Source organism: Bemisia tabaci, chromosome 9 (assembly GCF_918797505.1).
Source record: "Bemisia tabaci chromosome 9, PGI_BMITA_v3".
NCBI classification, from domain to species: Eukaryota; Metazoa; Arthropoda; class Insecta; order Hemiptera; family Aleyrodidae; genus Bemisia; species Bemisia tabaci.
The window spans coordinates 42214698-42286786 of record NC_092801.1 but is presented as its reverse complement, the minus strand read 5'-3'; the positions used below and the strand labels follow the sequence as shown (position 1 = coordinate 42286786).

General features: G+C 39.1%; 3 protein-coding genes across 3 annotated transcripts; all 3 read left to right on the top strand.

Moving 5' to 3' along the window:
* The first annotated feature begins 220 nt into the window (after positions 1-220).
* LOC109040393 (uncharacterized) lies at positions 221-11445 on the top strand. The gene is made up of 5 exons (XM_019056324.2): positions 221-397; positions 2709-2790; positions 6994-7091; positions 7997-8174; positions 9253-11445. The coding sequence occupies exons 1-5, from the start codon at positions 281-283 to the stop codon at positions 9366-9368; spliced, it is 591 nt and encodes a 196-aa protein (XP_018911869.2). The 5' UTR covers positions 221-280; the 3' UTR covers positions 9369-11445.
* A 13711-nt stretch (positions 11446-25156) lies between these two features.
* Positions 25157-50354, top strand: LOC109040390 (procathepsin L-like). The gene is made up of 7 exons (XM_072304315.1): positions 25157-25277; positions 28066-28286; positions 32252-32348; positions 38888-39177; positions 43026-43119; positions 44862-44908; positions 49911-50354. Exons 1-7 carry the CDS (start codon positions 25172-25174, stop codon positions 49974-49976), a joined length of 921 nt encoding a protein of 306 aa, XP_072160416.1. The 5' UTR covers positions 25157-25171; the 3' UTR covers positions 49977-50354.
* Positions 50355-55166: 4812 nt separating this feature from the next.
* On the top strand, positions 55167-69969 carry LOC109040404 (uncharacterized). Its single transcript, XM_072304237.1, has 6 exons — positions 55167-55276; positions 64651-64768; positions 65924-66005; positions 66865-66959; positions 67764-67953; positions 69630-69969. Exons 2-6 carry the CDS (start codon positions 64679-64681, stop codon positions 69734-69736), a joined length of 564 nt encoding a protein of 187 aa, XP_072160338.1. The 5' UTR covers positions 55167-55276; positions 64651-64678; the 3' UTR covers positions 69737-69969.
* The last annotated feature ends 2120 nt before the right edge of the window (positions 69970-72089 follow it).

Genomic DNA, 72089 nt, shown 5'->3' with positions numbered 1-72089 from the left:
TTGCAATCAGACCCACCCCAGGAGTAATGCAACATTGTCATTGAGACAGAAATAAATGTTAAGCGAAAGTAAAATTGTGACAATGACCAGAAAAATAAGAAAGACCTGACCCGAGAACAGTTCAGTAAATTTCAGGAGCAGCGCTTCTCTTATCTTGGAACCGATGCAATTTTTTACCGCAGTTCTATTACATAATATTACCGTGACTGCTTACAGCTATTTTTCTGCGAAACTTTCGAGCAACCTAATTCGGGACCTGCAATTGCGTCTGACGGGAATCATGGTTCAGGACCCGCGGTCCTTTTTTGGGTCCAACTCCTGTTTCCCGCAGCTCAGATTCTGTTGCTGCGGCTGCTCGCTAAGAACAGGCGTCCTCATTATAGGATGGTACACTGTGGTGAGTTTTCTCAGAATAAAATGTTGGGTTGAAAAATAGAAGCATTTGCCCATACCTAATGCATGACAAATTGTAACCTTTAACTGACCACTAGAAAAGGTACGAATTTAAGCAATCTGATACATGTTCCTTAAGGTGATTCGATGGACGCCATATTTTGTGTCAGAACGGCATGCGATAAATCGCATTAATTGGTTCCATTTTTTTAGCTACTCGTCATTTTTCTCCAATTTTGAGATCGCAATTCTGTTGTCAGGAGACTAAAGCACTCACTTACCAATTTTAACAAAGAAATTCCACGTAATAAAGGCGTGGTTTTTTTAGAGAGAAAACATCGCATTCGAGTGCAGTTTCGATATCAGTATCGAATGCGATATTTTCTCTCTAAAAAAACTACGCCTTTATTACGTTGAATTTGTTTGTCAAATTTGGAATATGAATCCTTCAGACTCATGACAACAGAATTGCGATCTCAAAATTGGAGAAAAATGACGAGTAGTTGAAAAAATGGAACCAATTGATGCGATATATCGCATGCCGTTCTGACACAAAATATGGCGTCCATCGAATCACCTTAACCAGAATTTTACGTAAAACACGATTCTTACAACGAAAATTACTGAAACCAATTCCTAACAAAGATGTTAACGTTTTTATTACACAATGATTACGAGGAATTTGAACTGCCCGCTCACAAGAAACTCAAAGCTCTACGTGAGTCAAATCGCGCACCACAACGGTTTCAGGAAGCTTCTCAATCGAGCAATGTTCATTTCCCACCATTGGTTGTTCAAACTATCAGCAATTTGCTATAGCTGAGCCAAAGCGTCAAAATTGAGGTTGCCAGATTTTTATATCACAAAGACTGTCATGATAACGTTTAGCGCGCAATGTGAATCAAGTAGAGCAGTGAGTTTTCATGAGCGGATGGTTTGAGTTCACGCTTCAAGAATTATTAAATATCTCCCTAAGGAGTTTAGTTCTGTATTTTGTGTTGCGCAATTCGTATTCTGCATGAAATTTTGGTTAAGAAACATGTATCAGAATGCTGAAATTCGTACTTTGTCTAGTGGTCCATTTGTATTTAATGGGGGATAATTTGACAACGCTCGATTGTTCATACGTCGTTTTCCTTTCACTCTTCAGTAGATATATCTGAGCAGAGGATAACGATATCGGAGAAAATGCTTTGATGCAATTGGACTGCATTTTGCAATTTGGAACTTTAAATTCTGGCCCGGTTTAAAAACAACGTATGTGCCATTAGTTTCCCTATGCACATAAGTGTTTTTTTCAGATGAGCCAGAACTTTTAGCTCCAAATTGCAAAATGCGGTCCAAATATTCGTGTGCTATGGACCTCCGTGTTGCATTTTAAACATTAAAGGCGCTCTGGTCTTTCTATCGCATGAAACAGTGTTTGTCGCGACACAATGTAACACTTGGTGTCACACATCCTGATGTATGAAAGTGGTGAGAAAATAGCCTTTCCTGTCCTATTGTCTTGGTTTTTATCAGAGAATTTCATTTTGCCACATATTTGTAACGGCGTGCCACATGCTGCTGCGTGCACTGTTTCATAGGCTGTAGAGACTGGAGCGCCTTCCATTTTTGCATATGCAACACACGTGTCCCTAGAGTACGAATAGTTGTATTCAAACTTTATTATGAACATCATTGAATGTGTTGCTTATGTTGACGGAGATATTAGCGTTAGAGGCCCCTCCTAGTCTTATTGTATCTGAGTATCGTTTGAATAACTAAATTAAAAAATCTTTCCATCAGGAATTGCTAAAATTGTGAAGTTCTTTGGTTAAAACACACCCTTCATCGAACATTTTTACTATCTCGCACAATTTCATCAGTTGCTCAATCAACAACAAATAACATTAACTGGTGAAATTGTCGCCCAGAAAACAAAAAAAGATCGATCATAAAGTTGCTTTTTTACGCAAAAATCCTTAAAGTATTAGAATTTATAATGGATGGTAAAAGATGCAAACTTTGCGATACTCTTTTGCCAAAATGAGGTGTGAGCTCAAGCCAAAACTTTCACTGGAGAATTTCCTCAGCATAAGCTTTCGTTCGAGACATGTTCAATCCTAACATTTTCAAGAAGGGGCACATGAAAGTCCTTCTTTACTTTGACAGGCTCTTTACTTCTTATCTATTTGATGGAAAGAAGTTACGAAAATAGATCCCCCAAAGCGTGGGTCAGTGTTTCACAGAAGGCTAATCACACCCTCAGGATGATAATCACCGTTTTTAAATATTTCTTTACATTGATCATTTTTTTTAAACATTTACAATAGGTAATAGGTGTGTTTTCGATGATGGGATCCTTGCCGGTTGTAAGAGGCCTTAATGACAGATTTCTCACAACTGAGAGCCCAGGTCAGTCTATCCCTATAGATTTATTTTTTTTCGGTCAAGAATGAAATATTGCTTTTAAATCAGCACAATCTGGGAGATTACTAATTGGACCGCGTTTAGAAAAAAGGAACCAAGCCACATCGGCTGTTGCCTTAACTGGGCAATTTATTTTTTTTACGAGAGAACGTTTATGCGGATTCTTTTGAAAATTACAAAGAATTTGATTCGCACTATGCAGAAAATCACTGAACTTCGCACAAAAATCCGCACAACCGTCTCCATGTAAAAAATTAAATTACTCATTTAAATTAGGCAATATCTGATGTGGCTTGATTCCTTTCTGTTTAATGCAGTCCAATTGTGAGACTTATTGACCATTTATCATCATAAAATGTACCTGCTACAATACGCTTTTCGCAGTATCTAGTAAAAACCTTCAATGATACTTGGACGTATTTATGCTAAATGGACGTATTAATGCTAAAAGGAACTATGTGCATAGGGATTGCGTGTGACATACATGTAGTTCCTTTCAGTATAAATACGTCCAAATGGAACTATGCGGAAGTGGAAAGATGGGGTGTGCTCGTTAGTGCTTGGGTCATGGCCCAAGCACCCTCATTCTTGCGTCAAGCGTCCCATTCATCTATCTATCTATACTATAAGCTCCAAGACCTCCTAATTTTGCGAAACTGGTGACGCTTAGTTCCAGCGTTCTACCAAGCCGATTTTTATGATTTTTGCGGCTATCGACGGGCAATTTTCTCTAGATAAGCCAACTCTTTTCAGATTTTCAAAATATGGCCCAGGTTTTTTTATATTAAGTGGTAAAGTTGCGAATTCTCCCATTTAAACAATGTAAATTTATATATTTTGTCATAGTTCGTTTGAGCGTTCTATCGGGCCGATTTCCAAGTTTTTTGCGGTAATCGACGGGTCATTGGCCCTAGATGAGCCCGCTCTATTCAGATTTTGGAAATAGGAACCAGGTTTTTTTACAATCACGTTATAAAAGAGAGTGAATTTTCAGAATGCTCCGAGACTGCTACCGCTATGCGCAGGAGGATGCGCAGTGGTCGAGGAGGTTGCGCAGTAGCTGTGTAGCCTGCGCATCAGCTCTGCACTTATCTACACAAGATTCGCTCGCCCTACCTCAAGACGAGCGGTGGCCGAGTCGTCAAAGACGTCGGGAGCATCCACACAGTTCAAGGTGTGGGTTCGATCTCCGTCTACCAATACCCTTAAATATTACCTGCTTATCAATGATAGTTATTTTACTGCAATATTTCATCAATCAGTCATTCCAAATCGCGCCCTTTAGACTTCAAAAAAAAATGTTTGTTTCTTTATTCATCAAAACCAAAAATTATTTCATTCTAAAAGTAAAGTATACCTCATATCGTAATATTTTAGGGGAAAAATAAATAAAACTAACACCGATAGGAGGGTAAAAAAAGGGCCGCGAAGCGGCCCAATGATGGCGCGGAGCGCCTTTAGGGGGTTGGGCCGCGTAGCGGCCAGGGGGTGCACCCCCTAGTTCTTATATAAGAATGAATGGGAAATATAAAGCGCTAGTAACGTCATGTCAGTGGCAACGACGAGAGAAACGACGATCAACGACACGGTCTTTAACTTATGAGCCCTTTGCGCAAGGCTCTTGTCACAAGCCCACGGCTCATGAGTTAGCGCTCAGTTCCTTTTCATTTAATCAAATCCCGATTTTCCATTTTCTCAAAAGGAACTATATCCACTTTTACATTGTTTCTTATCCAACTTCCACGAGCACACCCCATCTTTCCACTTCCACATAGTTCCTTTCAGCATAAATACGTCCACTTATCGGAGGCGTTACTTATTTGTTCAGAAACAGCTAGGGAAGGAAACGCTTATAATTTGATTTTTCTCTCAAAAACAACAATATGAAACAATCTGAAGAAGGCGCGTCTAAAAAACGATGTGACCATACAAAATGACTCAAAATCATTCAAACTTCTAATTATTTGGGCATTCGAAACAACTGTATTTCTCACGAGTGCGTGCATTTACTAATGACAAATGGACGATTGGTGTTTTCTGCGGATGCAGGGCCGGATTAAGGGGGTGGCGGGTGGCCACATGGGCCGCGGCTCATGGCGGCAAATTTAGGGGACGGTAAATTTTGCAATTTTTTTAAGTGCAGGCACAAAAAAATCGGATTCAGAAAAAAATTACAAACAAGGAAAGGTGACAAAATCTCTCATTTTCTGAGAGTTCATTAATTTCTAATTTCGTCGTATTTCGGTGATACAAAAGACTGCGCACCTTTAACTAGTTGAGTTAAGAGAGAAACCAAACACGTAATTTGGCCTGGAGCGGCGCGGCGCAGAGAGAAATAATGACGAGGACTTGAGATGAAAAGGAGAAACCCTCGACGCGGCGGTCGGCATGTAACACATATTAGCGCCTACGAGACTGCATGAATACTTCACGCATTGCGTCAAACACAGTACGGTCAACAGCGGTCGGCGCGGCGTGAAACGCACAGTGCCTACAAGACTACATGAATACTTCACGCATTGCGCCAAACACAGTGTGGTCAGCGCGGCACGGCGGCGGAAGTTAAAATGATTAAACCACATTTATGTTCGTTCTTTCTTAATTTTTTAGTTCATTCTTTACAAATGAAAGGCCTTGTCCCCACCGAGACAGGTTCACGGAACTGAACTTTCGCGCAAAGTTCCCTGAACTTTCGCTAGTAGTGTTGACAGGGCATACGCAAAAAATGTGTCCAACATGAGTGAACGCGTCTTATGCACCCTTCTCCCTCCGGCACGTTCACTTGATGGTTTTCATTGATGTTTCAAAATGAATGAGAAGAGGGCGGCAAAATGAAGGCGGCCCATGGGCGGCAAGTAGGTAAATCCGGCCATGTGCGGAAGTACTCGCCGATTGAAGGTGAGAAAATCGATCATTGATGCCTGGCCTCTCCGATTGGTCCAGGTAATTTTCTGTTGCACGGGGTCATTGAAACACTTGAAATTTATCCTCATTCCGTTGATGAAGCAAAACCTGATACGTTTCTCGCCAATATCATTCAAGGTAGGCCCATTCAGTCATTGAATCTGTGTTTCGACCCTCTTACCATGATATTAAAGAACTTTTCGTCGATGAGGAACAATAATAATGATAAAATAAGTCGTAGTTTTCAGTCGAAGGGTTGTACAGGATGATCCAGGGTTAAAAGGCTAGTCTGCAGAAACGTGTTCCATGGGTCAAAATAGAACTTTTTTGTTGTTTAACTTTTTCCCCCAAAATGTGCCCCCAGTCGGAGCTACGGCCCCCCAAAATTACGGTAGGTAAACCGTTTTTTCTGAATTTTGGCAACGGCTGTGAACCTAATGTCTACGGAAAGTTTTACTGTCAAGTAATTTTATGCCCTGAATTCATAGATGATCTAGAAAAATCGAAATCACAATTTAAAGGAGGGATTTGGGGGTGTATCGGCTCCTGCAGTCTGGCCGTTTAACCCTAGAGCACCCCGTATGACGGTTTTTTTTGTGTGTCTCCTCCCGATACATACAATTTCAGCCTCGTCCAAATTTCTAAAATTCAATCGACTAAATTTGTATATGTCGCAGGCAGTGAGACAAATCAGGCATCTTACTAAATACCTAGCTAGACAGCCAAATTTTGACAATTAATGAAATATTGTAAATTTATGGCGAAGAGTTTACGAGTTTTCAATAATTCAGTAATAATATTTCATCAAATCCACGAACTCTTCTTCTTTCTTCCCAATTGCATGTTTTTTTACATATTTAAATTTAAAATTTTAAAAATTCTGTACATTATGATATGCTAAAATTTCAAGACAAATGTTTGATTACGAGCATAAAATTGTTTGAAATATCATTGTATGTTGCTCATTCTTACAGAGAATTCTTTCTTGCAGGAATAATCGATTTTTTGTCTAAAAGTAGGTGAAAAAAATTTTTTTTTTTTGTTTAAGAATAAAACGAATCAAGATTTTGTAGTGAGAATGTCAATTTTGTAGTCCGCGCCATCATATCAACTAAGTCTGAGGGTAAAATATAATTTGTTAAAAGATCTACGGTACAATTAACACAAAAACTGTGTTAGAAAGGTCAAATTTTCAACTCTAGCAGACAGAAAGGCATCATAAGTTTTTCCGCTTGAAACGATTGAAGCTAGGAAATTGATTTCGTTGAGTTTGCGTGTTTTCAGAGCGAAAGCTGGCGATATTCGTATGGGCAATGGACTTCATCATCGATGGAATTCTGCTCCGAGTTGCGGCCGCAATCCTACTGTTTGGAGTGTATAGTGTAAGTTTGAATCGAATAGGCATTTTATGCGATTCTATCCGGCAGATGTTACTCATTTAAACTTTTTTCGGTTTCAAAACTGACATTTAGATTAAAATGTCAGTGCCATAGTTAAAAATGTACTCAATTCCATCTCTGTCACTTCGAGTTGCGTCGTTGGCCAAATTGATTCCGATGAAAATCCGAATGCTCTGAATTCCATGTCTAATAACGAGTCTGTTGCACGAAAGAGACACAGTAGAGTTCGATTTTTTAGAGGTAAAATGGAACGAATGGGCTTTTCAAAAAAGTCTGAAATCCACCCTTTAGTGGTATCTGAGTAGTTTGGAAAACAGCTTTTCAATTGGACTGCATTTTGCAATTTGGAACTATATGAATTCTAGCTCTGTTGGAAAAACACTTATGTGCATAGGAAAACTTACGTGCACATACGTTGTTTTTAAACCAGGCCAAAATTCATAGTTCCCAATTCCAAAATTTAGTCCAATTGTCCCGCGCTTGAGGACTGTTCTGCCGTGCTAAGGAAGAACGCCGTATGAACATTCGAGAGTTGCCAAATTTCCTTCGATAAAATGTTCATTTTTGAGGAAAGTTATGAATAATTTTCCTTTACATTTTCAGAATCCTTAGGTAAGATTGTGAAATAAATTATCTGAAAACTTGAGAGGAAAATATTTGTAAGTTAACCAGGAAATTCGCGTTTTATGAAATAGAATTTGGCAACACCTGAAGGTAAATACGGCGTTTTTCCCTAGCGTGGCAGAGTTTCCCTTGCTGTCATACTAATAAAAACGCCGTATGAGCATTCACATGTTGCCAAATTGCCTCTCATTTGGTTATGGAGATAAAGGAACATTGAGCGTTGACCTCTAAACTGTCTGTTTTTATCCAACGGTTTGTTGCAGAGTAAACCGAGGTGTGTGCTCCTGTACCTTATTGTGGCCGTTGTCAGCGCCGCAAAGCTAGGAATTGAAATTCCACTGGTTGCCCTCACGAACATTGGCAAAGTGAAGGTTCAATTTTCGTTTCTTGACGTGTTCGTGCCGTTGCTTCAACATCCAATCGCATTATTCTTCACTTTCAGTAAGTGACCGGTTGCGCTTTTTATAAGTTGCCAAAATGCTTTTAAGTTCTTAAGGAATCATATGACACGTCCGTAGAAACATAAACGCAAAAAAGGAATCGAAAACGATAAACGCTAAATTTTGCCGAATCCTTCTTTTATAATGATGTAAAAAATGTAAGTAAGTAAGTAAGTAAGATATTTTATTCAAAAATTAAAACATAAAATAAAGACGACATTAATCTGCCCGGCAATTTGGAATGTCCAATTAATCTGCCGGATAAGACATAAAATTAAACTCAACTGATAATAGTAGAAAAACGAGAGAGAGAGAAAAGAAAAGAAAAGAGTGAAAAGAATAAATAAATAAATAACATAAATACATCGGCATGGATTAAAACTAGAATAAGACCTAAACAATGAAACTGGGAAAAGACACAAAAATCAAAAACACTAATCTGGTAAAAAATAAAAGAAAGAGGGGGTTGGGAGGGAAATGAAAAAAATGAAAATTTGAAATACATGAATATGAATATCTTGAGTACAATTAGTAATAAATTTGACACAAAATACACGATGAAATAAAATGACAAAGGAAATGGGAAAAACACAAGCACATTATAGAAAACTATTAATTAAACCTAGAAAAAGACACAATTATAAAGTAAAACATTGATTACATACCAAATTTGAGAGAGATCAAAAAAAAAAAAAAAAAAAAAAAAAAATGAAATACCTACATCAATTTAAATATTTTGAATACAATTTGAACATATGAATACATTTGAAAATTTTGCATTTTTACAATTTTCACCTTTTAAAATGCAATGTATGCTATCAGTAGGTATACAGATTTTTTTTCCATTTATCGTATATTTTTGTTGAAGTTCACCAATGTGCAGCAATAACAGGGAATCTCCTAAAATTATGAAATGACGTTTTTAGGGAAAAATCTCCAGTAAGAGTTCCTTCACACATTTTAACATGTTTTACAAAGTATTTCCTCTTTCAATTTTTGCAGGTTTTATAGCTGAATTTTTTGTGTCCACCAGTAAATCTCACTACTGTAAGGAACACTAATCCATATTTGTGTTTCAGTGTTGACTCTTTATTTTATCATGGTGACCAACAGTTACTACACAGAAATGGAGTCTGCCCCTCCAAGAAATAAATGTGGAACAGGAGAAACAGAAGACAGGACGCGTAACGCTTGAAAAAAGATTCTTCAAATCACGAAGAATTCGATCACTCCATCCGTTCATCTAAATGGATTGCTCAGACCCCTCATCCCTCTGACGTAATTGTGATTATGATTTAAGGAGAAGCTTTTTCTGCGATCGACAGTTTTGAATCATTGTGAAATTTGATCCTTGTTTTTGCATTCAATAGTTACACTCTGTGGGGAACTGAAGGGTGCTCATTGTGCTACATAAGTTTCTTTCTACTCGTTAGTTGCTAAATGGACGTATTTCTGTCAAACGGAACTAAGCGCCATGGAAAAGCATTGCGAGTATAGGACGGAATAGGCTTGACGAGGTCACTACCGCCCCTAGTAATACTCGCAATGTTTTACCATGGCGCTTAGTTCCTTTGAGGATTTTATAAAATCCTCAAAAGGAACTCGATTTAGCGCTTGGTTCCAATTTACAGAAATACGTCCAAATGCAATTAAGTTGTTGGTTAAACGCAATCAATTCGTCCGCTGTAGAGAAATGTTCCTTAATTCGTCTAAATTTAGATATCAATGTCCAAAATGCGAGACCCGTATCTCCATTCTGCCGTGCTAAGGAAAAACGCCGTATGAACATTCAATAGTTGCCAAATTTCCTCCAATAAAACATTAATTGTTGAGGATAGTTATGAGTACTTCACTCGGAAATTTTCAGATATTTAAGATCAGATTGCTGACAAAATTATCCTAAAAAATCGGAGAAAAACATTGATGAGTTTCCCGGAAAATTCCGGTTTTATTAGAGGACATTTGGCGGTTCAAACGGCGTTTTTTCTTATAGCATGGCAGCATTGAGGTGTTTTGAAATTTCCACTCTTGTTGTATATTTATAAAGAGGAGCAAGCCATTAATATAGCTTGAAATTATATAGAGTATTCCGATAATAGAGAAAAAAATCAAGGAAGTTTTCGAGTAACACCATCGACCAGTTTTCCAAAGGAAAAGTAAAGTATGACAGGAAGTCTGCTACATCGCAAACGGAGATATGTGGTTTCGCCTTTGGCCATTGATATGTCCCTACTACTAAGTTTAATTCAATTTGAGGTGTAGCGTGCGCGTGGAATTTTGAAAAATCCACAGAAATTAATTATGCATAATTTGGTTTGGAAAAATCAACACCAACAATAAAACACACATACCCGTAATGAACGTGAGTATGACGGCAGTTTGTCTTTTCAATTGGAGGGAGCAACTAGTGCCAAAACAAGAAAAACAAAAAAAACTGACGAACCTATTCGCTTTCTTCTCATTAAAAATTTATTAGTCTACATTTCTATTTCTGATGAGCATGTTTAGTGACTCATATTATTAGTTTGGGGGAGAATTTTTTACTAGGGGTCAGGAAACGTCTGCTCGTGCTGTTATAATTTCTGGGGTTAAAAATAGTTTTCGTACATACTGTAAAAAAGTCCAGCATTATGATTAAAAAGAACGCGGTATTCATCACACATCTCGTAAGTATTTGGATGTATGAACCTTCGTATACGTTTTGTTTTATTCACTGCAAAAAACGGTTATCATTGGTCTAAATTGAAGTTGTATAATTAGTCTATAATGCACGGAAGTTTTGGTTTAAAAAATGGTCTCTACCAGGTATTTTTATGTTGCGATGAATTGCGTACACGAACTCAATCCTCAAATTCTGGGTTAGCCATCATAAGAAATCAATAATATATGGACTGCATTTTGCAATTTGGAACTATAAATTCTGGTTCATCTGAAAAAACACTTATGTGCACAGGGAAACTAATGGCATATACGTTGTCTTTAAACCGGGCTAGAATTTATAGTTCCAAATTGCAAAATGCAGTCCATTTATGCGAAGCCAACCCCTGAGAGTTTCGGAAATTATCATTTTCAAGTAGGCAGAATCCATTACAATGTAAAATCTATTTTAAAGTTTATCAGATGTTCTATAAAACTGGATAAAAATTAGACACGAATATTTCCGGGAATGAGCGTTCCAACGATGAAAGAATTACCATGTCCAGGGAAATGCAAATAAAAACGGAGAGATTTTTCGTTTGTAAATTCAATTTGTAAAAAAAGAAATATAATAAATCGAGAAGAAAAACTTAAATCCTAAGTCTATCTCTTATGCATTATTTGTGATTGCCACTACTATTTTTATAATAATAAATTACTAACTTACTTATGTATATGAAACTTTTTCGATTGATGGTTTGTAAATGATGAATACGACATTTACTCCGAAGGATGTTGTCTGTATATACTGTGTAAGGTCCTAGAGCTAACATTTAGACTACGAAAATCTTGTCAGAGAGAAAGAATTTTAGGTAACATACGCATGGGACTTGGTTCAGATTCCCTTTTACCTAACTAAAAAAATATACAATAAAAGTGAAGGTTATTTGCGAATATATAAGAAATTCGTGAAGAAGAGGAGACGTGCTAAGTCACTTGCGTCGAGAGTCGGTAGAGTTCCGAAAGCGCGAATGTCCAAAATGCGAATGAAGATTTGCGCTTTTTGTAAAAATCGGTGATAGTTTATGCTTCGGAATAGTAGTCAGCGCTGGATTAAGTTATAAAGGGCAGGAGAAATAAGCAGTGCACCCGCAGATTGTATCGCATGCGACGGACATTGAACAAAGTCCATTACAACGCTTGGATACAACTATTCGAGCTCCACGGACGTCCAAATTGCATATGCACGGAGTTGAAGGCGTTCTGACTTTCCAGGCACCCGCGGCTTAGCCCGCTTGTAGTCGGCGGGACAGCTTCTGGAATGGAGATGTTGGATGTGTGAGGTATTTGTGATTTAACTGTTGATTCTCATGTAAAAGTTCGCGAGAAACACGATGGTGCCACTGGTTTTCTCTGAAATCAACTCCCAAGCTCAAAAAAAGCTCTCAAAGAGAGGCCAAAATGGAGGGGATATCCCACGCTATCCTAAGAGTCCACCTCTACATCAAGACAAACTCTCCATGCAAAGATAGGGGGCAAATACATTGGCAGGGCTGCCACTTTATTTGGGGACTCTAAAACCTAAAACACGGCATCACTGCTAATGTATTTGCTCCCTATCTTTGCATGGAGAGTTTGTCTTGATGTAGAGGTAGACTCTCAGGATAGCGATGGACATCCCCTCCATTTCGGCCTCAACACGAGAGCTTTTTTTCAGCTTGGGAGTTGATTTCAGATAAAACCAGTGGCACCATCGTGTTTCTCGCGAACTTTTACATTAAAGTCATATAAATATCATAAAATATATATCATAAATTGTCAAATCGCTAATGCAACATCTCCATACTTCGTTTATGCTAGGGAGGCATCTCTTACGCACGAATAATGGGTCACAATACTATGAACGAATTTTGACTTGCGACTACATTTTTCTGAAGATGAATCACGCATAGAACACGACGTGCACATTGAAAACGTAACTCAATGACCGAGAAATACGCAGTTTAAATCGCTCAACTCATCCGCAAAAAAACGCCATGGTTTCGCGCCGAACCGAATGATGTCATCAGGCACTAATCAGATGCGAGCTCGGGTTTCTACGACTTCAGCCCGTATCAGACGGTCAAAGTAGAGGCTTCAAAGAGGTTCATCGATGCCTTTCCTGGCCCTCTCATTGGCCAGCGGTTCAAGTCGGGGAAATCGATGAGTCTCTTTGAATCCTCTACTTTGATCGTCTGATACGGGCTTTCCGCCGCAAATGTCTATCTTCTCCTCGTATGTGAGAACAATACTAAGGTCGAAATTATATCTTTAGAATTAAAGAATCGAATCTCATTTATATGATCTGTAGTAAACAAACAACTATTCCACATTAAATTACGTTTTATTTTAACGAACATCAGTGCGAAAAATGAGAGAAGATTGCAATTTGACTACCGCAGTGCATCACCACCGTTAGTTTCCCGCCATTCGGGTGCGTTTGAAATGTCTTGCAGTTTTTGGATTTTTCAAAAGCGGTTTTCTTTGCAATTGCGGCTCCATTAAAATGCGGAAAAATCACCAAATTACCTACTCACCTAGTGCGTTCAGAATATTGAATATGATAAACGGTGTTTAGTGACCCATTGAACGCATGTGTAGGATGTGAGAATTTTTGTGCTTCAGTTTTGATTCCGCGATAAGGCGAGCATGATTTGTAGAGAACTACTTGTGCCTCAGAGATATCGTCATGATATAAACGAAGAATTGAAGGCACTCTGTTAAATTGGACCCCCGTAGCATAGCTCGTCCCAGCTCTGCGGGTGAAGCGGCAGGTGCGTGGAAAGTCAAAACGCCTTCAACTCCGTGCGTATGCAACACGGACATCCGTGGAGTTAAAATAGTTGCATCCAAGCGTTATAATGTTAGTTCAATGTTCGACGTATGCGATACTAACTTCGGGCGCTTCATTTGTTTCTCTTGTTGTTCTTGTTCACCGCCGATTGTGCCGATGAAGTAAATACCTATGATTTTTACCGCGACTTTGTCATTTTTCCGCAAACTGCTACGATTGTTTAAATCTAATACAACAATGCAGGCACTCAAAAATGCAACATTTTTGAGGTACCCGAGCAAGATATCGACGGTGAAAGTCGGCAATCACATAACTCGTTTGCGGTGTCTGAAAATCTCCGCCTCTACGTCATTTTTTTTAAAGGAGAGCAAATTGACATTATTTCTTGAAGTTTTTGCAGAATTTTCTTCGCATTGAGAAGAAAAATCATGACAGTTTTAAAGAATTGCCGTTGAGTAGTTTTCCATTTAAAAAATAAAGTATGACAGGAAGTCTGCGACGTCGCAAACCGAGTTATGTGATTGCCGACTTTCACCGTCGATATGTAGAGTTTCCTTTGATCTTTTCTAACGAGTCGTTCTTTGTTTGAATTTCTTTCCTCTTTTGGAAGAGTAAGTTCAGTGTTTAAGTACTAAATTTTCAAAAGCAGGCCTTACAGTTCCTCACATAAAATCCTAGCTAGGGCGTTGACAAAAACCATCTATGTTTCCTCTTCGGGAACTTAGGGAAAGTATCATATAGATTACATTTTGCAATAAGGAGCCACTATATCGCGCTCTTCCATAAAAACACATATCTGCATAGAAAAACCAATGGCAAATACATATGTTGCTTTTTATTTCAGCGAGAAATAGTGGTTCCTTTTTGCAAAATGAAGTTCATATGGTCTTCCAACCGAAGATAGATGGCAGAAATGTAACGTTCCAACAGGACTGCATTTGTGATTTTTATCTTTTCAGATTTCCTTTATTTTACTTGCACTAAATTCAGTGAGCAGCGGGGCAGGACCGCCAAAGGTAAGTTTTATCAAAAAACAGTCATTTTCCTTCAGTTTAATATTGTTTGGTAGCTCCAAAAATCTTTCAATTAGCTTTTAAATTCTCTAACATTAAAAAAAGGGGAAAACTCTCTTCGATTGCTGCAAAAATCATGAAAATCAGCCAGGTAGATATCTAAATCAAAACGAAAATGTATATTTTTTACAAGAGGTAATTCGCAACTTTAACCCGCATTATACAAACAACTCGGTCATATATAAAACAATCTGAATAGTGCGGTCAGATTTTGATGACCGAAAAATCGATAAAAAATCGCGACTTAATTACAAAATATTGCAATGGACCACTAAACAAGGTTCGAATTCAAGCATTCTGATACATGTTTCTTAACTAAAATTTCACGTAAAATACGGCGCGCACAACGAAAATTACCGAAATCAACTCCTTTTAAAGATATATACTGATTTTTGATGCGTGAATTCAAACCACCCTCTCATGAAAACTCAATGCTCTACGTGATTCACATCGCGCGCTAAACGTTATCATGACAGTCTCTGCGATATAAAAATCTGGCAACCTCAATCTTGACGCTTTGGCTCAGCTATGGCAAATTGCTAATAGTTCGGACAACACAAGGTGGGAAATGAACATTGCTCGGTTGAGAATCTTGCTGTAACCGTTGTAATGCGCGATTTGACTCACGTAGAGCTTTGTGTTTCTTGTGAGCGGGCAGTTCAAATTCCTCGTAACCAATGTGAAATACATCTTCCTTAGGAGTTGGTTTCAGTAATTTTCGTTGTGTGAATCGTGTTCTACGTGAAATTTTGGTTAGAAATATGCATCAGATTGCTTAAATTCGTACCTTGCCTAGTGGTCCATTAAATCGCGATTTTGTCGACAGCTATTTATCGCAATATTACTGAGCAAAAAATCGCGATAAATTGAGATAAAATTTCGATTTTATGGAACGCGATTTTAGAGACATAAACTTGCGACAAAATCAAGGATAATCGCTCAGATTTTGAGGATCCTAGCGACTTTACCACCGAAAAATCGATAAAAAATCGCGACTTAATTTCAAAATATCGCAATTTTGCGTTGAAAAATGCTACTTAGGTAATGGAACATTTCGACGGTGAAAGTCGGCAATCACATAACTCGTTTGCGGTGTCTGAAAATCTCCGCCTCTACGTCATTTTTTTTAAAGGAGAACAAATTGATATTATTTCTTGAAGTTTTTGCAGAATTTCCTTCGCATTGAGAAGAAAAATCATGACAGTTTTAAAGAATTGCCGTTGAGTAGTTTTCCATTTAAAAAATAAAGTATGACAGGAAGTCTGCGACGTCGCAAACCGAGTTATGTGATTGCCGACTTGCACCGTCGATTTCTACTTATCCATATCTTTTGGACGGGCCAGATTTGCGGGTTACTTTGCGCGAAGTTGATGGTGGTGGTATGGGGTCGTCATCCAGTATATACGGGGGTGGCGGCGGTGGAACCGCAGTCCATTTCTCGTCCGGCGAGCTTCCACCCTCAGTCGAGGACCTCCCTGGGGACAGCGGGGGTGGCGGCGGGGGTGGAACGGGTACCCAGCCATCCCCGGAACTAACGCTATCCACGGAGGGTCTTCCGGAGGAGGGGGCGGAACCCCACGAACCCAACCTTTGATGTCGGGGCTGAGAGGAGCTGGCGACACTCTTTCCTTTCGGGTCCTTCGCTGGGGTTGCGAGCGGGACAGACAAGGTCCTGAAGCTTCCTCTGGAGTCAGATCTGCGGAGAGAATTAGAGGGAACGGCACTCTGTCCCCTCGTCGATGTGGAGGACCTAAGTGGCCCTTCAAGGTCTCGTCCGCTACGACCAGAGGGACCTTCCACGGGTACGGGTACTCCCCCGCGGAACCACGTGGTCCGCTCCAATCGCTCTATGTTCTCCAAATACTTTTTATTTCTGTAAGCCTCCAGCGAGTTCTTCACGCAACTGTAGATGGAAATCTGAAAAACGAAGAGGTGACACGGATCGTATTCGACACATCAAACAGGTGAAATTAGAGTACCTGTATAGCGAGAGTATGGACAGATCGCATCATGGAGGGCTTAGGGCCCAAAAGTGCAGCCACCCTTCTAACCAACTTCTAACGCACAAAACTTCACTGCCAGTCTGTAGATTCCAATTCTAACGAAGATGGCTAAGGATGTACATAAATGAGCGTTCTTCCACAAAAATGAGTTTATGCAAAAACTAAAGTCAAATACGTGCTTCATAAACGATGGTTCGTAACAATTGTGTTAATAAATCGCTCTGGATAATTGAAATTCATAGGTTGGCTGCATTTCTGGGCCCTAACTTTATTCGCGGAGGCATCGACGAAGGCCTGATGGATGTTCGGAGTTTCACATCTGTCCATACTCTCGCTATACAGGTAATCTAGGTGAAATCGTATCGATATCGATTTGGTTCTACACGTAAACATAGCCTTGGAAGTAATTTTTAAAAATGAGGTAATCTTTTGGGGTTGAATTTTTATCCTTTAAAGTACCGAAATGGCAACGAAAAGTGAAATTGTTAGGAATTTTCTAATTACGGCTTTTCCAACTTAAATCCTACATTCTTTGTTTTAAATTATGTTATATTGTTTTGAGCCAAACGAGACATCGAACCACTATCGACTACGACCCATAACGATGTTTTCCGGGCAAGAGAACGTAATTCAATTCCAAGGTTGCAAAATCGACTCAAAAAAGAACTCGACTCCCAGAAATGCTAGGATTTTTTTGTTGGGGGGGGGGGGGCATTTTTAGGGGCCACGATGGCGCAGAGCCTTCATTTCTCAGGCGCCATGACCGCATTTGGCGCGTTGGCGCCTGTGAGTTTCGAACACTGGCCCTGTTACGCATATACTCTTATGGGTCTCGGGGCTCATGTCGTCACCTTCCAGGCAAAGTATCACAAGCGCCATGCGACGTTTAAAACTTTCCGCCGCCATTTTATTTCTTTACTGAGAAATTGTTGGTTGAATCTATTTGGAAATTGCACTAAATTTTATCGGCAGCACAAAGAAAATTCAGTGAAATTTTCGGACAGCTTCGTTGAACAATTTCTCTGTAAAAAAATAAAATGGCGGCGAAAATTTTTAAACGTCGCATGGCGCTTGTGATACTTTGCCTGGAAGGTGACAATGTCTTGATGCACATAGTTTGATAGAAAAGCGTCCAATTAATACTCACCCTTTTAGGTGCGAAGCACATCATCAAGGAGGGTATCTGCACCGAACACCTAATCTCTTTGCTTTTTCTGAACATAGAATCCGTGGTAAAGGTGCATCCGGGAGTTGATCCTCGTAGGCAATTGCCTTGTTCGTAATCAGGCAATTTGCTCAACAGCTCAAAAATTTCCTTGCAAAGAACGTTAGCGTCGATCCTGCTTCTCGTCCATTCATCCACTGTCATTGACGTCAACCCGTTCGTGAGATCTATACAAGGGTCAAGCTCGATTTTCTCTAGCAGCCTCTGGAAGGTCTCATCCTTCGTGTAGGGAAAATCGGATAGTGTTAAGAGCGTTCAAGAATTACGTGACGCAATTTTTTTTTTTTGCAAGTAATACAATTTCTTATAAAAAATTCACAAATTGGAACTAGCAGAGACAGGTGCTAGCCCGAAGGCCTATCTAAGTACATTCTAATTTTGAAGATAAAACAAGGAGAAAACTTTCAAGATAAAGTGAACTTGATTACATAAGCGGTTCTACGGGGGTGCCAGTGGGTGCCGGGCTACCCCCGAGCAAAAATTAGAGAAAGACAAAAGACATTATTGAAGAGCTCAAGAGGGTGGTGCCGTTTGAACGGAGAATGCACCTGTGACGTCATGATCATTTGAGGGTGAAACTCTTATTTTTTTTAAATACGTACATAGTTTATTCCCTCGAAAATTGAAGTGCACGAATGAATATAATTACCTTTACTTCTATCGTACTTTTTTATCTTCTACCTTCACCTCTATTTATTGCTTTTTTAACCAGTATGGAATTTAATATAAAAAAGACCAAATTACTGCTTTTGAAGATTTTGTATATTCGCTCACACTGAGAAAAAATCCCAGCAATTAATTGAAAATGTTTTGAACAGAATTAATATTGATAGCCGTGTTTTACAAAGATTCTACTTTTTGCTTATGGTAAGATTGTAGTTTTGACGGAAAGTTTGGCTAAAAATTTTCTACATTGAATTTATAGGTCATCACGTCATTTATTGAATCATCACGTCGGAGGTTCCAGGAAGTGAATTTCAAGTTTTTTTTTCACTACAAATAACGTATCGAAAATGGAAAATTGCAATGCATCTCAAGGAACATGTAATGGCGCAGATGAACGTGACAAAACGGGCCCTCAAGGTGCTTTTACTTTATCCTTCACTCCAGTTCACCTCTTTATTCCTGTAACCTCGAGATAATCCTTGGTTCTCAAGATGCTTGCTACAGGCCAAATATACCGAAGAACAGAAAATGCGTGGAGAAAGTGTCCCACGATCCACATGAATGTCATAATTCACTTCCTGGAACCTCCGACGTGATGATTAATCCAATTTTTGGCATTTTTGACGCTTCAGGACGATTTTTCTCGAAAATTTGGCAACGTAGGGAAAAGGTACAAATCACATTTCTATGTATTTTTTTACGTTCTTTCCGAAATTGTACACGGTTTCTAGATTAAATTAAGTTTCACACACGTAAACTTGAAAAAAACCCTAAAAATTGGTGAAAATTGGCAACAATGGACCGTTAGGCCTTTTAAAACTCACAGGAAGCCATTTTTATGGCCAGATATGAAAAGTACGTAGAAAAATACATAAAGTACACACCCATAGAGGGTGACTAAGGTCGAAAAACATTCAAAAGAGCTGCCTTCAAGTATAAAAAGGCCGCTGAAATCGACATCTCGGTCAATTTTCACATCGTGGGAATCCAGGTACAACTATGATATTTTAGTATGTTGTATGGATGGATAAGAGCTGTTATCTGGTACAGTATGAAAAATGTACTCCACTTTCTTGAACCTTAGACGCGGCGATTTATCGATTTTTTGCCGTTTTCGACACTTTGGGACCAATTTTCTCGGAAATTTGGCAACATAGGAAAAAATTTTACTGAACATTTTTTATTTATTTTTTTACGTACTTTTCAAAAATGTACACAGTTTTTGGATTAAGTTGAGTTTTGAATGTGTTAAATGGAAAAAAACCCCTAAAAATGGGCCAAAAATGGCAACAATGGGCCATAAGGCCCCTTAAAATTTATCGGAGGCCTTTAAAAAGGCCAGAAACGAAAAGTACGCAAAAAAATACATTGAATTATGTGCTGGAAGAGTGATAACAGTCGAAAAAGTCGACGAAAATAATTGTTTTTCGATTCCAGGATTTTGGGTTTGAGGCGCTGCTGCGCCCTTGCATGGGCTCCGTTCGGTCTAATATTTGGCACAGAGTCTACCTAAAACTAGTACTTTGAAAATATGAAACATTTAGCAAAATCCAGGTGGGGCCGGAAAAGGCCCAAAACGCAACTCCTCCTTTATTCAGGAAGTTGGTCATTTTGCAAACGAGCGTTAGAGTTGAGTAAAAAACTGAAATTTCTCGATACAGAGGGAAAAGCTCATTCGAGCACCATTTTCCCTCGAACACATTTGAACTACATTTTGCAATTTGGAACTATAAATTCTAGCCCGGTTTCAAAACAACGTATGTGCCATTAGTTTCCCTATGCATATAAGTGTTTTTTCAGATGAGCCAGAATTTATAGGTCCAAATTGTAAAAGAAAGTCCATTTGTTGTTTGGCGCAACTCTAGAAATAGGTTTCAAGTATCATTGCAATTTTAGAAAAGCAGCCTAACTTTTAAGTTACGAAATTTACCTGATCTCCATCTGCAACAGAAATAAAACAAATGATCGCCCCCAAAATACATCGCACGTCCATAGCCGGAGGATTCGAACTGTTGAGGGAACAACAAGAACATTAGGTTTTTAAAATGTTTAGCAAACTCTCAAGAATTAATGGTAGTAGGAGGAAAACGGTGATATAAGAGAAGGGGTTAAAAGTATTGAGTGCAAAAGCTTAATGGAAATCGAATCGGTTAAAATCGCTCCGGGAAATTTTTCCTCATCCATGTTTTCCGTAAGAACCATTGCACTGACGCAGAATTGTGCCACCGTTTTAAGGAAAAACGACGCACAAACATTCGTCAGTTGTCAAATTTCTCTTAGTATAATATTTAGTTGTGGAAAAAGTTATGGATACTTTTCATTAACATTTTCAGACGTGTTAGGTAAAAATGTGAATAAAATTTTGTAAAAAAAATCAAGGAAATACAATCATTATAATCTTTGAGAAAATTCGATTGTTATCAAGAGGAATTTAGCAAAGCTTAAATGATCATAACGTGATTTTTGTAGCACGGCAGGTTCAGACGTCATTCAACAGTTTGACCGTCAGTCAATCTCCTATTTTTTAACACGGATGGATAGAGCACTCAACTTTTCGACTGCAGGAAATATTGGTACGCGTCACTGTCAACAATCGTGTGTACTTATCAAGAGTCAAATCCATACCCTCATCATGGTAAAACTGATGAAAAAACTTTTATTGTTGCAAAGGGGCCCTAGACAAAGTACGGACTACAGCATTGAGTCACCTAGTTACTACTCAAAATGTTACGTGTGATACCACGATGATGAAAACAGTATGTGGTGTCGGGGAATTACTCTTCAGGATTCTCAAATGGACACATTTATGCTGAAAGGAACTATGTTGGACGTTAACCCTATGCACATAGTTCTTTGTCTTTGTTGGATAAATATATAGAAATATCGTCGCTGCTCAGACGAAAGAACGTATCTACACTGGAAAGAAAAGTAGTTTGGATCAAGCATGATAATTCTTGAATTTGCCGCCAAGAATTTTTTTTATCTTGCTTTAAGCTGACTTTTTCTTGATACAAGGAAAATAATGTTGGGGTTAAGCAAAAAAGTAGCTTATATTAACCAGGAAAATTCTTGATTTAAGAAGAAATACTTCTTGGCGGCAAAAGATTCTTTTTTTTTCAGTGATACGTTTCAACCTAGTGAAATGCCCATCAACAAATATATGTTGGCAAGAATTTTGTTGGTAATTTCAAACAAAAAGTTTCATGGAATTTTCTTCGGATCACACCTAAAAATTACGAAAATTTTGGACGGAAATGGCAGAGTCGTTTTTCTGTGAGAAATATATTTGTTTGAGTTAATTTTGTAACGTTGGTATGGGGCTACGTTCTTTCGTCCAGGGAAAGAAGATACGTGTGACTAAACTGGCAACAGGGTAGGACTGGGTGACAGCTATATTTTCCTCGAAACTTGCCGGATTGTAAATTTCCGGCTGAAAATTTTTGAAAATAATTTTTTTAGACACAGATTTTTCTAGTTCCATTAAGCCCTTCCAAAATCTTCATGAGCAGTTTTGTTGTTAGGCATAACGTTTCTTCGGATTTGGGTGTTTCCTTGGAAATTTTAAAACTACCTAGTGCGACACACGCACGGAAAAAGAAAAGAAAAGAAAACTCATCAAGCCATTCCATAGTGCAAGGGCGCATATACATCCTCATGTTTCGAAAAATATGGCTAGCATCGTTTCGTAGAAAAAGGCCGTTCAGGGAAAATTAGTTCCAATTGTTTAAGCACTGTTTTTCATTCTTGTAAAAGACCATATGGTGATATAGCTAGACTCTCGATTGATTTTTCTCGGTTACTGGGAATAAAAAAAAAAATAATACAATGAAAAGTTATTTCCAGGATATTGTAAGAAAAACCTCCAGGCTGACCTACGTAAGCACTTCAGACTGTAAAAAAGTAGAGATGAACATGGAACAAAAATATTCAATTTTCTCTCCTTTCACGTTTTTCCGGATCGAACGTTTTTCCAGAGGAGCTGATTGCGGGACCAAAAAATTAACCCTGGTAAAAGTGAGATATTGTGACGTCACTCTGATGTCATAAACACATTTTACTATGCATGTCTTAAAGCAGTGTGATGTCACTATGATGCCCACTGAACGCTCTGTCATGTCAGTGATATCATATTGACGTCTGAATGTTCAGAGTGATGTCGGAGTGGCTTTACAAGGATTTGTTCCACATTGTGATGTTACAATGCCGAGGTCATTATGCTCCACTTTTACTAGAGAATTACTAAATAGTCCCATGGATCCACTCACTTATATATCCTTTTCGAAGATCTGAATAAGGGTTTGAGAGTTTTTGGTGAGCAAACTCGAAAAAAAAGCCCGGAACCCCGATAGCCTTTGTCATACTATCAAAACTAAACATCAAAATATCAAGGTCAGGTGTTGTGATTGGCTTATTCGATGATTTGGACCAATCACAACACTTGACCGTGACATTTTGATAGCGTGACACAAGCGAGAGTATCAGAAGACTTTTGCCGAAGCCAATCGCTGTAAGCACCATGAAATCGGCGTTCATCCAGAAGACTATATGAGACTATATCTGAAACAATAGCGGATGTGAAAAATTACCTTTGCGAAACACATTCAAAAAACTGTTTCGGCATCGAGAAAATTTTGAGAAAATACTTGAAATGTGATCTTCGAGATCTGTACATTATGCCAGAGCCAAACATATTAAATGTTTTTGTGAACAAAGCAGTTTTTTAAGCGTGTTTCGAAAAGGTAATTTTTCACATCCGCTATTGTTACAGATAACATATCGACGGTGAAACTACCAAACCACGTATCTCGTTTGCGGTGTTTAAAAATCTACGCTCACATTTAATTTTTTTTGAAGTAGACCAAATCAATATCATTCCTTGAAATTTTCACAGAATTTTCTCCGCACGAAGAGGAAAAATCACAGGAATTTTCAAGACTGGACGTTCAGTAGTTTTTCGTTTAAAAAATAAAGTATGACAGGAAGTCTGCGACGTCGCAAACCGAGATACGTGGTTTGGTAGTTTCACCGTCGATATTCATATATCCTCATATACGAGGATTTTTGTTTGAGCAGACCCCAATGAAAACGCGTGGTTTTGATCTGCTCGCTAGGGCCGGTGTGGACCTGACAACTAGGTCGCATACAAAGGGCCAAGTTGGGCAAGCGCTGATAGGTCAGTTGCGCTAGTCATAGAATTATGTTTTGATGCGTATATTTTTGTTCAGTCAAATCAGCCTGTAATAATTCGACTACATTTTGCAATGGGTCAATCGCGCTGATCACAAAATCGTATTTTGATGCTTGATTTTTGTAGATTAGCTGAAAATAATTAGATCTGTCCAAACGACAACTTTCTACGTTCGATATTAATCGAGATATCGCGCTTTGAAAAATTTGGTTTATGACGTCATCCACCGCAGTAGTGACACCCTCGGTTTCTTCAACCTGATTGTTTTCATTTAAGTTTCATGTTGAGATACCAGTGCAAATGTGTGTCTTCTTGCCAAATGAAAGCGAGGTGGAAGAAACCAAGGGCGTCTCGACCTCGGTGAATGACGTCATTATACGAATTTTTCAAAGCGCGATACATGGAGTAATATTAAACGTAGAGAATTGCTGTTTGGACGGATCTTATTATTTTTAGCTTTTCCACAAGAATCAAACATCAAGACAGGATTCTGGGACCAGTGCAACTGACCCATTCACACCCCCTCTTCCCCTGTTTCTGGAATCCTGGCCGTAGTGCATGTTCGTAAAAAAAGACAGAGCCCGTATGTCATATTCATTCCTCTCCTGATTCTTCAAATTACCCGCCATAAACTGTCATATGTTGTGGTAATTAGACACATTCATATGAACCGATTGCGATTCAAAGCACGGAACGTTCATATAATAGACCACTAGATTCGGTACGAATTTCAGCATTCTGATACATGTTTCGTAACTAAAATTTCACGTAGAACACGATGCAAACAACGAAAATTACCAAAATCAACTCCTTACAAGATATTCAATGATTCTTGATGCGTGAATTCAAACCACCCGCTCATGGAAACTCAATGCTCTACGTGATTCACATCGCGCGCTGAACGTTTATCATGACAGTCTCTGCGATATAAAAATCTGGCAGCCTCAATATTGACGCTTTGGCTCAGTTACAGCAAATTGCTTATAGTTTGAACAACACATGATGGGAAATGAACATTACTCGATTGAGAAGCTTGTTGAAACCGTTGTGGTGCGCGATTTGACTCACGTAGACCTTTGAGTTTCTTGTCAGCGGGCAGTTCAAATTCTCGTGACCAGTGTAAAATAAAAACGTTAATATCTTCGTTAGGAGTTGGTTTCAGTCATTTTGTTGTGCGAATCGTGTTCTGCGTGAAATTTTGGTTAAGAAACATGTATCAGAATGCTTAAATTCGTACCTTGTCTGGTGGTCCGTTTACAAAATCGCCTCCGTATGAGAATGATGGGTGGTGCACTTTCCAGGGTAAGCATCCGAGCTTCGACGAGTTCACGAAGATACATAACAAAAACTACGCTTCGGAGGGGGAGAAGGCGATGAGATTGGACGTGTACCAGTCCAACTTGAAGAGAATCGATGGGCTTAACGCAAAAAAGTTGCACGGAGTCGATTATGGTGCCACCCGCTTCACTGATCAAACACGTAAGTTTTACATAATAAAACAAGAAAGCAAATCCAACATGAATATGTTGAAAAAACGTGGCAAGTAACTGAAATGTTGGACACATACACTGAGAAAAAACTATGGTTATAATTACCATATTAGTGGTGTTCAATATGCACTCTTAACTAGTAGTGGCCAAAACCAATTATAGTGATATTTTTACTTTTTTGTGTTTATTTGCCATCAAATAACGTTATTACAGAAGTAAAAATTTACAACAAAAGAAAATAGAAATATCACTAGAGAAAAAATAAATATAAATACAAAATGGTTAATCAATTATTGGGTATCTACCGGAATCACCGTTAGGCATCCCTGGTAAAAATTGGCGATAGGAGCTGCGTTTCAAAATACCATAGGAGTTCTTATAGCCGACTGAAGAGGGCGATAAAAAATCATATGACTGGCTGTAGAAATTGGAAAAAATTACGGCCGAGCTACACGAAGCGATAAAAAATTATGCAGCCGGGCTATAGTTCCTATCGCCGGGCTTTACACTTTATCGCCTGGCTGTTGCTTTTTCGCCATCGGCTGTAAAAGGCTACAAGAAATTGTGTAGAAATTCTTGTGCTTTGTAAATCCTTAAGTTTGTACAGAATCACCTTAATATTCACAAAACGGTCATTATATTTTCCTTTACTACATATTTTTTTTCATAAAATAAAATGAGAATAATCCATACAGAGTGTGCAAACATTTCAAAGTCATCAGTTGAAAAACGCTGACTCCGCCAGATTAAATATTAGAGCCTAACTCAAAGCGGAGCGGCGACGCACGCCTACAAACCTAACAGGGATACTTCACGCATTGCGCAATGCGTGAAGTATCCCTGTTAGGTTTGTAGGCGCCAATGCGCCGCGTCGTACCGCGGCGCTTGAAGCAACTATTTCACACCAGAGGTATTGCACAGCATCATACGAGATTGAAGGCGCTCCAACATATTAAAGAGTACAGAGCTTTCCTCGCAAATTTAATCAAGATACTTCGGCCCAAAAAGAGAGCGGTAGAGTCCAAAAACTCACTAAGTCCTAGCATCCGTGATTAGTAACGTTTAGCTTACACTTTATCGCCAGGCTGTAGCTTAATCGCCATCGGCTATAAAAGGCTATAAGAAATTGTGTTGCCAGTTATAGAAGCTATTGGAAATCTTACAGCCGGCTGTAGGTCTATGGTATTTTGGAACACAGATTCTACTGCCAATTTTTACCAGGGATGAAATCAGCAGCAGTGATATTTTTACTGGATCAATCGTAATTTTACGAGTGCGCGATAGTAAAATTACCATTTAATGATAAAGATATCTCTATTATTGGTTATGGCAACTACGAATCAAGAGTTCATATTGAATACCACTAATATAGTAATTATAACCATAATTTTTTCTCAATGTACTATTTTTCAGTAGCAGAAGCGCCATAATTGCGTTTAGGCACTCGTGTTGTCACACTTCTCAAACTTGCCTAATTTTTTACGTAAACTTATCGAACGAAATCACCTGAAAATTTTACATAATGCATATTTCGCCATCAAGATTAATGCCTGAAGTTTTCATGAAAGTATGTGCGAAAAATGTGATGAAAAAATTAAAATAACTCTGAGCCCGTAACACACAGTATCCCAAGTAGCATGCAGATATCCCGATGAGTTGCAATTTGATTGGAGAACGTGTCGCGATTTAACCGACGTCGATGTATTGCAATATTATCGGATGAAAAATTGCGATTTCATCGCATAAATTTGCTATAAAATCGCGATTTTATCGACGGCGATTTATCGCAATATTATCGAACAAAAAATCTTGATAAATTCAGATGGTTCGATTCTATCAAACGAAAATTTATAGAGATAAAATTGCGACATTATCGAGGATAATTGCGCAGATGGTCACTTTCCGACCATATTATCGCAAGTGCCACGCGACGTTTAAAAATTCCCGCCGCCATTTTATTTTTTTACAGAGAAATTTTTGGTTGAATCTGTTTGAAAATTGCACTGTTTATCGGCAACCCAAAGAAAATTCAGTGAAGTTTTCGGACAGCTTCGTTGAAAAATTTATCTGTAAAAAAATAAAATGGCGGCGGAAATTTTGAAACGTCACGTGGCGATTTTGATACTTTGACCGGAAGGTTACGAAATATTGATGATCCTACCAATTTCATCGCCAAAAAATCGTAAAAAAATCACAACTTGATTTAAATATATGGCGATTATTTCGTTGAAAAGTGCTACTAAAGCGAAGCAAGAATGTTGCGTGTGACTTCTTGGCTGGAGGGCGGAGATATGTTGTTTCTAAAACAAACCAGAGAAAGCAATCATTTATTATGAAGTTTAGTTCCTTTGGCCGTGTATTACGAGGGTCGTCCAGAGAGTAAGTTTACCCGTTCAATATCTCCTAAACTAAGAAAGGTAGGAAAAAATCTGTAAAAAGCGTTAAAAAGTCATTACTTTGGGCTCTCTAACGCGCTATATATTTTTAAATTTGGCTCGATAATTTCTAGAAAAGTGGGTTTTTCTGAACCCACCTCCTCTCTGCACGGGTCCAAAATTTTAGGGAGCTTTGTGGGTACAGAAAAACCCTCTTTGCTAGAGTTTTATCAAGCCAAATGTAAAAATCTCTAGCGCATAAGAAAGCCCAGAGTAGTGGCTTTTTAACGCTTTTCGCAGATTTTCTCTACCTATCTTAGTTAAGGAGATATTGAACAGGTAAACTTACTTTCTGGACAACCCTCTTACTTACCTCATTCTTTTTATTTCTGCCCCATTCAGAGGATGAATTCATGCGCAGTCATACAGGTTTGAGGATAGACCCGAAATATAAAGCAAAAAACAGCCTTTTGGGGTTAAATTTGGCTCTTAACAGCAAGAAATCTACGACGAAGAAAAGGACGAAGAAGGGAAATGCGGCGAGTCAGAATCTTCAAGAAATCTCGGACGGCTACTTTGACTGGCGAGAAATCAGTGTCGCCTACCCCTCCATTGATGATCAGGTCGTAAATACTCCTCATGACCGTGTACTTGTCGAAGGCAAATAAGTAGTCCAATCAGGCATTTTGTCAAATGCCTAGAAGAATAGTCAAATATTCTTACTTAGATTGAAATTTTGATTTTTTACCCTAATGTCAGACAAAATAATTCGTTGCCCGCATGTAAGAAAGAATTCTCTGTAAAAATATGCAGCATAAAACAGTATTTTAAACGATTTTATGATCCTGAATTCATATTTATCGTGAAATTTTCAGCATGTCGTAAAACATAGAATTTTTTAAATTTTACATTTAAATGTACCAAAGGCAAGAATAAAGGAGAGTTCGTGGATTTGGAGAGTTATTTTTCCCATAATATTGAAAATCTGTGAACTTCTCGCCATAATTTTACAGAATTTCGTGAACTGGCAAAATATGCCTTACCGGCCTTGGCATTTAATAAAATGCCTGATTTGACTAATTGGATTGCATTTTGGAAAAAGGAACCACTAGCATTGCAATGATGCTAAGATTGTGCAACTTTATCTTTTGCAATAAAGTTGCGGAGATCGTGAAAAACTATGAAATTTAGATGGCAATTTTTGTCTTAAATTTACAGTTTTTAGCGAGTATGATATCAACTATTAATGGATAATCGGGTTTTTCCTCCAAGACAAAAGAAGTTGCACAATCTTAGCAACATTGCAATGCTAGTGGTTCCTTTTTGCAAAATGCAATCCAATTGTCTTCGACATATATAATAACACGAGAGGGAGCGTTCAGGAATTACGTAACGCTCTAGGGGATAGGGATGTGGGTTTATGCCTGCGAAACGCTGCATTACGCGGAAGGTCAGAGCCAACTTTTCGTGACCCTCTATTGGTGGAAAACACGAAAACTCTTAAGAAAGTTCGCGCGTAAAATACTTGTATCATTCTCACCCTCTCTACCGTATTTCGCCGCTTCCCTCACGAAAGAACGTAACTCCCTTTCAATGTTGCCAAATTTCTCCTCGTAAATTTCATTTTTACCAGGATAATCTCAATTATTTCTAACTGGAAATGCTCCCGATTTTTCTCTGACCTCATGCAAAAATCAGAGAGGTTTTGGACGAAAATTGCATGGATGTATTCTTGTAAAAAATGAATTCTTAAATTGGACTAAATTTTGCAATTTGGACCTATAAATTCGGGCTCATCTGAAAAAACACGTAAGTGCATAGGGAAACTAATGGCACATACGTTGTTTTAAAACTGGACTAATTTATAGGTCCAAATTGCAAATTGTAGTCCAATTCAATCTTACAACCTTGAAATGCAGTTACGACCCTTGTTTCGGAAACGACAATTTGTTACACTATCGCTAAAAATACTCGTATACTTCAAATTTTATCAAGGTTTATTTTCAACCATTTTCCACAATTTTTGTGATCCATGGGGGCGGGAGTCTGACAAGCGTTACGTATTTATTAAAAGGGGTCCGAGGTTGCATTATGAAGCGTTACAAGGGTTGAGGAGGGTTCAAAAGTCCGAAAGGGTGCGTTACGTAATTCATGAAAGCTCCTAAAGTGGTAAATGTACACCAGCAATTTTGAGAACATCGTACCTGCGCACTGTAATCCTGGATAAATATATCTTTCTTCAAAACCTCAGGCTGGGTTTGATTTATTAGCACCACTGAATAGAGCAGAGATTGGACCACTAGACAAGGTAAGAATTTAAACGATCTGATACATGTTTCTTAACCAGAATTTCACGTAAAAAACGATTCACACAACGAAAATTACTGAAACCAACTCCTAACGAAGATATTAACATTTTTATTTCACATTGGTTACGAGGAATTTGAATTGCCCGCTCACAAGAAACTCAAAGCTCTACGTGAGTCAAATCGCCCACTACAACGGTTTCAGCAAGCTTCTCAATCGAGCAATGTTCATGTCCCACCATGTGTTGTTCAAACTAGTAGCAATTTGCTATAACTGAGCCAAAGCGTCAAGATTGAGGTTGCCAGATTTTTATATCGCAGAGACTGTCATGATAACGTTTAGCGCGCGATGTGAATCACGTAGAGCATTGAGTTTTCATGAGCGGGTGGTTTGAATTCACACATCAAGAATCATTAAATATCTTCGTAAGGAGTTAATTTCGGTAATTTTCGTTGTGTGCATCGTGTTTTACGTAAAATTTTGGTTAAGAAACATGTATCAGAATGCTGAAATTCGTACCTTATCTAGTGGTCCATTCTGGAAATTTTAGCGCAAGTTTGACCGCGGAAACTCAAAAATTCAGGGCGCTATGACGTCCTAAAGTTTTAAGACAAAACTCTCGAGTTTTAAGTTATTTTTTTCAGTGAATCGAGGTAGAGGATTCTGACATCAACGCCGAAAAAGAGCAGCTAGCGTCCTCTGTGGTGCTGAAAAAAATAGTTTTTTAGCGAATAAACTAACGAACAAACTATAATTAAATTAACGCTTGAAGGAAAAACTTCTTCGATTTTTCTTCTCTAATAACAGAATATTCCGTAGAAATTATGTCAAGGAATGAAGGTTGCTGGTTTAGTGGTTTATCTTCAAAATTGGACGTATTTCTGCCAAACGGAACTAGGTGCATTAAGACATGAGCCCTGAGACCCATAAGAGTATATTCATAACAGGGCTCACGTCATAATGCACATAGTTCTGTTAGGCAGATATACGTCCGAGATCCGCGGTTTTGCATTTCAGCCGTCAATATGAGGACCTGCTAACTACGCGGTCACTAAAAGAGTAGGCGGTATTCGCTTATATGTTAAAGTTCCTTCATTTCTGGGCGATACCACATCGATGACATGGGGCTCAAGTATGTTCTTTTTCTCTCTCCCCATTCGCATAGACAGTGAGCGTCCCTTCCCCTCTTCCCAATTTCACCGTTTTTGAAGCTTCCCAATTTAATACATACTATCAATGCAATTTTGTGGAGATCACTCGGTTGAAAACGACTGAGTCATGACGCGAGAAGTTTGCGTATCTCTTAAACCTCTTTTAGACAGGATGAAAAATATGACTACGTTTAAATAACCTTTCTTTTTAATTACTTTCACATAGTTCTCACCAATATTTGGTGAGTACTGGATCAAAGTCATTCTTTTCAATTGCTGACTCCAAGCATGAAGGTGTGAGCGGTTTAACTGATTTTTGCACCAAAAGAGAACGTATAAAGGTACATTTAAATTCGCGTATATTTTGACCCCGCGCTCTCATAGCAGTATTCAAAGCCACGTTTTCAGAGTTTTAAACCTCAAACCATCGACTTCGTCGATGCTTAAAAATTCGTCACCTTCCGGCCAAAATATCACAAACGTTATGCGACGTCTAAAAATTGCCGCCGCCATTTTATTTTTTTACGGAAAAATTGTTCAAGGAAGCTCTGTGAAAATGTCACTAAATTTTCTTGTGCTGCTGATAAAAATCAGTGAAATTTTCAAACAGATTCAACCAATAATTCCTCTAAAAAAAAAAAAAAAAAAAAAAAATGGCGGCGTAAAGTTTGAAACGTCGCATGGCGCTTGTGATACTTGTGACGAATCAAGGGCGGTGGGCCGTAAAATGCCTCGCTGAACACTGCCGTGCTAAGGAAGGGCGCAGTATGAGCCATCAGGCGTTGTCAAATTTCCTTCGACAAATTACGAATTTCTAGCATTTTTTTTAAACATTTCTCCTCCGATTTTTCAAAGGATTTCGTTCGTAATTTGATCTAAGAAGTCTGAAAATTTCAAGAGAAAATATTCATAACTCTCTTCAAAAATAAATATTTTCTTAGAGGAAATTTGGCAACATTCGAATGTTCATACGGTGTTCTTCCTTGGCACGGCAGCACAGTAGTAGCAGTATCTCAGTTTTGAGTTTTTTTGCACACCTTCTCCCGGAACCTGAGGTAAATGTTCTGCACTGAATTTTCTTATCCATGAGTTTACACTCATTTTGAGATATGTCTTCATACCTGTTTTAGAAAAAATGTGGTGTTTGCTGGGCTTTTGCTTCTGCTGGGGCTCTTCAGGTTCTCGCATCCTACAACGCGGATGAGGAGATCAAACTTTCCAAACAACGTAAGTATGACAATCCACAGAAACTTGGCTGCAGTGGCGATTCCAGCATCAAGTTGGCAACACTCTCAATACTCAATATAAATCCATTGAATATATCGATTCTAAACGAGACAGGATGCCTCATTTCGATTCGATCGTTTAACATGAATTTAAATGGAGAAAACCCGGTGTTGCCGACTTGCAAGAATCGCCTCTGCATGGTTGTATCTCATGATAGAATTTGAACCATTAAACCGTGAACCGTTTGGACGGTACCTAAACACTTTACCCAATACCTAGTTTAGCCAACAAAGAGCCTCCCAAAATAAGGGCTGACATTCCTTTTCAGTATTCGATTCGACCATCAAACCAGGATTTAAGTGGGAGCTTATAATAACAGAAAACTCAGGAAAAACTTTCAAGATGAGTATAGGAACCGTTTTCGAGTTATGGGAGGGGGGGGGGCAAAGGGGTCGAACTCCGGCCTTATTTTTCGCTATTTTCTTGTTGAATTGATGTGTCTACGGGGTTGTTATCGTTATTTACATATTTTATACACATCGGCTCTTAAGTATTTTTACACGCAAAATCGTTTCCAGGGGGGTGGCCACCGGCTTTGGCTTCGTAGGGGCCAGGGGGGCGACCCCCGGCTTTGCCTCCCTAGTTGTCAGAGGGCGGCCCCCGTGCCCCGGCTTTGGCTGTAATTTGTACCCCGTTGCCTGAAGTCAATGAGTCGCCTTCGAATGGCCGGGTATGCAAAATGACTGCCGTGACGCACGAATAGTGGTATGAGAATTTAGCATTAAGTTTACGGATTGATTTGAAGGCGCCCTTGTGTATCCATTGTGAGTGGACTTGTACAATGATGTTGACCAAAAAGTTCATAATTTTGGGTTTTAAATCGAGCCGCATATTCGAAAAATGCCGAGGAAAATTTTTTTGAAAAATTAATAAGATTGTTTTCGGTCATTTCAAAGAAGAGAGCGCAGGCGGCTGGATCACATTGTGTATTTTAAGTACCTTGGTTTGGTCATCGTATTTTGAAGCGAAACTGAAAGTTTCGCCGTATACAAGATCGCAACTTACTCAAAAGCGGTTGTGAATTTGAAAAGCTCGCACGGATAAAATGAGCTTTCTTTGATTAACTCTGAATAATCAAAATTGAAGAAAAGGTATTTTGTCCACTGGTTCATTAGGAAAGCGTAAAGCATGGATGGATGGGGCATCGATAACCGACTAAATCTTATCTGATAAGGAGTTTTAAGTGTGAAACCCTTTTTTCAGTCATTAAATGATCCAAATCCAGCAACAAGTTGAAAACACTAATTGCAAAAATGCGTATCTCCTTATGGAGTGTCGATTCTTAGTGCCAAAAACGCGAATCTCGGCATTTCTTCCTTATTTTCTAACAGTTGGAGAAATTATTGAAACTGCTGATGGAGTTTGAAAAAACATCTTATTCTTGCTATCCTCAAGAATCATTACCCTTCTACCGACAATAAAGAGGAATGATGATAGTTTTTTTACTCAACTCAACCCAACTGGAAATTCGACCCAACCTGAAATCCGACCCATCCCAAAATTTCAATTCACTGGAACCGTAATCCATCCGTATATGACGTGACCGGAAATTAACCCAACTGGAAACTGTTTCCACCCGGTAACGTGTCCCTGTCGAAAATTTGACTCGACTGAAAATTTGATTCGATCGGAAACCTGACCGACCGGAAACCACAATCAACGGGATTTGTTATCCACCCGAAATTTTACTTGACCGGAAGTCGAAAATCTTAATTTCTACTCGCCGGGAAATGTGCCCCAATCGAAAACTTGACTCAACTGGAAATCGACCAGACCGGAAATGTGTTCCAGCCCAAAATTTGGTTGCTCTCGCATGGAGAATAACCAATTTCAATACCAATATATTATTGAGTTTCCTAAAAAAATTCGATATAAGCGATTGATATAACGTTAACGTTAAAAATCGATTCTACAAGAAAAAATACGTAGGTGTCGGTGTTCTACAGTCATATCAGGTGCATTTAGTCATCCATGAATCAAAAATGAAGAATCTTAAAAAATCGATATAACCTATCGATATATCGACTCGTCAACATTAAAACTCGATTTTGCGTGTAAAAATACGTAGAAAACGGTGTGTATAACATGTGTAAACAACGATAACAACCCCGTAGACACATCAATTCAACAAGAAAATAGCGAAAAATAAGGCCGGAGTTTGACCCCTTTGCCCCCCCCCCCTCCCCCATAACTCGAAAACGGTTCCTATACTCATCTTGAAATTTTTTTCTGAGTTTTCTGTTATTATAAGCTTCCACTTAAACCTTGCTTCGATGGTCGAGTCGAATACCGAAAAACGGGCGAAATTTTGGGAGGCTCTTTAATCCAAGTTAAACATTGGCTGTGTTGCTCAACTAGCCCTCAAAGCACCACTACAAATAAGACAAAGAAGTCAACACAACATAGAAATAGAACGAAGAAAGGGCTCGCTTTGATGACGGCGCGGAGATACAACTATTCGTGCTGGGTGGATGTCCGTTCTGTATCTGAGAAATTGAAGGCGCGATGCGTTAACTCGCAACGCTCCGCTCTATGCTGTCAGTGATATGTCACTAACATTTGGGAGAGAGGGAAAAAAGCAAGGCCCGATTACATATCTCTCCTATCTTCGGCTACTTTGCTGACGAGCCCTTACAGCACCACTACACATAAGAAAAACGGAACCAACACCATATGGAATCGGGGCAAGGGACAGAACACGTGTTGATGACGGCGCAGGGATACAACTATACATGCTTGATGGATGTCCGTGTTGTATCTGCAAAATTGAAGGCGCTAGGGTGTGAGGCGTGAGCTCGCGATGCTCCGCTCTTGGCTGCCAATGAACTGCCGCTCTGGTTCGGAAGACATACTAAAAAACAAGGTCAGATTACGTCTCTCTTGGCTTCGGCTGTGTTGCTCACGTAGCCTTTGAGGCTTCACTACAAATAAAACAAATGGAAACGAACACATAATGGGAATAGAGCAACGAAAAGGAAGCGCGTTGACGACGGCGCAGGGATACAACTATTCGTGCCGGATGGATGTCCGTGTTGTATCTGTCAAATTGAAGGCGCGATGGCGCGAGGTGTGAGCTTGCGATGCTCTATTCTATGCTGCCAAAGAATTGTCGCTTTGATTGGGGAGAAAAGTTTTTTAAAAAAAAATAGACCCGAAAGCATCTTTCCTACTTTCGGTAGTGTTGATAATGTGTTTGATTATTTCTTCTTTTTCTCCACTTTGATGTCTTATTCTTTTTTTTTAAGATGTGTTTGTGACCTACATCTGAAGTTCGGATGTACTGGCCCATAAAAACCGCGGGGCGCGTGTTGTCAGCGAACCCTGGGTCAGTTTGACCCAGCTTGGGCAACTAAGGGTTACATTTCATTTTTTGGCGAAATCTCAGCACCTGAATCATTGCTTGTAATTGGACTAAGTGAACTATTAGCTCAATAAAAATCGCACAAAAATCTATTGGAGACTAAGTGAACTATTAGCTCAATAAAAATCGCACAAAAATCTATTGGAGACTAAGTGAACTATTAGCTCAATAAAAATCGCACAAAAATCTATCGGAGAAACTTTATAAACGCACTATAAAAACTATGGACGAAAAAAAATTGGGGAAAGTGTCTGGTCACCATTTGGACCGCCCCAAGTAGAAAGGAACCAAGTCACATCGGCTACTGTCAAATTTAACTGGGCAATTTTATTTTTCACGTGAAAACGGTTGTGCGGATTTTTGTGCAAATTTCAGTAAATTTCCTGCACAGCACGAAGCGAATTCCTTAAAGTTTTCAAAGGAATCCGCACGAACGTTCATCGTTAAAGATCAAATTACCCAGTTAAATTTGGCAATGACTGATGTGTCTTAGTTTCTTTCTGCTAACTGCTGTCTATTTACTATAGGTTTGTCTTCACTTACAAACTAGAAGCTTTTATAAGGCTAATCGATGCCTTTTTTGGCTCTCTCATTGGAAGGCCAGCTGGCCTAATATATTCATCCTTTATATAATCAGGGAGATGTTGACCCAAATATTGATGTATATTTTCTCTGTTCGCCCAAATTAATGATGGTATTTTCTTTTTTCAATAAAATTAATTTACATTCCACGTTCTTAAAGCAATATTTTCTCCAAAATTCAGCAAAAAATAACAATTTATACCTACGCAAAAAGTAAATAGATAAATAAATAAATAAATAAAGCAATGACATGAAAGTAGTATAGGTGGTACACATCTAACATTTCAGTTACATCTATTTGAATGAAAAAAATGGCAACTTAGGAAGCACATAGGTCACTTATGATGCGTATTCGGGCATATGCGTAGAGTAGAAATATCATACTTTACGCCGAAAAAACGAAACTGAAAGTTAAATGCGTTAACTTCCTAAAACCATACATAATCCAACGAAAATAAATAATTGGTAAATAACAGCTTTCTTGTATGCAAAGAAAAAAAATTAAAAATGTTAAAAAAGAGATGTCGACACAAAATTACATAGCCCCTTCAATTCTGAAGATACTACAAACGAACTGTACCTTAACATTTTCATATCCCAGAAGCAAAAGTTCCCATGACGAATATTGCTATCGCTAGCGATTGCAAAAACCAACTTGTTTTTTTTTATTTTTAAACCATTTTTAAAAATTATTTTTAAAAATGGTTCCTCGACCCAATCCTAAAACTACCTCCAAACAGTTGAAGACGATGGGTGGCTGCTGCCTAACTAGGTATACAAAGGAATGCATTTTAACCAGGAGAATCTTGGGCATTTCCAACTGAAAATTTCGCTGATTTTTCCTTCGAGCTCACGTACAAAGCAGAAAAAATTGTATAGGACGAAAATTGCACAGGTGCATTTTTGAAAACATGATGGACTGTTTGAGTCAATTTGGCAACCTTGGAATGGAGAACGTCCGGGAGACGTGGATCAGTGGCGTGGCGTACTTTGCGATATATCGATTGATGTGCGATTTAATAATAATAATAATAATAATTTACTGTTTCTTTTGATTTAAAACAAAAGATTACCAAGTCAAAGTAAAAATTGTTATAAATCTAATATACATAATTTACTCTAAACCTATGAAACAGGATCGATAAACAGGGTGTTCGCGACGAACACCTTGATAATGGATTCTTTACAACAGCCTCAAATGGGGAAATATCAAAAATCGACCATTCACGCCTCGCCACTGAGACGATATCTAAAACGGGAGATGCACAGGATGTGCTGATTACGGGACGAGACTTATATTTGCGACTACGTGACTAGAATGCGCGCGTCAATTTATGAGTTTGATAACCAAAGTAAATGAGTCATATGTTAAGCTATAGCACATAATTCGCCTCCTGGACGATAATATTTGACTTCTTCGTTGGTCTCACCGTAAACCGTTGAAATCCATCGATTTGAAATTTCGACTTCGCCTCAGGACTTGAATTGATGCATCAATCGGTGCCAGAAACTTCATCCTTCACCAGCATTTTTGCCTCGTCATTTCTTTCAGTTTTTGTGTTTTGTCAATTCAAGTCTACTATTTTTGCAATTGGCTGTGTTTTAGTGTTTCGTTTTTTCGAAGTAATTTCATTAAAAAAAAAAAAAAAAAAAAAAAAAAAAAAAAAAAAAAAATCCGAACTCTGATTGGCTCCTGCTTTCACCGATTAGAGTACCTATAGCGAGAGTATGGACAGATCGCTTCATGTAGGGCTTAGGGCCCAAAAGTGCAGCCACCCTTCTAACCAACTTCGAACGCACAAAATTTTACTGTCAGTCTGCAGATTCCAATTCTAAAGAAGATGGCGAAGAATGTACATAAACGAGCGTTCTTCCGCAAAAATGAGTAAATTTATGCAAAAACTAAGTCAAATACTTGCTTTATAAACGATGGTTCGTAACAATTGTACTAGTAAATCGCTCTGGATAGTTGAAATTTATAGGTTGGCTGCATTTCTGGGCCCTAACTTTATTCGCGGAGGAATCGGTGAAGGCCAGATGGATTTTCGGAGTTTCACATCTGTCTATACTCTCTCCCTACAGATATTCTATCACCGATCATCGGCATTTCTCATAGAGTACATAGAGTCGTAATGTAAGTGGGAGAGCTGGCGCCACTTTTAAGCATTTTCCATGTCCCGAATTCCGAGACTCCTGTGTGACGCCGGGTCACTTTTTCGATACATAATCGATTGTTTGCGATACACGGGTACCCGGCCATCCGATGACAACAACAACAACAACAACAAAGGGGATAGGAATTACCACGTATTCCACACCGCCATTTTGGATCGAAAATGTATCGAAAAAGCGACCCGAACTCGGCGCACACCGGGCTCGGAATTCGTCGAGCAGAACATGGCGCCAGCTCTCCCACCTACATTACGACTCTATGTACTCTATGGCATCTCTCTGCACTGATCAATTCGTTTGATGAATGATATTTGATCGCGAAAATTCGCTTTATGATCATTTGCCTTCCTTTTTGTTTTAACAGAGTTGATTGACTGCACGGCGCGCATGTCTCTGGACCCAGGCAAGGACATGTGTCGCGGGGAGGACATACCGCCGTCTCTGGAACTGATGAAGAGCCGGGGGTTGGTGGCGGAGGCGGACTACCCCTTCACGAGCGGGGCCGGAAACAGCACCGGCGCTTGCCGCTCCCAGCTCTACAACCCCATCGCCAAAATCACCGGCTACTCCGAAGTCTCCAGCAGAGCCAAAATGGAGGCCGCTCTTCCCGACAGCCCGGTCATCTCTTGTCTCCGCATCCTACCCGAGTTCCAGGTCCGCCGGCTCATTCTTGAAATTCATAGACAAATCCATAGACAAATCCATAGACGAATCTATAGACGAATCCATAGACGAATCCATAGACGAATCCATAGACGAATCCATAGACGAATCCATAGACGAATCCATAGACGAATCCATAGACGAATCCATAGACGAATCCATAGACGAATCCATAGACGAATCCATAGACAAATTAATAGACAAATCCATAGACAAATCCATTGACAAATCCATAGACGAATCCATTGACAAATCCATAGACGAATCCATAGACGAATCCATAGACAAATCCATAGACAAATCCATAGACAAATCCATAGATAAATCCATAGACAAAGAATACATAAGAAGTGTGGAGCGATCCTATCCCAACTCAAGTAGCAGTGATCGCGATAAATAGCGGTTTTCTCGGTTGGTTCCAAGGTTGGTTCCAAGCATCTTCCCAGGACTCTGGACGCAATTCAAATGTTCAGAAAAGTTCCTCTGGAACAATTACTTCAGCTGACTTTTCTCTTGATTGGATTTTTTACTTTCTGCGACCCATTCTCTAATCAAGCTTAGTGTAGGATGGGGGAAGGGGAAGAGGAAAAAATCCTTCTGCTTCACGGATTTTAAAAAGATGCCGCGTTCAGTGAGTGAAGCTGAAGAATGAAATAAAAATGTGAATTTACAAAAATAAATTTTTCAAAAATTGCAGATTTTTAGATAGAATTTAGTCCTGTAGAAATAATTATAGTGAGCGTGGATGATTAACATACAAATTGCTGAATATCCAAAAAAAAAAAATTCGTTTAGCCAGATCCGAATGAAATGACAAAAAGAGTATCATCAGAGGTCGTTATTAGCTTTTAATAGAGGAAAGCCCGAAAGCAGATCAACCAAAGTACTACATGATAAATAGATATGATAGTTGGATTATGATGTCTATCAATCCGGTTTTAATTTTTAGATGTGTGTTATATTGCAGATATTATTGCCAGCAGAATTAATCGAAACATTTCGACGGTCCCAAGTAGCAGTGATCGCGATAAATAGCGATTTTATCGGTTGGTTATCGCGATTATATCGGTGGCAATATGGACCGCGTTAAACAGAAAGGAACCAAGCCACATCAGCTATCGCCAAATTTAATTGGGCAATTTAATGTTTTACATGAAAACGGTTGTGCGGATTTTCATGCAAATTTAAGTGAAAATTTTCCATGGTACGAAGCTAATTCCTTATTTTCAAAGGAATCTGAACAAACGTTCTCCCGTAAAAAATCTAATTGCCCAGTTAAACTTGGCGATAGCTGATGTGGCTTGGTTCCTTTCTGTTAAACTCGGTCCATTTATCGAGATATTATCGCATTAAAAATTGCGGTATACAGGGTCATTCAAAAGTCACGCACCACTGGTCATAGCTCAAGTTCTAAATATGATATAAATTTGCGGTTTAAGACGTTTTTTCTCTTATTGAGGGGGAAATTTTTTTAGGTACTCTCCAGATTTTTATCCCCTTGGGGGGCGGGGGCAACTCAAAAATTTCAAATAGCCACCCCTCTCATGGCCAGTGGTGCGTGACTTTTGACTAACACTGTTAGCGATTAAATCGCTGCAGATCGCAATTTTTGGTTCGATAATATTGTGATCAACTTTCGTCGATAAAATCGAGACTAAATCGCCATTTATCGCGATTTTTTTTTCGAAAATATCGCGATAAATTGCATAAAGATAAAATCGCAATAAGATCGAGGATAATCGCTCAGATATTGATGATCCGGGCGATTTTACCGCCGATAAAATCGCATGGCTATTTTTCCGTTTAGAATTGCTACTTCCGAGTAGCATTTTTCAACGGAAAATCGGTATGGATTGCAATTTTATCAGCGATAAAATCGCCATAGGATCATCAACACCTGATCGATTATCCTCGATCTTATCGCGATTTTATCTCCATGCAATTTATCGCGATATTTTCGAAATAAAAATGACGATAAAGGGCGATTTAATCTCGATTGTATCAATGAAAATTGATCACGATTTCATCGAACCAAAAATTGCGATGTTCAGCGATTTAATCGCCAAATATCCCCATTTTCAATGATATAGTATCTCGATATGTTGCCTTCGATATAATCGCGATAACCAACCGATACGGTGCTAGGTCATTTTTCCTAATTTTTTTTTTCCTACATCAGGTTTTCCTAATACTTTTTTCCTACTCGTTTTTTGTCCCATTACAGTAAGTCCTACGAGTGAGATGTCCCACTGGTTTTTTTCCTAAGGATGTTAATCCTAATAATCCAATAATAATTGAAACGTAAACATGAGTAGAGTAGAGGGAAATGTTGCAGAAAGAGTAAAGTTTTCTCAGCGAGCCGAATATAAATAAGGAGGAGGATGAAGCTCCACTACTTACGGGTATGCGGCCACAACTTTAACTTGTAAGGTACCTATGTTGTTTTTTTACTTTCTCGCTCCCCCAGTTTTAAAATTGAATTTAGGACAAATGCCCCTAGGAAAAAAGCTAGTAGGATATCTCACTCGTAGGACTAATTGTGATGGGACAAAAAACGAGTAGGAAAAAAGTATTAGGAAAAATTGCAGTAGGAAAAAATGTCTTAGGAAAAATGACTTGCCACCAACCGATACAATCGCTATTTATCGCGATCACTGCTACTTGGGTATTGGTTGAAATGGGTGGGTCTTTTAAACTAAGGGAGAAAATGATGCAATAATAATTGAATCGGGACGTGCGAAAACAGCTGATGTACATTTCTCTATTTTTCAGTTTTTTTGAGTTCATAATACTTTTAAAGAGTTGATGCAACCATAAAAGTGTCAAAAGGGCTCATTTTGGTATTAAGGAAACCCTAAGACCAGTTTTGAAGCAACTTAAGTCGTTGCAACCAACTTCGAAAAGTATTATGAACTTGAAAAAACTGAAGAGTGGAAAACTAGACATCCTTTTTGTCTTCTTTGCCGATCGTCTTGTCTACCAATGTCAACGATCAGCTCACAGGAGGCGAATTTTTGGCAACGAAAATCATGCGATTTTCTGAATTTAAAGCAAAAGGAACCATAGCCATTCTGACATGAGCGCTGAGATCCATAAGAATACACACATGACAGGACACATATTCTAATGGATATAGTTCCTTTTGACTTAAGGGCCGTTCAAGTATTTCGTAATAATGCACTTTTTCCGATTTTTGACCCCCCCTACTCCTTGTAACGAGCCCGTAAGACAGCCCTAATCCCCCTTTTTGAATTACGTAACGCTGGTCTGCAGGCCGATTATTGAAACTTATAGACAAAGCTATAGACAAAGACGACAAAAGGGATTTGGAAGGATCCTATTGGTGGAAGCGGATGGTGGCAATGGACATAGGAGGTAGGTAATGGACTAACTAACGGCAACCCACCAAAGACTCGACAGTTAGTATACATCATTTTCTTCCTTAGTCTATAAGAACCAACCATGTCAACCAATAGGATCGCTCTATACTTCCTATGTCTTCTTTGTCTATCGCTTTGTCTATCAATTTCAATAATCGGCCCGCTGACCCCCGTCCTCCCCCATTTTCAAAAAATCAAGGAAACGCTGATAAAACAGCTTGAAAAATGTCGTGTTTTTTTTGGGAGATATTTCGCTAAAATACGAAGGGGAGAGATCAACAAAAGTGTGGAAAAAGATGACTAGATATGTTTATCCATAATTTTACCGTTTTGAGCTTAAGCTCGCCATGCACACTAAAAGTTTAGAGAATTTATGACTCGTGGGGTCGGAATGATTTGCTCTTCTTACCTGTGCCAAAAAAAAGAAGGAAAAATAATTTATTTTGTCCTCTTTTATAGTTCTACAAAGGGGGCATTTTCAATTCTACGCAATGCATCGTAAGAGGACCTGCTGACATGGATCATGCTGTCGTGCTTATTGGAATGACGCCTGGTATGTACCTTATGAGTGTTTTTCTTTTTTTTCCATTTGGGAGCGAATTTTTCACAGAATATGCATCATGGTGATTCGTCAAGCAAAGTGACGTGGTCGAATTGGCATGCGATATATCGCATCGATTGGGTCAAAAATCTCGGCAGATTTTGAATTTTTAGTAAAAAAAAAAAAAAAAAACAGAAAAAAAGGACGATAGCCCCTGCGAATAAGCTTAAAGAATCATTCTAACCCAAAAATCGGCAAATTTCAGAGAAATAAAAGCAGAATAGTATTAGGGGGAAAAAACCTCGCATTCGATACAGAAATCAATACCTGAATCGAATGCGATGTTTTTTCCTAACACTCTTCTGCTTTTATTTCTCTGAAATTTGCCGATTTTTGGGTTTAGAATGATTCTTCAAGCTTATGTGCAGGGGCTATCGTCCTTTCTTTGCTAAAAATTCAAATTGCCGAGATTTTTGACCTAATCGATATGATACATCGCAACCCAGTTTAACCACGTCACGCGAGCTTCACAAATTACCTTCAGACTAGTTTTCCTTGAAATCAAATAATATCTCATTTTTTCAAAAACTGCACTTATGCGCCTTGTCTCCCAAGCCCCTTATGTGCAGTGAATGTAAAATAAAAGCAAAGTCAGTAGTCCTACGAATAAGCTTGGAGACGGAGGGGTCACAAGCAGATTGCGGTAGAGCTAGATTGTGCATATATTTCTTCGCTTCTTCAATTTTTAAGTTATCACTTGTAACGGAAATGATCATCCAAATCCTTGGATGAAGAGTAAAATTAAAGTCGAGGAATATTTTGCAAAAGATAAACAAAAATTCTATTTCAACAAGCTTTCGTTAAATTTTGAGTGAGTCTTCGAAAAGTTTATTACCTTCATAAATGACATTAAGGTGATTTTAGGGTTCCATTAAGGGATAATTCAAGATTAGAGATAGTGCCACCAGTTACCACTAAGAATTTCACTTAATTTCCTTCGACGATACTGAAGCAATATTGTTCAAATTACAAAAAGTAGATCCACAAGATAAAGATTATTTTTTGCTTGATTTTTTGAGCCAAAAAATTGGCATTTAGAATTACAAGCGTAGAGAAAGTACGGCTGAAACTTTCAGCTCATTGTCAGCGGCGCGCGGCAGCGCGGCGGCCGAGCGCCCAACCGAATCCCTCATGTTCTGTCTCTCTCTCTCTCTCTCCCTCCCTCCCCCTCTCTCTCCCCCCTCTCTCTCTCCCCCTCTCTCTCCCATCGCTGCAATGGCAATTACTTTCCGCCGTTACGACTGTAATTTTGGGAATTTTAAGAAGATTTTTTTACTGGGTGTTCTTCAAGTATGTTGCTACGTCTCCTGGATCCCCAATCTTGAGTAAGTATTGCGGTTTTTATTATTTTGGCAAATATATACGGATATTCTGAGCAGCACGACGACGTGGTGGCCAAATCGCGAGGTTCAAAGCCTGGATTAACCTAAAGATGCGATTTTGAAGTTGAAGGAAAATTTTCACAAATAATGTCTGACAAAAGAATTAAGTTGCGCCCAAATGTAACTTAGATGCTGCAGACTCTCAGATGTGGCATTTTAATCTAAATCAGATTAAAACATTATTTGACAAAATCCTGGTGATGTATTTGTGCGAGTTCAAAAGTAGAATTCAACCTCCAAGCACCTGACAAGTAACAATGCAGTCCTTCAAAAATACGTCAATGACGTCTCGGTGATTTTTTTAAATTTCAGATACCTACATTTTTCGGAACAGTTGGGGCGCTGAGTGGGGAGACAAGGTATGCAATCTGTAGTAATAAATCTACTATATCTAAGATATCGTGCTGAGGTTTTAACCAAAAATTGCGGATCGAATTCCTTTATTACTTATAACCTATCATTTTTTGAATATCACCGTTATTTAATCCTACTGAACCTCCAAAAAATGTTGAACTGATTGTGACAAAGAAAAATCTTGAGATAGATAAGAGATAGTATAGTAAAATCAACGGAATTAATTTTACTAAAGTAGATAGAATAAAAAATCTCACTCATTCAAGTTTTCCACAAATTAAAATAAACCAAAAATGAAATGGAAATCTATACTAATAAAGCAGACTTCACGTTGATTGACTCACTCACTGACTGACTCACTCACTCACGTATCAGCGGATCTCGTGAACGGGAGGCCGTGTGACCCTGAGATTCCGCACTGGGATCCCTCTCTACCCCGAGGCGCCGGATAAGGGAGGATTTCGCGATCCGCCCGCCGGTTCGCGGGATATCGCGGTCCGCGTGTGTCGATTTTCCCGTAAGGACAACGGGTGCGAGAGAGAGTGCGAGCGAGATGGAGCGATTTCCGCGGCTCGCGCTGGAAGACAGCTGATAAATTTTACGTACGTTCTTCTGGTACGCGCAACGGGTGCGAGGAAGATGGAAGGAGTTCGGCGTCCAACGAGTGCGAGGAGGATGGAACGAGTTCGGCGTCGCGCTGTTGGAAACGCCGCGCCATGATTTTTGCGAGCTCCGACTCGTGCATCCGTTGCCGGGCTACTCTCTCAGGGATGTGAAAATCTGGAAAATCTGTCTATGCATCGGCATAGAATAAAGAGACTGACGTAGTCTCTTCATTCTATGACATTGGCTCGCGATTTTCGCGATTGGTTCGCGCATTGGTTCGAGTTTTCTTCCGTTTTTTGCAAGATTAGTGAAAAATTTGCTCCGCGGAACCTTTCGTTTCGTTTTTTTTTTTTTTTTTTTTTTTTTTTTTTTTTTTTTTTGAAAAAATTTACCTGCTCAAGTTCGAAAGTAAAAAAATTGTTGTGATTTAGTCTTCACGTCGCCTGGGGTTACTTTTTGTTACTTTTATCTTCTGTTTTGAAATGATTAAGGCAAATTCTCGGGAAATTTTGAGAGAATCTGTTGCTTGGCTTCAAAAATAAAATAAATAAATCAAAATGGAACATAAAGACGGTGTGCAACGCTTCAATCGGAGGAGAAGCGGGGGTTTCGCGCGCATTTCATCAATATTTGACTCCGATCGTGGAGGGCGCTCTTGATACAACTATTTCACCACGGAAGATGTCCAAATTGCCGCTTGCTAGATTGAAGGCGTTCTATACTGTGATGACGGCTCGGTCACACTGCGCAGTGCGCCTGCAGACGCGGTGCTGACAGCGGAGCAAAACTAGAACATCGCTTCGACATTCTTCACCTGCTTTCTGTTTCTATCATAGTTTAACCAAAACACATGAGTCTTACTTGCAAAATTTTAAATCATCGCTAATGCTCTTTTTTTTTTTTTTTTTTTTATTTCAAAACATTAAATCTTATATAGGGAAACCGATGGTTACATCCCATATGGTTCTCGTGAAATTAAGATTGGATTCTTCCAATTCGTCACTTTTAGCAAGCAGAATTGAAGCGAGCAACTATTTGAACTCCGGAGTGGGTATGTGGTATCATACAAAATTGAAGGAAAATCATACGTTTTCGCCCATCTCAAGTAACAGATGTTTATGAGTTTCATGCGCACATTTACGTAATCTTAATTGAGTCAGAGATTCGCGTGTGTGCCACGATATTGATGTGAATAACGCGCAATTGTAATGATCTTAAAAATTCGCTAGGAACACGACGTATTTGCCGTGATACCGTGGTGATTATCGTGTAATTTCTAATTTGTTTTACAAAATCCCAGGAAAAATCAAGTTTTCTCCGCGATGTAGATGACAAACCCGCCATTGCTGTGAATTAAACGAAACCGCTGGTTAAATCCCGTAATTATTTCGCGGCTGAAACTCACCAGCTAACTTCAATTAAACATTGAACTGACAAAAGTAACAAATCTTTATGAAAATAACCAACTTTTGATTGGGAATTTTTGATTATTATAATTATCATGTGAGCTTATTGCAGAACAGACCAAAATAGCAGCATACCACTAATATCAACTTTTTAATCAAACCAGTGCGTCTCGCCAATTTTGAAATAGTAGATAATAATTCAGAAACACAATTAGTAACTGATCACTAATCACAGTGATTGCTGATGGTGGGGTTTTCCTGTGCGTAGCACGGGTTTCCTGCTAGTATACCTATATTGGCTAATGATTCTAAGATTAGAATAAACCTATATAAATAACGTAGATTCAATGTATAAAATAAAATGAGAGCAGCAAACAGCTGATACTCGTATACACTATACTATGGCCCGAGAGCTCCAAATTGTGGACAAAAATCCGATTTTGGAAAGGGCGAAAATCTAGAAACCGAGCACGCAGCCCTTATCTGGGTTTCAGGACATTTTGTCAACGATTTTTTGTCTGCGCACCTTTTTTGTCCAGTAGTTTACGCCCACACGTAAAATAAGCAACAGTAACTTGGTCCAAGCGTTATATTTTAGTTGGTATGTAAAATTATATTAACACTATGGAAATGAGAAATTGAGAGAGAAGGAAATGTTGTTATGGTTGCTCATTTTCTAAATTAAATGTTATTACTTTTTCCTTTTGAATCATCTTTTTAAATTCTCATTGGTGAACACTTGGTTTTATTTCGATCCTTAAAATTTTCGATGTACAATATACTTTATATATGTATAGGTACTTTTTTTATTTTCTTTATTTTTTCTTTACGAATTTATTACTTCATTTTGAAAATATTTATATTTTTAAAACGTGACAAGTATTCTTAGATCCTTTCCCAAGCGACATTAGTCTCAATGAGCCGCAGTTGCGCCGACAGAAACTGAAAAATTGAATCAAAGAGGGGAAAAAACCAAGAAGCACGCAATTTTTGGTTTTAACCCATTTGTACATCGATCTTTTAGAGTCAAATACGTCAAAATTTGACCGTTTGGTTGCGCGTACTCCTCGCTGCAGCACAATAAAAGCACAAAATGTAATAGAAAAAATTAGAGTGCTTTAGAAATCATTAAATTTGACACGGAACCACCAATATTTAAAAAGCACACATTATATTATTATTCTCCTTTGATAAATTGATATATATTTTTTCCCATCAATTTAAATGAGAATAATCAATGCAGAGTGTGCAAACATTTCAAAATCATGAGTTGAAAAACACTGACTATCGAGTATAAACATTAAAGCCTAACAGAGCGGAGCGGCGTGCTGCCAGCGCGAGAGGCTCACTGGCGCCTACAAACCTAAGTGGATACTTCACGCATTGCACAATGCTTGAAGTATCCACTTAGGTTTGTAGGCGCCAGTGAGCCTCTCGCGCTGGCCGCCCACCCGCCGTGCGGCGGCGCCTGAAGCAACTATTTCACAACAGAGGTGTTGCACAGTATTATACGAAAATGAACGTATTAAGAATGACAGGCATCCTTTAAAAGTACAGATCTTTCCTCGCAAAATAAATCAAGATACCTATCGTACACCGGAAAAATCTAAGAGCCTTTAGCTGAGGCAAATATAGAGGTTTATCTGGTTCAGGTATAACGAGGTGGGAATTTCTTGAAAGATAATTAAGTCCTGTTACACCACAGAGGTGTAGAGAGTTTTAGTGAATTTTGTCTCATGGAATTGCCGCTCCCCCATTTTTACCGAAACTCTCAACTATAAGTTATTCTCCGTTGGACCAAACAGACAAAACAAAAAAAAAAGCAAACCCTATTCTTCCAGGACATTATACATTCTCATCCAAAAACGTCGTGAGCAATTGTCGTTTGTATTTACATGTGGGCCAATTAACTTTGGGTCTCAACTGGCACATGGACCAAAAATCCCGTGCCGAAAAACCGCGTGGACGTAAATTACTGGAAAAAACAGGTGCGCGGACAAGAAATCGTTGACGAAATGTCCTACAACCCTTATCTGCATACTTGGTGATAAATGATCTATAGAATTTTATATAAGTGTTTTCAAGGTCAGATATAAGGTAATAAACTTCACTTACTCTGAGGTAAATAAACAAATGTGAGAATGGAGATGTTGCATGTGTGAGGACTTTTCGATTTGGCTGTTGATTCTAATGTAAAAGTTCGCGAGAAACACGATGGTGCTACTGGTTTTCTCTGAAATCATCTTCCAAGCTCAACAGTTCCCAAGTTGAGGCCAAAATGGAGGGAATATCCCACGCCATCCTGAGAGTCCACTTCTACATCAAAACAAACTCTCTATGCAAAGATAGGGAGCAAATACATTAGCAGTGATGCACGTGTTTTCAGTTTTAGAGTCCCCAAATTAAGTGGCAGCCCTGTCAATGTATTTGCTCCCTATCTTTGCATGGAGAGTTTGTTTTGATGTAGAGGCGGACTCTCAGGATAACGTGGGACATCCCCTCCATTTAGGCCTCAACTTGAGAGCTTTTTTTGAGCTTGGGAGTTAATTTCAAAGAAAAACCAGTAGCCACATCGTGTTTCTCGCGAATTTATACATGAGAATCAACAGTCAAATCGCAAATTCCTCACACATGCAACATCTCCATTCGCGGTGCACGCTATTAAATATTGCCTTGTGTTGTTATGTTAAAAGTCGGCATAGGTCCTCGATCAAGTATGGAACAAATATCGCACATCTAGCACTTTTTGATAAATTTTAGAAAAAATACTTTTGTGGCCGTTGCGAAACTCTAATGTTTTGTCTGAAAATGAGCCAAAAATGATCTTGATCAATCCTGCGGATTAATTCAGATTTTTGCTAAAATGTAGGTCATTCAAAATTGCTGTTGGCCACAATTTGCCGTTCTCAGATCATCATAGTGCGCTATTTGGACCGAAAGGTTCTCATTCGTTTACTTGGATAAGCTCCACTTCCTTGCGTGTTTTGGTTTGCAGGGTCATTTTTATATGGCAAAAGGGATATGCGGCACAGACTATCATTCGTTTGCCATCACAATGTAAATGCAACAGTGACGCATGAATCAGCTGAGTGATCTCATTTTGAATCCTTGTCTCACAGATGGAAGAATGGAGCTTTTCAGCCTGAAATTTGAAAATTCGTATAGGACTGATCTTATCACCAATCTATTTGCATTATCTATCCTTACTTTTGATTCTTTGTTTGTTTGCGCATGTGTTTGTTTGTTAGTTTGTTCAAAATATTGTTATAGAATGTTTAAACATGAGTTAGTTTGTTCAAAATATTGTTATAGAATGTTTAAACATGAGACTATCATGAATGAGACTCAAAAATCTGTTGAACAATATACATACATGCTGTACTTTTCAATCATTCTGGGAACTTTCCAATTTGACTACAGCAAAATGGATTATATTGAACCTGAGTAATTTTACGGAATGTTGATAATTCATGGCCAAGTTCTCAGTTAAAGCGTACCGGAAAAATAGTCGCTTGGATCTAGAGTTTGCTAAGCTAGATATTAGCTTGAATCAAAAGGAAATCCGCTTAAATAAAGAGGCTTGCCTCTTCAAGGAAAAATCCGATTGATTCAACGGAATTTCTTCTTGTCAATGATATTAAGAGCCTGGAATCTATATCCAAGCCACTTTTTTTCCAGCGAGGAACTTATTTAAAGTCGAAAAATACAAATTTCTCTCGCCCTAAATTCTTTTATAAAATCAAAATACGATGTGTTGTAAACCATTTCACGGAGATTCACTTGAGATCCGCCTTCAATTTCACCGGATAGGCCAAAAACCAACCGGATAGCGCGAATAGTTACCTATCCGGTAAAATTGAAGGCGAACCTAAAGTGAATCTCTGTGAAATGGTTTACACATCGTCTTTTGGCTCTATAAAAGATTTTAGGTGAGAGAAATGTGTATTTTTCGAATTTACACATCCGAAAAACAGATTTATCTCGCTCTATAATGCTTGATACAACGGGCAGGTAACGCTGTGATTATAAATCTAGTGATATAGACATGAGGCCCTCTTTGGGTTCACCTTCAATTTTGCTGCATAGGCAATAGGAAGCACTAATAGTTATCCTTACGAACACGAAATACATTCATTAACTCGCTCCGTATCCAGTGGCTAGACGTAATTGATCGATTATCGATATTTCCCCATTTGAAGCTATGGTAAAGAATCGTTATTAAGGTGTTCGTTGCCAACACCCTGTTAATCGATTCTTCTCCATTGGTGTAAATGGCAGATCAATCGATACATCGCAAAGCACGCCACGCAACTGTCCGAATCCTCGACTGATCGGGGCTGCAAGCTTTTTGTTCCCACGGCTATTTTTGAGAGAATTTCAATTCTATTAATTTATTTGTAATTCAGCAACAATACTGCCGTGCTAAGAAAAAACGCCGCATGAGTCATCGGGTGTTGCCAGATTCCCCTCGACCAATCACGAATTTTCAGGTAAATTTGTGCATATTTCTTCTCCGAATTTGTAAAGGCTTTCGTCCGCAAATTGATCCAAAAAGTCTGAAAATTTCGAGGAAAAATATTCAGAGCAATTTTCAAAATTTGATATTTCCACAGAAGACATTCGGCAACATTTGAATACTCATACGGATTTTTCCTCAGCATGACAGAATATCCCTCACCAATGGTGGCCAGACTCTTTGCCTAATTTCGTTTGGTCCAAAGTTTTTGTGGTCCACTTTCAAGTTTGCCCGATATTTTTTTTGTGCAATGCTATTTGAACCAATAGTTTACTTAGTACTTGGTTATTGATTAAAATGAGTTTACTTCGTCCAGTTACAAGCAACGACACAGGCACTGAGATTTCGCCAAATGACGAAATTTAACCCTTAGATCCCCAAGTCGGGTCAAACTTACCCAAGGATCGCCGACAATACGTGCCCCGCAGGTTTTATGGGGCCGGTGCATCCGAATTTATTTATTATTTTTACGTACATAAAAGCCCTATTATTGGAGCTACGGCACAAGTCAAAAAACACTAGGAATTACAATACACAATAATTAAAAATATAAATTACAATTGAAAATGTTACATTAAGTGGTGGTTGGTAGAATGTTATTCAACAGCTCAAGTCAGAAATTCGTTTAAATCATAAAATGCCTTGGTTAAGTGGAGATTTCGAAGTAAATTGAAGAATTTCTTTACTTCACCATCGCGTGGTTGTTGTTTGATGTTCCAGGGCAGAGCACTTATAATTTGGATAGCCGAAAACTTGAGATGTAGGTCAACAAAACAACTTGAAAAAAAGAATAAGACATCAAATTGAAAAAAATCTAATATCAACACAGCCAAAAATAGGAGATACGTTTCTGGGTTCGGTTTTTTCAAACCTCTCTCCCGAACCAGAGCGGCAGTTCATTGACAGCCAAGAGCGAAGCATTGCGAGCTCACGCCTCACGCCCTAGCGCCTTCAATTTTGCAGATACAACACGGACATCCATCAAGTACGAATAGTTGTATCATCCCTGCGCCGTCATCAACGCGCGTCCTTTCCCTCGCTCTTTTTTCACGTTGAGTTAGTTCCATCTGTCTTATTTGTATTAGCTACATTAGCAAAACAGCCGAAGATAAGAGTGATGTAATCGGGCCTTTTTTTACCCTTTCTCTTGAATTCAAGCGACACATCACTGACAGCATAGAGCGGAGCATTGCGCGAGTTCACGCATCGCTCCTTCAAGTTTGCAGATACAACACGGGCATTCATCAAGTACGAATAGTTGTATCTCTGCGCCGTCATCAAAACGAGTCCTTTCTCTTACTCTCTTTCCATGTCTTGATTGTTCCGTTTGTCTTATATTTGCAGTGGTGTATGAAAGGCTACGTGAGCAACACAGTCAAAGTTTAACTTGGATTGCATTTGTTGGCCAAACTAAGCATCGGGTGAAAATAATTGCGCATTGATACGTTGCCAAGATTGTGCAACTGTATACGATGAATGCAGCAAATCAAAACCATGTATAGGCGAAACTTTTTTAGCAAAAATTCCCTGGGCTATGTTGATTTCTTTTTTTTTGCATTGAAGTTTGCAATTCTATATGATTTTGGTTTGCAAAAAATAAAGTTGCTCTATCATAGCAACGTTGCAATGCACTTATCATCTTATGGTTCTCAAGGCTGCAACTAAGAATAGTAAGAAAATTCACCAACATGTTTAAGAAAATACACAATAATTCTTGGGTTTCTTAAATTTGAAGGTTGAATGATGCAATTTATTCCACCCACTTAGTGTTTTAAATTATTCACTTTCCCATAAAGTACATGACTTCCCTTAATTTAATAGTCCAAATAAAGTCTTAAAGTCAGTAAAGACTTTTTGTGAAAATATTGTCCGCAATATCCTTAAATGATGTAAAGGTGCCGGATTTTGTACGGATATTTTCGGAAGATTAGATGCTAACTGGGAACTGGGTATGTAACCCTTGCAACAGGATGAGTGGCTTGAAAGAAGAAAAAACGTATTAAGTAGCTGTAAAATACATATTCTCAAACGGAAATTTTAAACCAAGATAAATGCGCATGGAATATCTATGAAATAGCTATAAAATATGCTATTTGTACGATACCGTATAAAATAAAAAAATAAATAGCTATAAAATAGCCTATCCGGCCGATGCCTATTCGATAATCCTATTTTGGCTACTAGGGAGATACAATTTTAGAATAAAATTAAAAATTTTGTTGTTTATCTCGTCATATTTTAAATTTTAAGGGGTGTTTTCAGAAGAAAATTTTACAAGGAAACCAATAAAACAACTTTCAGAACCTCATAGTTTTGTTTAAACGGAGTTATGGGCGTTTGAAGTTTCCAAATTTTGTCCGACCTCTCTCATCAACTCGATCAACTGTGTGCCGTTAGGATGAGTGTTTGATGTTCCTTGAGCGCTTTTATTACCGACTTTATCGCTTATCTGGTAGATTTCGCGCTTTGGGTCATAGCTAGAGTCGGCCCCACTCAGATAACTCGCCGTCTTCCTCACAAAAAATCCTAACCACATCACAATGCCGCCAAATTTTCCCTCACAAATTGAATTCTCACCAAGAAAATCACGGAAATTTCCAACTTGAAATTTCACTGATTTTGCCTCTGATCTCATGGAAAACTCTGAAATATTTTCGGGAAAAATTTCGCAGGTCAAGTTGTGTAAAAAACGAAACTGCTCGAGTCAATTCAGCAACCCCGGAACGGAGCCGCGCTAATTCGTTCAGGAAACGAAGGATTTTCGTCTTCCCGTCGCACAGTGGAAAGAACTTTCGGAAGAGGTCGGACACGAGATTGTTGACTAAAATTGCAAATTTTGATGTCTATATCGTCACAATTCCAACTGTTAGGGGTGTTTTCAGGCGCAAATTTTGTGAAGAAATCAGTGAAACTACTTTCAAACTTCTCCGTTCCACATTTACGAAGATATAAGCAGACAAAGTTTTCAAGTTTTGTCCGACTTCCTAGAGTACCTATATTGAGAGAGTATGGCCACTGGGCCCCATGGAGAGGCTTAGGACCCAAAAATGGCGGTGCTTTGTTTTGGTTTTCGTTGATGGGAGGGGGGTCATTACCAACTATTGACGGTTATCACCAACCACACTTGCTGCCAACTTTTCTACATCCAAGATAATTTTTCTCAAAAATTGCACACGATCAGCCTTAAAAATATGTAAATAAGTCGCAATAGTGCATTCGGGTAAATTTCTCGTTACGATAAGCAAAGAAAACTACATTTTGAGTCATTTTGCATTACATTAATTTATAGCGTCCGCCATTTTTGGGTCCTAAGGGCTCCATTCAGCCTAAGATGGCTGATCCAATCAGAGGTGGTAACACCAGTGGCCATACTCTCTCAATATAGGTACTCCACGACTTCCCAATTGACTCGTTTCGCTGCGCGCCGCGCCGGTGAGCGACAAGCCCAGTGAGCGGAGCCTGGCAAACAATCAACAATCAGGCCGAGTTGCCGGCTCTCATGCAAAACGCGTTTATTTTTATAGCGATTCTCATTGAAAATCCTGTGTTGCTCCATAAGCACGGCAACAAAGAATCAGCCGGCGGTCCCGTCTCGCGAGGCAGTGCGCGGCCGCGAGTCGAGAAACCCAGCCTCCATTTCGCCTGTTCCCACGGAGAAAGTGCCATTATCCACGAAACTGTTTCGGTTTTAGAGTGTGATCCTCGACGCGAATGTGGTTTTTATCGAATTTTTAGATTTTTCGGGATGTGTTCGGTGTTGTGAGCGGGACGCATGCACGGAGTGCCCTCCGAAAGGAACAGAAATCGAACAACTGGAAAGTGAAAACACCTGTGGAGTTTCGAGCGTGAGTACTTGTTTGGTTAGAGATCGGCCTTGACATTATCTGCCCTGCACCGTCCGTAATGTAGGTGGCTGCGGGATCGCATTACTAAATGGACCGAGTTTATCAGAAATTCAAAGATTTAGGCAATGAGCAAAGTGAAATGAACTACATTTTGCCATTAGGAACTATAAATTCTGACTCAGTATAAAAACAACGCACGAACCATTAGTTTATCCTTATGCACATACGTGTTTTTTTGGGTGAGCCAGGATTTACAGTTCCTAATTGTAAAATTAAGTCCAAATATAAATAAAATAAATTTAAAGAGCCGTAATCTTGCAAATAATATATAATTCATTAATTGGTTTAAGTTATTTTTGATTAATTAAATATTATTTGCCAGGTTATGGTTCTTTAAGTGTAATTTATTTCATTTATCAGAAAGGAACCAGCCCAAATTTCGAAAACGTTGAGTTAAGAGTGTTTCTGAGTTGCAATAGTCGTTTGTTTTATCTCCTGCCGAAATGTAATAGTCGAAAAACAGAAGTTACTTTGTGAAGAGAGGGGTTGAAGTTTATTTCCTGCATTGAGCCTTGCCTCATGCAGGAGTAAAACTTCAATTCTCTTTTTCTCAGTTTCAACTGAATATGGGTTGGTCCCTTTCGGATGAACTCGGTTCGAATGGAACATGCGTTTTGTTGATGCGTTGCTTATCGAGGGCTAAGTAGAGATGGAAAATTTCATGAAATTTCATTAAACTTTTGGGGATGCGTTTAGGAGACGAAAAAACGACTAGAAACCGCGATTCTCGATTTGGACATTTTTTACCTGCGGGCTGATTATTGAAATTGATAGACAAAGCGATAGACAAAGAAGACTTGGGGAGTATAAAGCGATCCTATTGGTCGAAACCGGTGGTCTTTGCAGACTAAGAGGGGAAATGATAGACTAACTGTCGGGTCTCGTGTCGGTTGCCGTTTGTTAGTCTATTACCTATCTCCTTTGTCCATTACAAGCACCCGCTTCCACCAATAGGATCTCTACAAATCCTTTTTGTCTTCTTTGTCTATAAATTTCAATAATCGGCCTGCAGAAGCCTAAAACTCTCTCGTGTTGCAAATGTTTTCCTTTGGTATAGAGGTTAGGTTGGGGCTATATCGTCACCTTCCAGGCAAAGTATCACAAGCGCCATGCGACGTTTAAAAATTTCCGCCGCCATTATTTTTTTTACTGAGAAATTGTTGGTTGAATCTGTTTGGAAATTTCACTAAATTTTATCGGCAGCACAAAGAAAATTCGGTGAAATTTTCGGACAGCTTCGTCGAACAATTTCTCTGTAAAAAAATATAATGGCGGCGGAAATTTTTAAACGTCGCATGGCGCTTGTGATACTTTGCCTGGAAGGTGACGATATTTCCCTTTAAGCTCCCCTTTGTGCCCCCCCCCCCTTCGTGTACAGCACCTCAGCAAGGTAGCTTAGTACTGCCGCATCAACAGGAAAGACCTTCTGAAACGCTTTCCGGAATTCCGAAGGTTTAACTTATATTCCGATAAAAATTAACAAATTTCAAAATTTGTGAAACACATTCGAGCCTCCGGAAATTTCCCGAAATTTCACTCTCAATCTCCGGGGCCGAGGAACAATACTACCTAACTGGACTACATTTTGCAATTTGGAACTATACATTCTAGCCCGGTTTAAAAACAACGTATGTGCCATTAGTTCCCCTATGCACATACGTGTTTTTCAAGAAGAGCCAGAATTTATAGTTCCAAATTGCAAAATGCAGTTCAACTGACAATTTTGACAAAAATGAGTCAACGGCTTTGCTGCATTCTACAGGATAATATACGCAGGCTTGGCATTGGCGGATCCAGCGATTTGGCATCACCGGATTTCCTCCGTTTAAACTTATGGAAAATGTATCGATATTAGGAGGGGTCAGGTGCTCCGACAAGAATCGATTATTTTGCATAGGTTTAAATGGAGGCAATCCGGTGTTGTCTGATTGCTGCACTGAAAAAAAAACTCCGGCCGTGGGAGCCGCAATTGCGGGCTATATAGACATACCGTCCGTTCCGGGCTCAAAGGCCGAGAATTCCGGCTGCTGTAGCCGTAGCTTCGGCCTCTAAGCCCGGAGCAATCGAAACTACGGCTCCAGCACCCGGAATTCTCGGCCTTTGAGCCCGGAACGGACGGTATGTCTATATAGCCCGTGATTGCGGTTCCCACGGCCGGAGTTTTTTTTCAGTGTGGATCCGCCTCTGGCTTTCGTTTTTTCCAATTCTGTGGGGGAGCGCTGCAATGACACTGTAAAATATGAAAAATTGGCAAATCTAACCCCAAAATCACAAAAATTGAGAAGTTGCCTCTTCTGGCCCCCCAAAGAGTTTGAAATAGTGTCATTCGCCCCCCCCCCCCTCCCAGAAAATTTGAACTTCAAATATAATTCTAGACTTTCTTTCTATGCAATGCTAAATGAGAAGAGAAGGGGAGCATAATTGCAGAAAATTACAAAGTCCCCACAATTTTTAACGAAAAATTTTCTGAAATTGTGTGTTCTTTTTAAAATTTTAAATCACGATCCAGTGATAGCTTTTTGAAGGCGCAAATCGTCTCCTACAGGTTGCGCCGAGTAGCAGCCGAAGGGAGTATTGCCGTGCTAAGGAAAAATGCAGTATGAGTATTGAAGAATGCATTTGAGAATGCTGCCTAATTTCCTGGGAGAAAATACTTACTTTTATGAGTATGAGTTTACCATGAAATTTCGTGTTTTATCAAAGGAAATTTGGCAACGCCTGAGGATTCACACGGCATTTTTCCTTAGCATGGCAGGGTACCCCTCAGTCATATTATGCGTCATATCGTATTTCAATCCTGAATTCCTGATATGACCGCAGCGTGGCGTGGCACAGCAACGGACGATGTATCAAGGTCAGAGCCTGGTTCAGGACGAAGCGTCCGGCTCTGGTAGTGCTACTGACCGCATGCGATGCGCCTTGCTTTGCACCAATTAACTTCCTCCGAGCGTCGATTTCGGAGGCCCACACAGCACACAGCTCCCCACCACGATGAAGGAACTGGGCGAGGGGGTACGGGCCCCCCGACCCTGGGGGAACCCCCACAATGTGCGCGTCGGATCTATAATGCGCCACAGTGGAACGTAACGTTGCACTGGCAAAGAATTTAAAGAATTTTTCCGGGATCGAAACTCTACTGGGGACCAACAGTTTCACTTCATTTTTAAAAAGTTTCGCAGAGGATTTTAATTTGTCCACTAAGTCCCTCATTTTTGACCACTGTGCGATGTAAATTTGTGAAGCTGAACACAATTTCATGCATAGAGGACCGATAAGAACATTGTTAGCCACGAAAACTGCAGCAGACCGACAATTTTATTTCCATGTTTAAAAATTTGACAAAGAATCCTGATTTGTCGACAATTTCTCCCCATTTTGGACCACTATGCGACCAAAATTTTTGAAACTGAACACAGTTAAATGCTTGGGGGCCCAAAAAGAACATTTACAGCCGAAACCCATCAAAGGTGTAACTTTTTCGTCCATTTTTCCCGTCTTTTTGCTGTTGAAATGCTGTCCAGAATGATGGCGATTTGGCAACTTTGCCCCCTCATTTCTCTAAAACCGTGCGTATACTCAAGCTAAAATTTTAACCAGAGTTTTAGGGTATCATAAGGTATCGTTTGGGCCCGGTTTCAGAAAAATCCCCGCTGGCCTAAATTGTGCCATTCTTGGCGTTGCTCTTTGGAAATTTTCAAACCTCATATCCTCGAATATATGAAACGGAGATGTTTAAATGTGGTTCCACTGGATTTATTTCGAAATATCCTTTCAGTAACACCCCTGAAATTGAAATTTTGACGAAATAAACATAAAAAATTTCAATTACAATAAAATAATTTTGGTCCGACCTCTTCTGATGACTAGTTCCATTGTGCGCCATCACACGAGCTGACGAGCTCATTATACGAAGTTGTCAAGCGACAAAAATTAGATAATAAACATATTTCTGTAGAGGAGCAAATACTTTTATGGCAAATCCACTGTTCTCGTTGGTGGGTCGCAATCAGTAGGTCACTTGAAGTAAGGTAGGACGGAACAAAAGAAAAACTGAACTAAAATTTCGATTAAATGCAGTATAAACCCCAGTTTTTCCAACATATAATTGCGATATTTTAATTACATTTAGTAAATTAGTGACAATTATATTACGCAACCCGCAGAATGCATTTCGTGTATCCAAAAGGTAGACATTTAATAATGCAAAAAAAGAGAGAATAATTTATTCGAATTTTAACGTAAAGACTTTGAATGAAAGATCTCCTTCAATATTCAGATAGGCAACATACGCAACGCTCCGACACAGTAGCAGCAATGTAACAGATGTGATAACAATTTGTTTCTACCTTAATCATTGTGGGAAGGGGTCATCTATATTATATAATTGTGTTTTGGCGACTTTTTTCTAACACGCTACATGCATATAATTATACATCCTAAAACCATAAAATAATTCCGCCAAGTTTTTAGAAGTAGTAATGAAGAGGACTTGATGAGAAACTTGATACGTAGTGTCAAATCGTTTAATCCAAAATTTCAAAAGAAAAAAAATGTGGTCCTAGAATTTTCTCCCTTTACAATGACAGCTACGTATGTGCGATTTTACAAACAATTCGTCTTAAAAAATGTACATTTTTGAGAATTTTCGGGGCGAGTTCTCCTGGACCTCCTTGATACAAAATTGCTCCCTCTTTAATTGTACCAAGAGGTGTTAAAGAATCAGTGGCGCGGCGTGCTTCGCGATATATCGATTCTTATGTCATTTTAACCTATGGATAAGGATCGATAAACAGGGTGCTCGCAGCGGACACCTTAATAATCGATTCTCTACCATAGGTTTCAATGGCAGAACAATCGATACATCGCAATTCACGCCACGCCTTTGTAAAGAATCAAATCCAGCCTTGTAGAAAACTTGGTACCCGCCAGCCTACGGCACTCCAATAGATTCCTCAGTTAAACTGCCGTGCTAAGGAAGAACGCCGCATGAACATTCGAGAGTTGCCAAATTTCCTTCGGTAAAATGCTTGTTTTTAAGGAAAGTTATGAATATTTTTCTTTGAAATTCCAGAGGCTTTAGGTTAAATTGCGAACAAAATTATCTGAAAAATTGGGAGAAAAATATTTATAAGTTTACCAGGAAATTTGTGTTTCAACAAAGGAAATTCGGCAACATCCGAAGGTTCATACGGCGTTCCTTAACACGGCTGTATAGAAGTGGCGTGGCGTGAATTGCGATGTATCGATTGTCATGCCATTTAAACCTATGGAAAAAGGATCGATAAACAGGGTGTTCGCAGCGAACACCTTAACAGTCGATTCTTTACCATAGGTTTAAATGACATAACAATCGATACATCGCAATTCACGCCACGCCACTGAGAGCAGATTAAAAATTATTGTGAATTGCTAGCCTCGTGGCGAACGGATTTTGCTGGATCGCGATCGTTCGTGTTATGTCGAGGAAAATACATCCATGAGACGCGCTGAGAAGCTCAACAGAAAGGGCAATAATAGCAGCTGGAATCGACGTCATCTCAAAATAGCCGACCGATACGTCGTTATAACGTCAGACCAAACGTAAATAAATTACAAGCTTAGAGCTGTGCCGTTTGACAAGGGAAAGCGCAGTTTTTAAGAGAAAAATAAGTTCTTACCGCGCAATGAAGAAAAAGTTACGGGCTGTATAGACACACCGTCCGCGTTCCGGGCTCAGGGGCCGAAAGTTCCGGGTGCCGAAGCCGTAGCTACGATTGCTCCGGCTGCTACGCCCGGAACTTTCGGCCTCTGAGCCCGTAAGCACGGCTTCCGGGGCCGGATTTTTTTCAAGCCATATATATTAAGTGGAACACCACGTTTTTCATTGCGATGTTTCAAAAATTTCCGCTCCTGGCTTATTTTTTTGAAGAGGAACAAGTGGACGTATTTCTGCTGGACAGAACCAGAGAGGTGGGAAATAAGGGGTGTGCTCGTTAGTCGAGGGCCGTAAGAACATAGAGTACAATAGAGTCGCAATGTACTGGAGCGCCGATGAAGTCAATCCATTAACGGGCCTTTCCGAGCCGCTTGTGCTCCGAAAAGTGTGAACCAAGTGTGAACCCGACGGCAATTATCATCATTGTGGCTTATGGAGAAATCAAGAACTACTTGTGTTTTTTCGACATTTTTAATTCAATCATCATTAATTTGTGCAAATTTTGCTGCAAACGGGTAGTTAAAGCCATAGTGAATCCATTAATGTATCATACTCTTGAATAATATTCAAAAAGGAAGTAAATTGAGACTTAAACCAAGTGTGAACCGACAAGCATTTCTTATCACGGCGGCTTACGGGAAAAGCAACGACAGCTTGTGTTTTTTTCGACATTTTTTAAGTCAATCGATATTAATTTGTGTAAATTTTGCTATAAATAGATGGTCAAAGCCATAATGAATCCATTCATGTATGTTACTCTTGGATTTTATTCATACAGGGATTTAATTTCTGACTTATACAAAGTGTGAACCAAACCGGCGTCTCTAAAACGGTGGCTTATGGAGAAATCAACAACACTGCTTGTGTTTTTTCGACTTTTATTAATTCCATTTATATTAATTTTTGCAAATTTTGCTATAATTAGATATTCAAAGCCACAATGAATCCATTAATGTATGTTACCCCTGGATAATATTCATATATGGACTCAATTTCAGACTTATTACCGGCCTACTTGGCTGGTTCAATGAGTGTGGACCTAGCCGACGAACGGAGCCGAGTCGGGAGTGGGGAGGTGGGGAGCGCGAGTCTCTGCGTATGCGTCGTCGCTAGTCGCCGCACACTAGTCTCCGGAGAACTGGACAAAACAGCCTCGAAAAGTGACTTCAACGGCGATTTGCGACTCTATTGTACTCTATGCGTAAGAATGAATGGGAATTATAAAGCGCCAGTGACGTCAGCGGCACCGAGGCCGCAACCGCGGCCCATCGTGGGAGTCTTTAACTCACGAGCCCTGTCCACAACGCTCTTGTCATATGCCCACGGCTCATCATGAGTTAGCATATAGTTGGCGCTTAGCTCCATTTGATCCAATGTAAAATTCCGCTTTTCTATTTCCCGATGAAGAACCACGCCCACTTTTACATTGTTTCTTCCGCAGCTCACCAAGAGCGCACCCCATCTTTTCCACACGTCTTTAGTCCCGTCTAGCAGAGATACGTCCAAGTCAACTTTATGGCTTGAAATCAGGGCCGGATTTAGGGGGGCACCACATGGACCGGGGCCCATGGCGGCAAATTTAGGGGGCGGCAAATGTTGCACTTTTTTGAAATGCAGGTATAAAGAAAGATCGGATTCAGAAAAACAATTACAAACGGGAAAAGGTGACAAAATCTCTCATTTCCTGGAGTATGTCTCTAATTTTGTCGTCTTTCTATGATACAATAGACAGCACCTTTAATTAGTCGAGTTAAGACTAAGAGAGAAACCGAACACGGAATTTGGCATAGAACGGTGCGGCACGGAGAGCAATGATGACAAAAACTTGAGATGAAAAGGAGAAATCCTCGGCGCGGCGGTCGGCATGTAACACGTAATAGCGCCTACAAGACTGCACGAATACTTCACGCATTGCGTCAAAGACAGTGCGGTCGCTGCGGTCAGCAGCGGGCGGCATGAAACGCATAGCGCCTACAAGACTGCGTGAATACTTCACGCATTGCGTCAAAGACAGTGCGGTCGCTGCGGTCAGCAGCGGGCGGCGTGAAACGCATAGCGCCTACAAGACTGCATGAATACTTCACGCATTGCGTCAAAGACAGTGCGGTCGCTGCGGTCAGCAGCGGGCGGCGTGAAACGCATAGCGCCTACAAGACTGCATGAATACTTCACGCATTGCGTCAAACGCAGTGCGGTCAGCGCGTTGCGAAGGCGCGGCGGAAGTTAAAATTATTAAACCGCATTTATGTTCGTTCTTTCATAATTGTTTTGTTCATTTCTTATGAATGGAAGGCCTTGTCTTGTCCACACAGAGATAGGTTTATGGAACTTAACTTTCGCGCAAAGCTCCGCGAACTTTTGCTAGTAGTGTTGAAAGGACACTCGCAAAAAAATGTGTCCAACACGAGTAAACGCGTCTTATGTACCCCTCCCCTCCGGCACGTTCACTTGATGGTTTTTATTGATGTTTCGAAACGAATGAGAAGGGGGTGGCAAAATACAGGCGGCCCATGGGCGGCAAGTAAGTAAATTCGGCCCTGCTTGAAATACATACAAAATATTCTACTAACATAGAAGGAAAGCGTTCAAGAAATAGAGAATTTGCAGGTGTCTGAAATTTGATGAATTTCGTGTTTAAGTAGAAACTACTGAGTGAGCTGAAGTCTAGCTAGCTGAAGCCGAGGCTAGGCGGTGCATTTTTTCGTTTTTAAGTCTATTTTTATACTATTTTCCATAACTGAAAAAAATTATAAAAAATACCGTGAAATCAGCTCTTTAAGCTCTTTCAGATGAAGCAATAAAAAATTTGATGCAAATTCACCATCACGTAAACTAGTTTTCCGAGGAAAAAATAAAGTATGGGTGGAAATCTATAGTATAAACAGGGTGATCCAAGGTTAAACGACCAGATTGCAGGAGCCAAATCACCCCCAAAACCCCTCTTTAAATTTAAATTTCGATTGTTTTTAGATCAGTTATGAATTCAGGGCATGAAAGTGCAGGGGAGTAAAAATTTTCGTGGGATTTAGTCCTCGAACGTTGCCAAAATTCAGGATAAATAATGATCTACACTCTGATATTTGTTTGGGGGCCGTGGCTCCAACTGGGGGCACTTTTGGAAAAAAACTTTTTTACAACAAAAAAGTCTTATTTTGACCCATAGGACACGCCTCTGGAGTCTGGTCGTTCATCCCTGGATCACCCTGTATACTCGCACAATATGTTTTTCATTATTTTCTTTTATTTTATCCTCGAACTTTCAAAAGCAATCTTATGCCAAAATGAACGAATCAAATAAGAATGGTTGGTTGGTAGATACGTTTATTTGGTGTTTTTAACAATTGAGCCATTAAAACCTTAGAGGAGAGATCAAAATAATTTTAAAATTTAAAAAGTAGGGTCACAAAAGGTAGTACAAAGTTAAAAGTTAGGAAAAGGAAAGAATACATTAAATTTAGAGATTAATTCGTTTGAAAAAGAGAGGGATTTCACGAAAATACTTTGAAAGGATGGTATGGAGATCAGAAAGTGGAGGGAAAATTTGATTTTCAGTGAAGAGTACGTATGTACCAAACACATAATTCCAAGGAAGTAACAGAATTTCCATTATCTTTTCCAGAAGCGCGTTTTCATCACAACGGAGCATCATGGGGTCCGATTCCTGGTTCCCGAAACTGAACAGTTGCTGTGGTTTTCCTTTGAGGACGGGCACACTCATCATAGGTTGGACTTTTGCAGTAAGTGTTTTATAATTCAGTATGTATTCTATGCAGTTAGTATAAATCTGTAAGGAGCAGTGGGCTAATTATTGAAATCGGTAGACAAAGCGACAGAAGAATGAGACGAAGGGAAAATGGAGTGATCCTATTGGCTGAAACGGGTTATTAACCGTAGGGAAAATGACCAACTACGCGGTCTCTCTTGAGTTGGCGTTAGTCTATCCATTTGAAAAAGAAGCGATTCTTTGTACCAATGAGATCTTGAAATCTATCTGACCGATTTTCCAACTTCGCCGCTCTTGTCGTTCTTAGATGGGAAAAGGTAAGGGCCGTAGCCGCAGCCCACATTTTAGGACGGCAAATCAAAGCAAATTCTGAAATTTGACAAATCCGCACTAAAAATCAGTATTAATTTACTTCATTGGCACAATAGGCAGCGCTCAAAGTTACAAGGCGAAACAAGCATAGCGCTCGCAGTCAGTATCGCATGCGACGAACACTAAGCGAATTTCATTATAACGCCTAGATGCAACTATTCGATCTTCACGGATGTCCGGGTTGCATACGCACGGAGTTGAAGGCGTTTTCACTATGGAGGCATTCACTATCCATCCGCGGCCCGCACGCAACGGTGGGCCTCACTGCGAGGATTTAGAATGACAGATATATCGCCTTCAATTATTCGTATATACTGCAATGATAACTGCTAGGCACGAATAGTTTCATGCAGGCGCAGGATGTGAGTTTCTTTTGTGCTTTAGCTTTGATATCGCGAAGTTCTGGCTGAGCACAATGGACCGATAGTTAAACTACAGATAAATTCTTTCGTCCGCGGGAAATGACGATTATAAAGAGTTTTCCATCGAAATCTCAACATCCAACTTTCGATCCAATTAAAAAAAAGTTACCCTTTGAAAACTTTGCCCCCTCAAAATGAAAAACCTTTCCTCGTGGTTGTGAACCAAACATACCGTCTACGCTCACAAGAGCACGATAATTCACATTCTCCCCCTGTGGAACTACCTTTTCTGTGAAAAGTTTTAATGGACCACTAGACAGTATGAAATATCACACAAAGTTAGTGAGTCTAACAATAAGTTAATTCTTTTAGAGAAAACGAAGCAGATATTAATAAAATAAAACTGAAATCACGTGTTTTTGTTTGCTTCCCAGGCTATAGGAGTGCTTGATTTTCCAATTGGATTACCGAATACGATCAAATTCATCAGCGGATATCACAGCATTGAAAGTACAGGTTAGTTTATCCTCAAAACATCTAAAGCCTTGTACCTCAGAGTAAGTTACCGTCTGGTAAGTACCAGTGCCCTCTAGTTTATTCATGGAGCTATTTGAAAAGAAAACGTCCCGTTATAGCAGAATTTCCTCCCCAAAAGGAATGAAATTCGTTCAGCACTTGTGTCATTCGGGTTGGGTGGGGGAGGGGGCAAAATATTGGCTCCGTGTTGAATTTCATCCCAATTTTACTCCGAGACTTTTAACATACTAACCTTTCACATTTTTGCTCATGATCAAGAGGCCATGGCGATTAATTTTTAGGGCACACTTTATCTGTCAGAGACAAGAGATGCAGATTAATAAATGGTATTTTAAAAGAAAACCAGCTCAAAAATCTGAAAAGTCCGGAGGCTTTTCTTAAACGCACAATTTGTGGAGTCCTTATCACGCATTTTTATATTCCCAGTCCCCGTGGCGTGGGCCTTTTTTCCTCGTGGTCGGCGCACAAAGGAACTAGAAAATAGGAAAAGTCGGACGACATTTGGAAACTTTGTAAGTATATCTTTGATAATATAAAATGAGAAAGTTTGAGAGTGGTTTCATTGGTTTTATCATAAAACTTCCATTTTGAAACGCCCCAAGGAATTGATAATGTCGCAAAATAAACGTCAAAACTTGAAATTTTAGCCCTAAATTTCATGTCAGACCTCTCCTACTAGCATGATCCACTGTGCGGCGATCAGGTTTGCCCAGAAAAAAATGTAAGTAAACCTCTCCTGATACGCGCACATTCTCGTCAACTCTTTTACAAGCATGATTTTAGTCGTTATAAAGCTTATATTTTTTCCGCCTAAACTTTTTTTTTCTTAATGTTTCAGGAGAGCAAATAGCAGTAGTCATTATGATAAAGGAATTCATATTAGGGGCTTTGGGCACAATTGCTGCTCTCATGCTTTTATTTGGTGTGTATAAGGTAGGTACATCCTTAATTAGACGTATTTCTGCCAAACGGAACTATGTGCATTATGAAGTGAGCCCTATCACGCACACCTTTATTCTTATGGGTCTCAGGGCTCATGTTCAATTGTACATAGTTCGGCAGAAATATATGTACGTCCAAATGTACGTATCAGTTCCGAAAGGAATTAAATAAAAAGAGGGCGCTATGTATAGGGCTTGCGCTCTTTTTAGTTCCTTTTAATTTAAAGCATTTACCCATGGTTCAATTATGGATGCACAGTCCAAATATTGATCTTTTGACGTATACCGAATGAAAATTTTCAGAAGGGTATGAAAAAAGGGTATTTTTCATTTTCGTGCCAGGTTATTGTTAGGCAAGACAGCCGTAAGTGCTAAATTCTACATGCTTTCGTGATAGCGTTTTGGACACACAAAAAACACATTTTCAGACTTTCTTATCTAAAAAGATGGCTGTAGTTTCCGAAACTGGAATAGAAGCCGAATAAACTGCAAGAATAAAATAAAAAATAAAATATTTTCAGGTTAGAAATTGGCAGAAGTGGGCTGAATTTTACTTGAAAAGACTGCTCTCATAAATTTTTTGAGCACTTACGGCTACCTCACATGTCTCGTTTTCATGAAAACAATATGAATTGTGCTGTTTTAGACATTTCAGTCATTTCATCCAAAAGAGATTAGACGAATATCGAAGAAAACTCGATTTCGAAAAGTTGACAGTCACTGCTATCTTCGCTATAACGGCAGCAATTTTTAATTTGTGAGAGTTTTTCATCTTCTGCTTTTTAATTCTTTACAGCAAAAACCAACATTTTTATCACCATTCATAGCGTCGGCTATCATTGAAGGCATCGACCTACTCCTTAATTTCCCAATGTTCATCTTTACCAATCTCCGAGGGGACATGGAACGTATGTTGCCGATCAAGAATCATGATCAAGACATTTATGAAGCAGTTTACCACCCCTTATCACTTATATTAAATTTCGGTAAGTTTCTCTTCCCGTTCAATCTGGAGTGTTTTCAACTATTCTATTTTAATTTATATATTTATTTTTCCATGCCGCGGAGGAGGAAGCACTCCCAGTACTTTGAAAACAAAGTTCCGGACTCAGAGGCCGAAAGTTCCGGGTACTGGAGCCGTATCTTCGATTGCTCCGGGTGGTACCTCTGGAAGTTTCGGCCCCTAAGCCCATAATGTGGACGGTATGTCTATACAACCCCACGGCAGGATTTGTTTTTCATTGTACAAGTACTACTGACGGACCACTGGCCAAAGTCAGCAGAATAATTCATACTGGCTTCAAAATTGAGAAATTGAAGGATTATTAGAACACGAAAACCAAGTGACAAAAATTGAAAAACTGATAAAAGGACTAAAAGTTGCATTCGTAATAAAATTAATAGATATTCAGAAACGACCTAACGATACTTGATGTGCTTGTAACAGAGGACTTTTGCATTGATTATTACTGGTTGATTATTATTTATCCTTACGTTTTTTATTTATTTTGTTCAATTGCGTTTGACGATTTTAGAAACTCCACTGAAAAACATGAGTGGACGTGTTTATGCTAAAAGGAACTAACTGAGAATCAGGGGTGGCCACGTGGGCTGAGGCCCATGGCGGCAAATCTAGGGGCGGCAAATTTTGCAATTTTTTTAAATGTAGGTATAAAAAAAATCGGATTTAGAAAAAAAATTACAAACGAGAAAAGGCTGCAAAATCTCTCATTTCCTGAGAGTATAGTAATTTCTAATTTTGTCGTCTTTCAGTGATACAAGAGACAGCACCTTTAATTATAGTCGAGTTAAGAGAGAAACCAAACGCACAATTTGGCCTGGAACGGCGCGACTTAGGGAGAAATGATGACGAGGACTTGAGATGAAAAGGAGAAGCCCTCGGCGCGGCAATCGGCATGTAACACGTATTAGCGCCTACAAGACTGCACGAATACTTCACGCATTGCATCAAACACAGTGCGGTTATTGTGGTCAGCGTGAAACGGATAGCGCCTACAAGAATGTATGAATACTTCACGCATTGCACCAAACACAATGCGGTCAGCGTGAAACGCATAGCGCCTACAAGACTGCGTGAATACTTCACGCAGTGCGCCAAACACGGTGCGGTAGACGCGGCGCGGCGGCGGACTTTAAAATCATTAAACCAAATTTTGTATTTGTTCTTTCATAATTTTTTCGTTCATTTCTTATGAATGAAAGGCCTTGTCCATTAGAGGTAGGTTTATACGAAATTTGACTTTCGCGCAAAGTTCCGTGACCTTTTGCTAGTAGTGTTGACAGGGCTTTCCCAAAAAATGTGTCCAACACGTGTAAACGCGTGTTATGCACCCCTCCCTCGCTGGCACGTTCACTTGATGGTTTTTAGTGATGTTTCAAAACGAAGGAGAAGAGGGCGGCAAAATACAGGTGGCCCATGGGGGGCAAGTAGGAAAATCCGGCCCTGCTGAGAATGAATCAAATAAAAAGAAATTGTGTCCCTGCGGTTTGAGGTAGCTCTTTTTGATTTAGCTCATTTCCGATTAGCTCGTATTTATTAGCATAAATACGTTCAAGTAATAGTAATCAAGAATTATAACACTTACAATTTTATTACTGATTGTGAGTCTTTTTCTTACTTAACTTTCTTATGGTGTTTCAGCGTTAAATTTCTACATTTGCACGATTGTATATAGTTACTATAAGGAAATGAGAAGCAGCATCCCGTACCGAAGAAATGTGGATGAACCCAACGCGGAGATAGCATGAAAGAGAGGCATTCCATAAATATTGATTTATTTATTGTTTTATTTATCTATTTATTTATTGCTTCATGTAATTCCAGAATGTCGTGAATAAGTCGCAATAGTTCTCTCGAACTATTTTTATACAATTCCCATTTTTTTCTACTTTCAGGATTTACAATTTTTACACATATATTTTACTAAATATAAAACTGATCTGAGTTAATATTTTAATATTTTTTTTGCACTGAATTTTGTAAATTTCTAAAAAAATTAAAATGTTTTATTCATCTGAAAATTTGGAACACTTTACACCCCCGAGCTTTACACTGCCATGCTGTGGAGGAACGCCGTATGAAATATGGGAGTTGCCAAATTTCCCTGCATAAAACATGTATTTTAAAGAATAGTATAATGCGTATTTTTCCTTGGAATTTTTAGATATTTTAGATTAAAGTTGTGAGATAAATTGTCTGAAAAAATTGAAGAGGAATATTCAAAATTTTCTCAGTAAATTAGGTTTTTATTGAAGTAAATGTGGCGATGTCTGAAGTTTCATACGGCGTTCTTCCTTAGCGCGGCAGTACATATCCCGTCAAATGCGTTGAATCGAAAGTTTGGAGGAGCGCTAAAACTCCTTCAAAATCTCAAGCGGCAAATTTGGATACACCTTCCGTGACTAACAGGATTTCCAAAGCAATAGAAGAACGGATCCATTGACACTAGATATAGGGGCTGAAACTGAAACACGCTGAACTTCGTATTCATGCGCTGAAAAAGTTTATGTTTATTCGAGTAATATTTTGTCCTACAGAATACACCGTATCTACCGTTAGCAATGTTTCTACTAACGGTGAACGAAAACGCGCTGAAAACGACTTTTTTGTTCGAACACCTTCCCAGGACTCTGGACGCAATTCAAATGTTCAGAAAAGCTCCTCTGGAATAATTACTTCAACTGACTTTTCTCTCGATTGGATTTTTTACTTTCTGCGACCCATTCTCTAATTAAGCTTAGTGTAGGATGGGGGAGGGGGAAGAGGAAAAAAACCTTCCTGCTTCACGAATTTTAAAACGATGCCGCATTAAGTAAGTGAAGCTGAAGAATGAAATAAAAATGTGAATTTACAAAAATAAATTTTTCAAACATTGCAGATTTTTAGATAGAATTTAGTCCTGTAGAAATAATTGGACGTATTTCTGTCAAACGGAACTATGTGCACCAAGGCATGAGCCCTGATACCCATAAAAATATACAGGGTGTCCCAAAAGTCCCTTCCACCCCCTCTAAAATTTTACTCAATTAATATTTTGAAACGAAACTTTGGGGATGTTCATCGATCAATGTAAGCTACTTTTGGGGCCCCCCGTGGGGAGGGGCTGCGGACTCCAACTTTTTTTTTCAAATGGCAACCCCTATCTTGTGATACCTCATTCGAAAGAGCATAAATAACTAAGAATTTTGGCGCAAACCGCAGATCAATATCTTAATTTTTGACCGAGTTATGATAGGTCAAAGGTCAAATTTGACCTATTTTCAAAAAATCATAACTCCGGTTCAAATTATCGTAATGAAAAAAATAAAACGGGAATATTTACCACATTGTAAGCACTTTTAAGGAAAAATCACAGAAATTACTTCAAACTAATTTTAAGGGGGGTTTCGGACCCCCAAATACGCCAATTCAAGGGTCATTCAATTTTCCCGCGAAATAAGCCAATTTCCCCCAGATTTGCCTCCACATTAGTTCAGTAAGGTCAAAATCAGTTCAACATTACGTTGGCAAGTCTCCAAATTTCGGGAAAAGTTAAAAAAAAAAATTTAAACGGTCAAATTTAATCACCTTTAATTTCGAAACGGAACGGAGCATTTCGTCGCTTTTGGATAGTCTGTAGCAGAGCAGGAGCATGCCTCCGATACACTTACCCTACTAACGGACCAAGATTCAACATTTCCCGCTTACTTCAAATTTTGCCCCCCTTCCTAAGCTTTCTGGCCTCCTCTAATATAAAAAAATCTGGGTCCTTTTTTCAAATTCTGATCACAGCCGGCTCATCTAGGGACTGTCATCTGTCGATAAGCGCAAAAATCATGGAAATCGGCCCAGTAGAACGTTCAAACGAACTATGACAAAAAATAAAGAATTACATTGTTTAAATAGGAGAATTTGTAACTTTACCACGTAATATAAAACAAGCAGAAAAATCCAACATGAATATGTTGGAAAAGCGTGCCGAATAACTAAAATGTTGGACACATACCTACTATATTTTCACGTCTTTGTTATTTGCATCAATTGGTACTTTTTGCTAAATTTGGGAGAAAATATTGATTCATGAACGTTGAATGTAAATTGATTTTAAAGATTCCGTCCAAT

Excerpts from the sequence above, each read along its gene's own strand:
- LOC109040393 (XM_019056324.2), top strand. The coding sequence starts at position 281 with ATGGTTCAGGACCCGCGGTCCTTTTTTGGGTCCAACTCCTGTTTCCCG. Across the intron at positions 398-2,708 it reads TTATAGGATGGTACACTGTG|GTAATAGGTGTGTTTTCGAT; the intron begins GTGAGTTTTCTC and ends CATTTACAATAG. Across the intron at positions 8,175-9,252 it reads CGCATTATTCTTCACTTTCA|TGTTGACTCTTTATTTTATC; the intron begins GTAAGTGACCGG and ends TTTGTGTTTCAG.
- LOC109040390 (XM_072304315.1), top strand. The coding sequence starts at position 25,172 with ATGAGATTGGACGTGTACCAGTCCAACTTGAAGAGAATCGATGGGCTT. Across the intron at positions 39,178-43,025 it reads GCATCCTACCCGAGTTCCAG|TTCTACAAAGGGGGCATTTT; the intron begins GTCCGCCGGCTC and ends CCTCTTTTATAG. Across the intron at positions 43,120-44,861 it reads GCTTATTGGAATGACGCCTG|ATACCTACATTTTTCGGAAC; the intron begins GTATGTACCTTA and ends TTTAAATTTCAG.
- LOC109040404 (XM_072304237.1), top strand. The coding sequence starts at position 64,679 with ATGGGGTCCGATTCCTGGTTCCCGAAACTGAACAGTTGCTGTGGTTTT. Across the intron at positions 64,769-65,923 it reads TCATAGGTTGGACTTTTGCA|GCTATAGGAGTGCTTGATTT; the intron begins GTAAGTGTTTTA and ends TTTGCTTCCCAG. Across the intron at positions 66,960-67,763 it reads TTTTATTTGGTGTGTATAAG|CAAAAACCAACATTTTTATC; the intron begins GTAGGTACATCC and ends AATTCTTTACAG.